A 72089-nucleotide genomic window follows, 5' to 3' on the forward strand; every position below is an offset into this window, starting at 1 on the left:
GGAAGATAGGCTAAAGAAAAAGGATACCAGTGGGAAACTGGATCTATACAAAAGAATAAAAGTACCTGAAATATGCCCCTGAGAAAGTAGAAAAGTTTTGTTTTTCTTTTAGAGTTTTATGGTTTTAGCACTTACATTTAGGACTTTGAGATCCTTTAAGTTAATTTTTGTACATGTTGTGAGCCAAGAGTCCACCTTCATTCTTTTACATGTGGCTATTAAGTTATCCCAGTTGACCATTTGTTGACATCTACTCTTTCCTCTTTGAATGTTTTTGGTACCCTTGTTGAAAATTAGCTGACCATTGATGTAAGACTTATTTCCCGACTCTCAATTTTCTTCCATTAATCTATACACCTACCCTTGTGCCAGGACTGTGCTGTCTTGATTACCATTGCTTTGTAGTAAATTTTTAAATCAGGGAGTGTGAGAGCTACTTTATTCTTCTTTTTCAGGATTGTTTTGACAGGATTTTTTTTTCCCATTTTATATTAACCTGAACATTTCAAACTGTGTAGGGAAGTAAATGTTATATCTATTTTTATTGAGCTATAATTGACATGTAAAATTATATTAGTTTCAGGTATACAACATGATTTTTTAAAAATATATATTTATTTTAAAGCAAAACAGAGAGAGCATGAGTGGGGTGAGGGCCAGAGGGAGATGGAGAGAGAAAATGCTCAAGTCGACGAGCACAGAGCCCGTTGTGGGCCTTGATCCCAGGACTCTGAGATCATGAACTGAGCTGAAATTAAGAGCCAGCTGCTCAACCAACTGAGCCACCCAGGTGCTCCAACATAATTTTATTCTTGTATATATTATTAAATGATCACAATGAGTCTAGGTAACATCCTTTCACACACAGTTACAATTTTTTTTCTTGTGAGGAGAACTTTAAAAATCTATTCTCTTAACAACTTTTAAATATACAATATAATATTATTAACTTTAGTCACCTTGCTATGCATTACATCCCCATGACTTATTTATTTTATAACTAGAAGTTTGTATATGTTGACCAATAGTTGAAGATAGTTATTTGAATTTTACAATCAACTCATTGATTTCTACAAAGAAGTCATCCAGGATTCTCATAGGCATTTTTTTTAATATTTTATTTATTTGACAGAGAGAAATAACAACTAGGCAGAGAGGCAGGTAGAGAGAGAAGAGGAATCAGGCTCCCTGTGGAGTAGAGAGCCCGACGCGGGGCTCGATCCCAGGACTCTGGGATCATGACCTGAGCCTTAGGCAGAGGCTTTAATCCACTGAGTCACCCAGGTGCCCCCTCATAGGTATTTATTACACTAAGTTTGTAGTTTAGTTTGGGGGAAATTGCCATCAAAGTTAAGTCTTTTAATTCAGGAGTATGAGATATCTTTCCATTTTTTAGCTTTAATTGTTTTCAGCAATGTAGTACAGTATTGGTTTCTCACTTTTGTCTTTCATTTTTGTTTTTCATTATTGTGAATGGTCTTGTTCTCTGAATTTTGTTTTTAGATTGTTCATTGCAAATGTGTCAGAATATAATTGATTTTTTGTATTGATTTTATATCCCACAACCTTGCTAAACTCATTAATCCTAATAGTTTTTAGAGGATTCTTTAAAATGTCCTACATGAAAGATTATGTCACCTATGGATAGAAATAGATTTACTTCTTCCTTTTCCAATACAGATGCCCTTTATTTCTTTTTCTTGCCTAATTAGCCTGGCCGGAACCTCCAGTAAATGTTTAATAGAAGTGGCAAAGCAGACATGCTTGTTGTCTTTTTCCTGATCTTAAAGATATAGCATCATATCTTTCACCATTAAGTATGATGCCAGCTAGGGTTTTTCTGTAGATGCCCTTTATATCAAGTTGAGGATATTTCCTTCTAGTCCCATCTGTTGAATTTTTTCACAAAGCTTTTGGTTATGGCTTAAACAATTCTTGTACTTTAGTCTCTTTATTTATTTAATCTTGTCTTTGCTCTCTCCCTTCTTTCCTTGTGTTAGCAGAGAATAAAATATATACTAAAAAGTTGGTATTTCCTTGGTTAACATTTTTTCTACATTTCAGAGTTTCTAAAGGCAGGCTGGAACTGGAGACTGGATCTTGCTGAGACTCAATGCTTAAATAAGGACATCCAAGAAAAGATGAGTATAAGTTTCTAGGATAAGTGCAAACAATCTGTAAGAAAGAGCTTATGACTCAAACTAGGCAAGCTAATTATGTCAAGACAAGAGGTCAGCATGAGATCAGAGACTGAAGACTAAGCCAAAGGTTTAGGAACCAAACAAGCTTAAAACTGAGCCAGGGAACAAAGAGCAAAACAAGAAGTAGGTAGGAGAGTTCTAGACTTGGTACATAAATCCAGCTTGAGTGATCAAATTTTCCTAACTGAAGGCAAATAAGTAGCTTGCAGTAGCAAATCCGGCTGTATCAAAGCCCCAACACCATGATGCAACGTGGAGATGAAGCAACATGACCACTCAGAAGGAATAAATGAGGTGTGCAATATGAGCTTCTTATTCTCAGACCCAATGGAGAGAGTGTCCTCCAGTGGCCTAAAGAAAGTTAGAAAAAAGTGGAAATAAGTTTACTCTGAAAATTGTTCAGAGTAGCTGTTTTCTCCTTTTAAATTTTGTTTTATTGAGTATTGTTAGATATGCTACAAAATAAAAATAGTAGTAGACTTGCTAAAAAATGAATTTAGTTTGTATGCCTACTAAAATGATCTGTCCTGGTACGATAAGATAAAAACAAAAGAAACGAATTGCAGTAAAAACAGAATCTTGACACAAAAACATGAAAGAACTGTTCTCCAGAATACTTAATTAAAGTATATTCTGCTTTGAAATTAGATAAGCCATGATATAAGATTTGCTGAAACTCCATGTCAGCCTGGTCTTGCAAGAATGGAATATAGGGCATGGCATCCAGAATGTTTGTGTTCCCCCCAAATTCATAAGTTGAACCCTAATCTCAGTGCGATGATATTTGGATGTGCTGCCTTTGGGAGGTGATTAGACCATAAGCGGGGAACGTTATAGGATCAATGCCTTTATAAAAAGAGGTCAGAGAGCTATCTAATTTTTTATCTCTCCCTGCCATGTGAGATCACAGCAGGAAAAAGGCCCTCTGTAACCCAGGAAGAGGGTATTTACCAAGAACTTGACAATGCTGGCATCCTGATCTCAGATTTCCAGGTTCTGGAACAGTGAGAAAATACACGTTTGTTGTTTAAGCCTCCCAGCCTGTGGTAATTTGTTATAGCAGTCAAACTGATCAAGGCACAGGTTATAAGGCTAGAAAGTCAAAGCACCAGGAGAAGGATGAGGGTTTAAAATTATGTAATGCTTTGAGATCAGGATCCAGACATGAAACCATCTTGGACAGGGATACAATCTCAGAGGTCAAAGTCTAGAGGATGGAAGTTGGAGATCAGGCTGCCAGCATGGTCTTGTTCTTGGTGGATGTCTCTTCCTGGCTTACAGAGAGTCATTTTCTTGCTATGTTAGACATGTCTCCAAAGAGAAGGGAAACAAAAGCAAAAATGAACTATTGGGACTTCATCAAGATAAAAAGCTTCTGCACAGCAAAGGAAACAGTCAACAGTTCTAAAAGGCACTGTACAGAATGGAGAATTTGTAAATGACATATTAGATAAAGGGCTAGTAGACAAGATCTATAAAGAACTTATCAAACTCAACATCCCCCAAACAAGAATCCACTCAAGAAGTGGGCAGAAGACATGAGCAAACATCTCTCCAAACAAGACCTACAAATGGCCAACAGACACATGAAAAGAAGTGCTCCACATCACTTGACATCAGGGAAATACAAGTCAAAATCACAATGAGATGCCACCTCACACCCATCAGAATAGCTAAAATTAACAAGACAGGAAACAACAAATGTTGGCAGATGCAGAGAAAGGGGAACCCTCCTACACTGTTAGTGGGAATGCAAGCTGGTACAAACACTCAGAAAACAGTATGGAGGTTCCTCAAGACATTAAAAATAGAGCTACCCTACAATCTAGCAATTGCACTACTAGTTATTTACCCCATAGGTCCAAATGTAGGGGAGCACCTTCCCCCCAGTGTTCATAGCAGCAATTCCCACTATAACCAACTATGGAAAGAGTTGAGAGGCCCATCAACAGATGAATGGATAAAGAAAACGTGGCACATCTATAATGGAATATTACTCATTCAGCAAAAAGAATGAACTCTAAACATTTACATTGATGTGAATGGAACCAAAGGGTATTATGCTGAGTGAAATCATCATATGGCTTCACTCATATGTTGAACATAAGAAACAGGGAAGAGGACCATAGGAGAAGGGAAGGAAAACAAAACATGAAGTCATCAGAGAGGGGAAAAAGTCACAAGAGACTCTTAACTGTAGGAAACAAACTGAGAGTTGCTGGAGGGGATGTGGGTAGGAGGTTAGGATAACTTGGAGATGGGCATTAAAGAGAGCATGTGGTGTGATGAGTACTGGGTGTCATAGAAAACTGATTAATTTTTTAAAAACTTGAGAAAGAGAGCTAGAAATTCAAATTCAGTTCTGTTCTGTGCCAAAGTAAATGTTTTTTCCTCTGTATCAATGACTTTGTAAATTATATTTAAGATATTCAGAGCCTCATTTCTTAATCTAGAGTGTTCTAAGGGCAGATCTGTGTCCCAGATGGAGGAGTTAAATGGTGAAATCCATGGGGAAAAGGCAAAGTCAAGAGTTTTTCTGGGTCTAAAATTCTGAGTGTTATATGCAACTGATGAATTACTGACCTCTATTTCAGAAACTAATGATGTACTTTATGTTGGCTAATTGATTTTAAATAAAATAAAAAACAAATCACTGCCTATTCACCCAAATAATTCAACTTTGTTTGGTTATCCTGGGTTGGGAGAAGAATGGATATATGAGAAAAAGCAGGGTAGCGGGAGGGAATGGAAGTCATTAGAAGTCATCCCACTTAGGAATTTAAGGGAAAAATGACTTGCTTATTCCACAAGAAGACGGTTGTGTTTCAGAGTGGCTTCATGCTTTGTTTTTCTTCTGGGAGTCCATTAGCCTCAGATTTACTGTAGGGAGAAGATGCACTGGCCCCCAGTCAGGAAAGATAAGAGGCTTCCTGGCGAGAAATAAACAAAAAAGACAGGAAGCAACAAAGAGGGCCAGAGAAAGAATAGGAGAAAATGCTGTCCTAGCAGCAGTAAATAAGTCATTTGCTAAAAAGGATATTTGGCTAAATTGCCTCCCACTGTCTATTCCCACTGGGCATTTTTGGTCAGCAAATGCAGAGCATCAAGAAAAGAGTTCAGAAGCTGGGATATGTTGCCCTGAGAACATGGAGTTGCAAGGGAGAAGCCATGCCTCCAAAGTGCATGGGGGCTCCATTCATACCTTCCAACTTCCCAGCTGTATGACTTTGGACTAGAAATAAATTCGGAAGTTGACATGTATTCATCTGTAATACAGAGACGATGGGGGGGGGGCGTGAAATCACGTAGTGGCTGGCTCATGGTACTAGTTTCCTTAAATGCTTCTTCTGATAACATATAAAAGAAAAAAATAATAATAAGTTGCTTTTCAGCATGGTCTACTATATTTTCATGAAAGACTTACTAACAACTAAGGCTAATTAGGAGCTTTAAAAAGGGCAGCTGAAACCCTGAAGCTCAGGACTTGGAACCTGTGTTTCCAAGGCTAGTGGTTGAGTCTTGCCTCCTGAATGTTATTAACCTGTGTCAGCTTGCTCAGATTGCCTGGCTCTCTAAATATCAATTTCCTAATCTATAAACTGAGGAAAGGGATAGCCATTTAAAAAGATTGCTGTGACTTTTACATGGATGGATATAAATTTGTTTTATAAGCCATAAAGCCCTGTAACAAAAAGTAGCGTGTGTGTGTTCTGTGTTGTTTGATGGGATGGTCAGTCAGGCACAGCCACAAGAGGAGGCAGAGGAGAGGCTCAGGAAAACAAAGTTTATGGTACCCAAAGGTCCTAGAAACAGGAGAAATGGCGCATAACACGGGGCCACATAGAGAAGAACCAGTGTATTCAGGAAGCAGAAGGGCAGGAGTGAGGGGCAAGACTAAGCATAGATTTTACTGGAGTTTTCACAGGAAAGGCAAGATAGGACAGGGTAAATATTTTAGGATTAGCTAGTTTGAATGCTTTCAGAGGGTTATAATCTGAGTGGGGATGGGTGTCCATAGTTACCTGGTACCAGTAGAGAAATACTGTTTGCTGAGGTGTACAGACCCAGACAGAGAAGATATGGCTCTGGATTTGTTAATTTGCATATCAAAATCATGCTCCTAGATGAGCCCTTTGCTCTAAGAATTGGCTAGTCCCTGGAGAGGTAGGTTCTTCCCAGGCAGAAGAATTTTTAAGATGTCACAACGTCACAAAATACAGGAAGCAAAAGTGCGTGTGTTCGTACACACGCATGTGTCTGGGGGCACCATATAGTTTACAGAGGACTTTGGCAATGCTTGCAATAACTCTGTGATTCAGTTTTAAATGACGGTGCCCATTTTATAGATGAGGGTCAGATTAAACATGACTACTAATTATGGAGAAAGAATGGAAATTGCAGATGGTCCAAATCGATCTACCTGGTTAATGTCAATCAAAGTCACTAAGCAAATGTTAAGACTGAAAATGTTTGATTTGGTGGGTGTGAAACCAAAGGAAAGGAGAATTTCCCAAGTAAAACCATTCATACTTCCACACATTGTCATTCCATATTCTTGCCTACTCACCCACTCTCCAATCCAAAGACAAAAGATGAAGACTTAAGATGAAGTGTGTCCTTTTTTACCTGAACAACATCCTTGTAGCTCTCAGTTTTATCCTCAAGGCCTGGTCCACAACTGGTCCATATAACACACTCAGTAAATATTGGCTGAATGAATGAAGCATTGGGCTGAACATTGAAATAACTCCCCCACAGTCTGGCTCCACCCATCAAACTGTCAGTTCTGGGATCTTGGACCAGACACTAGAGGAAACAGACAAAATACTTTTTTCGGTTTTCTAAGGGTGCTGAAAATGTTAGCATTCAGGGATTCAGACAAAACACAGATAAATCTTTTTGTCCTGTTCACACTCTGACTCTATGACTCCATTTCCTTTCTTTTTTGACATTCAGATTTTAGAAAAGTTTGTTGCTTACAAAGCAGAGAGCACAGAGAAATTAAATAAAATCTCTAGTTCCTTCAACTTACTATTGCATCTCTCTCTCTTCTTTTCTCTTCTTTCTTACACCTTCCTTCTCTCACATTTGCCTTTCTTTCTCCCTGTCCCCACTTTCACACTGATTCTTACTGAAAGATTGAAATAATTGAGAATTTGTCTCTTGAGGATATGAAGACTTTATGAGGATTAAATTAAATAATATGTGTAATGAGTTTATCACAACAATTACCATGTAGTAAGAGCTCAAGAAATGGTTTGTAATTATCACCATCACATTTAACACTTATTAGCAGGTAAAGAAGTGACTCACCCAAAGTCAATTACTAAAATTGGATCTGGATACAGGTCTTCTGATTATAGAGTCTATAATGGCCCATCTTCCCAGGCTGGAAGAGAAGACAGAAAGATGCATGGGACTGAGATTGCCCCCTGAGACATATAGAAAAGTTACTGGAAGGAACCAACCAAACCACATAAGGTGAAGACTGGTGCCATGAATAAGGCACAATACAACTACTACTTACAATAGAAGTGGACAATGGACCTCAGGGAGCCAAGATGTAGGAAATATCAGGACTAGGGACTAGGTTACACTCAAGTCAGAGGGATTTCCACAGGCTAGAACATTTAGAGATACAAGTCTGCAAGAAAAGAGAGGAAATAGTAAGTCTGGACTGCATTCACCAACAGGAACTGGGGCCAATAACTTGGGGAAAGAGAACAAACCTGAATGAAGCTTTATCATATAGACAGGGTTTCCAAGGGTGAAGATCAGGAGGAAGTGTGAACTATTAATAAAAGATATATTTTATTGATTTTTTTCATATTTTTCAGGTGCCTTATATTGTGGGGTTTTATTGTTTTTTTTTTAAGATTTTATTTTTTTATTTATTTGTCAGAGAGAGAGTGAGTGCACAAGCAGGCAGAGTGGCAGGCAGAGGCAGAGAGAGAAGAAGGTTTCCTGTCGAACAAGAAGCCCAGTGTGGTGATGAACATTTTTTCATGTGTCTGCTAGCCATCAGGGAGATTCAAATTAAAACTACATTGAGATACCACCTGACACCAGTTAGAATGGCCAAAATTAGCAAGACAGGAAACAACGTGTGTTGGAGAGGATGTGGAGAAAGGGGAACCCTCTTACACTGTTGGTGGGAATGCAAGTTAGTGCAGCCACTTTGGAGAACAGTGTGGAGATTCCTCAAGAAATTAAGAATAGAGCTTCCCTATGACCCTGTAACTGCACTGCTGGGTATTTACCCCAAAGATACAGATGTAGTGAAAAGAAGGGCCATCTGTACCCCAATGTTTATTGCAGCAATGGCCACGGTCGCCAAACTGTGGAAAGAACCAAGATGCCCTTCAACGGATGAATGGATAAGGAAGATGTGGTCCATATACACAATGGAGTATTATGCCTCCATCAGAAAGGATGAATACCCAACTTTTGTAGCAACATGGACGGGACTGGAAGAAATTATGCTGAGCGAAATAAGTCAAGCAGAGAGAGTCAAGTATCATATGGTCTCACTTATTTGTGGAGCATAACAAAGAACATGGAGGACATGGGGAGATGGAGAGGAGAGGGAGTTGAGGGAAACTGGAAGGGGAGAGGAACCATGAGAGACTATGGACTCTGAAAAACAACCAGAGGGTTTTGAAGGGGCAGGGGGGTGGGAGGTTGAGGAACCAGGTGGTGGGTAATAGGGAGGGCACGTACTGCATGGAGCACTGGGTGTGATGCCAAAACAATGAACACTGTTATGCTGTAAATAAACAAACAAATAAATATAGATATATAGATATATTATATATATATATATATAAAAGAAGCCCAATGTGGGACTTGGTGCTAGGACCCTGGGATCATGACCTGAGCCAAAAGCAGTGACTTAACCGACTGAGCCATCCAGGCATCCCTTATATTGTGGTTTAATTTTAATTTATTTCTAACATCATCTCCTTATTGTCGGTATAATTATTTTTTTAATTTCTTTTCAGTGTAACAGTATTCATTGTTTTTGCACCACACCCAGTGCTCCATGCAATACGTGCCCTCCCTATCACCCTCTACCTCGTTCCCCCAACCTCCCACCCCCTCCCCTTCAAAACCCTCAGGTTGTTTTTCAGAGTCCATAGTCTTTCATGGTTCATCTCCCCTTTGAAGAAGGGAGTTGAGGGAAATTGGAAGGAGTATAATTATTTTTGATAGCCCAAAATACTTAGACTTAAAGAAGGTAAGTAATTTCTCTTAAATTGTCAATAAGTATATGAAAGAGCTAGAAATTCCAGTTGGCTTCCCAGAGGAATTCTACCAAACATTTAAAGAAGAACTAATATCTATTCTTCTGAAGCTGCTTCAAGAAATAGAAATGGGAAGGAAACTTTCCAACTTGGTCTATGAAGCCAGCATTACCTTGCTCCTAAAACCAGATAAAGAACCCGTCAAAAAGGAGAATTACAGACCAATATCTCTGATGAATGTAGATGCCAAAATTCTCACCAAGATATTAGCCAGTAGGATCCAATGGCACATTAAAAGGATTATTCACCACAACTAAATGGGATTTATTCCCATGCTGCAAGGTGGTTCAACATATGCAAATCCATCAATGTGATACATCACATTAATGTAAGAAAGGACAAGAACCATATGATCCTCTCAACTGATGTAGAAAAAGCACAAAATACAGCTCCTTTCTTAAAACTCTCCGTGGTATATGGATAGAGGGAACATATCTCAATATCATAAAAGCTATCTACAAAAGCCCATAGAATATATCGTTATCAGTGGGGAAAAGCTGAAAGCTTTTTCCCTAAGGTCAGGAACCTGACAGGAACACAATATGCCCACTCTCATCACCATTGTTCAACATAGTAATAGAAGTTCTAGGCTCAACAATCAGACAACAGAAAGAAAGAAAAGGCATTAAATTGGCAAAGAAGAGTCAAACTCTCACTCTTTACAGATGACATAAGACTTTATGTGGAAAACCCAAAAGACTCCACCCCAAAATTTCTAGAACTTATACAGGAATTCAGTAATGTGGCAGGGTATAAAATCAATGCACAGAAAACAGCTGCATTCCTATAAACTAACAATGAGACAGAAGAAAGAGAAACTGAGGACTCAAACACATTGCAATTGGACCAAAAACAACAAGATACCTAGGAATAAACCTAATCAAAGAGATAAATTTTCTGTAGTCCAAAAACCCAGAACATTTATGAAAGAAATTGAGGAAGACATAAAGAAATGGAAAAACATTCCATGTTCATGGATTAGAAGAATAAATACTGGGGTGCCTGGGTGGCTCAGTGGTTTGGGCTGCTGCCTTCGGCTCAGGTCATGATCTCGGGGTCCTGGGATCAAGTCCCACATCGGGCTCTCTGCTTGGCGGGGAGCCTGCTTCCCTCTCACTCTCTCTGCCTGCCTCTCTGCCTACTTATGATCTCTCTCTATCAGATGAATAAATAAAATCTTTAAAAAAAAAAAGAAGAAGAAATACTGTTATAATGTCTATACTACCCAGAGCAATCTACACATCCAATGCAATCCTTATCAAAATACCATCAACATTTTTCACAGATAATAATCCTAAAAATAATCCTAAAAATTGCGTGGAACAAAAAAAGACCTTGAATAGCCAGAGGAATCTTGAAAAAGAAAACCAAAGCTGGTGGCATCACAATGCCAGACTTCAAGCTATATTACAAAGCTGTAATCATTAAGAAAGTATGGTACTAACAAAATAAAACAAACAAAAAACCCAAAAACAGACACATAAATCAATGGAACAGAATAGAGAAATCAGAAATGGACCCTCAAATTTATGGTCAAATAATCTTTGACAAAGCAGGGAAGAATATCCATTGGAAAAAAGATAGTCTCTTTAATAAATGGTGCAGGGAAAATTGGACAGTCACATGTAGAATAATGAAACTTGATCAGTTACTTATATGATACACAAAGAGAAACCCAAAATGGATGAAAGACCTAAATATGAGACAGAAATCCATCAAAATCCTAGAGGAAAGCATAGGCAGCAACCTCTTGTACCTCAACCACAGCAGCTTCTTGCTAGACACATCGCCAAAGGGAAGGGAAACAAAAGCAAAAATGAAGTATTGGGACTTAATCAAGATAAAAAGCTTCTGCATGGCAAAGGAAACAGTCAAAAAAACTAAGAGGTAATCTACATATTTGCAAATGACATATCAGATAAAGGGCTAGTATCCAAGGTCAATAAAGAACTTAACACACAAAAAAACAAATAATCCAGTCAAGAAGTGGGCAGAAGGCATGAACAAGCATTTCTCCAAAGAAGACCAACAAATGGCCAACAGACACCTGAAAAGAAATGTTCAACATCACTTGATATCAGGGAAATACAAATCAAAACCACAACGAGATACCACCTCGCACCAGTAAGAATAGATAAAATTAATACTGGAAACAATAAATATTGGCAAGGATGCAGAGAAAGAGGAACCCTCCTACACTGTTGGTGGGAATGCAAGCTGTTACAACCACTCTGGAAAACAGTATGGAGGTTCCTCAAGAAGTTAAAAATAGAGCTACCCTCTGATCTAGCAATTGCACTACTAGGTATTTATCCCAAAGATACAAATGTAGTGATCAAAGGGGCACCCGCCCCCTAATGTTATAGTGGTAATGCCCACAATTGTCAAACTGTGGAGTGGTGAGATTCATCAACAGAAGAATGGATAAAGAAGATGTGCCATACACACACACACACACACACACACACACACACACACACACCACATACATAAATACACACATGCATATACACATACATACATACATATATATATGCACTGGAATATTACTCAGCCAGCAAAAAGGATGAATTCTTACCATTTAAATTGATGTGGATAGAACTAGAGGGTATTATGCTAATAAAAATAAGTCAATCATAGAAAGACAATTATCATATGACTTCACTCATATGTGCAACATAAGAAACAGGGCAGAGGACCATATGGGAAAGGAAGGAAAACAAAATAGGAAGTTAGCAGAGAGTGGGGAAAAAACCATGAGAGACTCTCAACTATAGGAAACAAACTGAGGGTTGCTGGAGGGGTCATGTGTGGGGGGATGGGGTAACTGGGTGATAGTCATTGAGGAGGGCATGTGATGTGGTGAGCACTGGGTGTTATATGAAACTGAAATATTATTAAACACTAATAGAGAGAGAGAGAGCTAGAAATTCAAAGTCAGTTCTGTTCTATGCCATAGTAAGTGTCTTTTCCACTGTATCAGTGACTTTGTAAATTATATTCAAGGTATTCAGAACTTCATTTCTTAGTCTAGAGTATTCTGGGGACAGATCTGTGTCCCCAGATGGAGGAGATAAATGGTGAAAGCCATGGGGGAGAGCTGAAGTCAAGAGTTTTTCTGGGTCTGAAATCCCTTTCCATTCCGGCCCTGGGTGGGCTTCTTCCCTTGAATAACATTAATTGTATAAATGTCACTACAAATGTATGTTCCTTATTTGCCACCAAAAGCCCAACTTTTGTCCTCCAGCCCATCTCCCTTCCCACCTTGACTTCCTGCCCTTCCCTTCTTTGAAAGTCAAGTCCTGGTCCCACCTGAGTGCTTCTCTGAAGACAAGCCACTGGACTGTGTTTCATCAAATGAAGTCATCCAAGCAGAGTAAAGGAATCATATGCTCTCTGGGAAATGTTCCCCTGGTGATTGTATCAGGGCAATCCATCACCAGGAGGGAGGCTCATGGCAACATAACTTACCTCATATGCATGACCTGCACTACCATCTCCCCAAGTTCTACTAATACTCATTGTTCTTATTGATAAACTCCCCTTTATATACTCCAGTGGATTTTGTCAGACACAACCCATCACATTCAGAAAAATGACTGAATATTTACCCAATGTGTTGACTATGTAGTCTGAGAAATTTGATACAAATAAACTTCTGTATCTAAATAAATCAGAATATTACAAACCAAAGCCTTCACCTGATTTTAGTGAAAGTGAAGGAGATTGAACTGTGAGAAAAAACAGTCTCATTTAAGCCTTACAGTAGCCCCATGAACTCAATATCAGTATCCCCATTTTGTTAGTGGAAACACTGAGGCACAGAGAAGTCTATGAAAATTAGCCAAACTCCCAATAACTTTAAGTGACAGAAAAGCATCTAAAACAGGTGTAACTGACATCTGTCCATTGTTTTCCATTGTTTCATCTCAAGAAACTAATTCATGAAGTTAAAAAATTCATTTAATTATATTTTACAGAGAAATAAATAAATAAAATTTAAAAATATATATATAAAAAAATTATATTTTACAGAGAAGATACTTCCGTAGATATTATCTAGCACAGGTTCACAAACACAGAGCTTCTGCTTTACGGCTGAAGAAGCTGAAATCCAGAGAGGCGCAGTAATCTGCTGTCGGTGCAAGCCCATGCCAACCTGGGAACAGAATTCACAACATGCAGTGCTCATTGTGCTGTGCTGCCCAGAGTCCTCTTCAGGACCAAGGCACTTGTTTCCTGTCTTGGGAGTGTGGGATACTGTGCTTTTTCTAACAACTAAGCAATGAAGAGAAGCATCCGTGGGAGTAGCCAACACCCAATGACTGTTCAATGAGTGGCTACAAAATCCTGACCACCTTGTTTCAAATTCCAGCTCCAGACCCTCTGCATGATCTACTGACCCCCTGGTTCAATAGCATCATAGCCCAACCTCCTCCTCTGTCTGATTGTCACTACCTTACGTTTTGAGAACAGGAGAACGTCTCAATAGACTTCCTTCACACAAATTTCTGTCTCAGGGTCAGTTTCCCACGAGTCTATTCTAAGACAGCTGATATATTGAGCAGGGCCAGAAAGCCAACTCTAAAATGGGGTTTGGGAGCATATGGATCACTAGCTGGTCAGCAACGAGGGCTCCATCTCTCACAGCCAAGAGCTACCTGCATTCTGGAACAGCTGCTGAAACTTCTCAAGTGGGACTGGGGTTCGGTAGCCAAAGAAGGGAGTTCACTGGCTGGTTTCCAGATAAAGTAGTGATTTTAAGGATTATGGTCACTGATAGATATTGTTGAGGGCAACAGCTTACTTATGGATGCATTAAAACAAGCTAATGAAAGCATGAGGATGACTAATCACCAATTTAAGAAGACCACTTTGGCACCGTATAAAGGGACTTTAACTGCTCCAGACAGAAGGCTTAATTACCAGGGCCTCATATTCCGTAAGATTAGCTTAAACCCAAAAACTGGTCAAAAAAGACCTTGATTCTGGGGTGCCTGGGGCTCAGGGGGTTAAAGCCTCTGCCTTCGGGTCAAGTCATGATCTCAGGGTCCTGGGATCGAGCCCCACATCGGGCTCTCTGCTCAGCAGGGAGCCTGCTTCCTCCTCTCTCTCTCTCTCTGCCTGCCTCTCTGTCTATTTGTGATCTCTGTCTGTCAAATAAATAAATAAATAAAAGCTAAAAAAAAAAAAAAAAAAAAAAAAAAACCTTAATTCTGGACAACTCTAAGGACAATGCCATCTCCAGAACACCCTACAAGACTAGGGTTGCCATTGGCCTCCTAAGGAAACCTCTCCTTGGCTCAGTCCTGCTTCCCTCCCCCACCCTACCCCCATGGCAGAAGTTGTTCTCAAGAACATTCTCCAACAGACTTACCACGCACACCTCCTCTCATGCCTGAAACCCAACCTATAAAGGCATATGTTTTAATGGTAAAAGCCAGACTTCAACAATAGACAGGTATGGATTCAAATTCCCTCCAAGCTGTATAACCAGGGACATGACTGAACTTGTCTGAGCGCCCGGCCTCTCAATAAAGATGGATGGGACCAAGTCACTCAAAAAAATGTGCAATCATCTTGCCAGCTGTTGTTCTTCCCAGTCGTCAGCATTGTTGCAGACCACGAAGGCGGAGACTTTAGTGGCGTGTCTACAGACCCTAGGAGACATTCTCATGGCATTAGCAATGGAGCCAAAAGTCTGCCATGAGCTCCAGGGTTCACCATCTCATCTCAGTAGAGGAGTATGGAAGAGTGAAGGCAAGAATCAGAGACATCATGCTTTGAGCTTCTTTGCTGTGTTTTTGGATAAAGTGGAATTTGTATCTTCCTCCTGCTGCTGACATACTCCAACCAGTTGAACTTATATCAAATTAGTCCATCATATCTTTGTAAAAGTGATTTCATAATTTCCCGAAAGACTATAAATTGACTGCTAGCAAGTCACGCTTGGACTGCCATCCCACCCTTCAGGAGATGAAGCACGGGAATGAGAGCCACGAACATACCCGCCCCTGAGCACGGGAATGCTCCCCGGACAGCTGCTTCCCAAGCCTTCTAGGCTGCCTATTCTTACCCCTCATCTTTCCCCCCACCTACTGTAGCGTATTTTTGGAGACATTGCAAGTTGTTTCAACATTGCAATAATTAAAGAGCAATCACTGAGAAAAAGCAAACAAATTAAATCCAAATGCATGTGGGATGTGGCACATTAGGAGGCTGGTTCTAGCTGGCAGACAAGAATTTATTTTTAAAGTTACAAGAACGTGTTTTCCAACTTGGTTCTCTCACTACCCAAAGGCCCCGGGAGTCTTGCAACGAGGGCTGCATTTACCTCCTTGTAGGAAATCCCTTGGGACAGATGCTGGCTGCAAACTTCAAGTGAACTCATCAAATTAATCATGCCACATGGTCTTGAGACAAGTACAAATGCAAAAATATTGTTGTGTTCTCAAGAACTCAGACTCAGCTCAAATATACCAGGGAGGTCATGTTACCCAGTGCAGAGGATTCCAGCCGGGAAGTCAGGCGAGCTGGAGGCAGTGCGGTAAAGCACGAAAAATCTAGATTTCAGGGTCAGGAAGGCGTAGAGCTTAAAATCAGACTTTACTCTCTATAAAGTCTTTTATGTTGTTGTTTTTTTGCACTAAGCCATTTTCTATATCTGGCCCTCTTGATATTTGCCTGGAGAAATTCATACAAAACAAGTTCTAAACCAAAGTTTATAAACTTGGGGAGTTGTGTATCATGATAGTAAAAGCAACTAAACTAGTAATTATTAAAAATTTTAAAAAATTCTGTTTATGCTGATTTCAATGCACTAAATATGTATCCAGCTATCCTTAAAATGGGGAAAAGAAAGAATTTTTTAAAAGTGCATTTAATTCAAGAGAAATGGAGATTTTAAGTAACCCTCTAGTGTATGACATCTTAATTTTCCTCTATGACTTGATGGATTTCAGGAGAAAGAAGAACATCAGTGGATATGGTTGAAATTGTAATCTATTATATTTTTTAAAGTTTTCCCCTAATTAAAATGGAAATGGATGTTCCAGTGCTAAAGAAAAAAAATTACTTTCCATTATAAGAACCAGAGACCAATTGTGATGTTAGCATTTGCACCTGTCAAAAGCCACTGAGGGCCAGATGACTAGAAAGTCACAGGGTTGCAAGAAACCAGCGCATGAAGGACAGTCCTTCCTTTACAAGTATGTTTTCTTGAGTAAGAAATAACTTGCTCAATGTCACGTTAATGCTGTCTCTCTCCCTCACCATATGATGGGTGCACAGTATAATTATCATAGTGATAGACATAAATACGGATAAGGAGATTAAGCATAGTTATTTTGACTATGTAAAATGTGAAAAGGAGCCTATTTTATGTTAATAAGTTCCTTTTGAGCCGAGTGTCTATAACATGGAATTGTGTGTAGTAGGTTATATTTCTCTCTGACTGACATACTGTATTTCATTAGAAATTGAGGAATTCAGCAAAGGCAAACTGTATTTGCAAGTGGGTAACACAATCTCTAGAAGGGAATAAAACTTCAATAATAATAATTGAAACCATTAATAAATGCATAATGTAAGTGTTTCATTAAGGTAGTAACTATTGACAAGTAAGGTGAGCATGTCAATAATGAACAGCTTTATGTAAGGCCTTGGGCTGAGTAAGGGACCTTATGTCATTTGAGCCCGCTAACAAATCCAAATGAGGTGGTAAAAAAGAATTATAATCTCGGGGCACCTGGGTGGCTCAGTGGGTTAAAGCCTCTGCCTTCAGCTCGGGTCATGATCCCAGGGTCCTGGGATCGAGCCCCACATCGGGCTCTCTGCTCTGTGGGGAGCCTGTTTCCTCCTCTCTCTCTGCCTGCCTCTCTGCCTACTTGTGATCTCTGTCTGTCAAATAAATAAATAAAATCTTTAAAAAAAAAGAATTATAATCTCTAGTCTATAAATAAAGTGATGGGGAAAAGACTGAATAGGTAATTGACACAGAAGCTCGTAACTCAGAAAAGACGGAGCCGGTGTTCAGGCCTGTGGGGGCTGACAACCCAGCAGCAGCGCTAGTCTGAAGGTGGGTGTGAATGAGAGATGTTGTTTGTCGTTGAGCCTCTGGTTGTACCTAAATTTGCAGCTTCCTGTTCTGCCCTTTCTGTAAGAATCCCTGGGTTCAGCTGGGCCCACAACCACCCAAAGAATGGACGTCATGTCCAACTTCCCTTGCAGCCAGGTATGAGCATGTGATGAGTATCTGGGCACAGAATGTCATGGACATGGTGTGCCACCCTTCCAGCTAGCTTGTGCCTTCGGAAGGATGGTCTGGCCCTAGCCCTCCCTCCCACACTTCTCTTCCCATGGCCCTAGCAGACCCAAAGCTTTTAAATCACTCCCTTCTGTCTCTCCTTGTCCATGGAGCTGCAGACCCCTAGGTGTGACAGCTGCTGGAAGTCTCCACCCAAGCATCCTCTGTGAACATCTTATTTCAACCTGCCCCAAATCAGCTGATGAGACATCAACCAGCCTGCCTTTCCTCCATTATCCTCCTTCATAAAGCAGCCCTTTCTGTGGTCACCTTGGCCTTTACTCCTAGAAAGGAGACAGGGCGCGGAGCAGGGAGGGTTGCATGCAAAGAAAAGACCCGAGGAGTGGAAGGGGTGGTGGGACACCAAACTTGCCAAATGCAGAGTTAGCCCCAGAAGCAGGCTGAACCTGAGAGACGAGCAAACGGCTCTCTGCTCGGGGTCAGTCCCAGTTCTTAAACATTATGCAAGTCACTGGCTTCCCAGTCTGAGAGGCTGATTACCTGTCTGCTCTCCCTTTGGAGGTTTTCTCTCCCCACCTGTCAGTGACCTCAACCAATAGAATCACTCATATCTGCAGTATGATTTAGCGATTTACATAAATAAATAAATAAATAAATAAATCATGCACATTTGTCTCTCTCTCTCTTTTTTAATGCCTTTTTCTTACAAACCTGAATCTATTTCCGGTCCATCCATGAGATCCTTTGGTGGTGTGAATTTTCCAATCATTACGCATGAGTAATGGACTCAGGTCTACTTCCATTTTATTTTCTTTACACTAGGTAAAATATCTCCCAGCGTAGATCAACGTCCTTTTGCCTGAGCTGGTACCTTTAGCTGTGTCCCATCCATCAGAAAAGTGGATGTTGTTAACACAGATATTACCAAAAACAAATAAGCAAAAACACTTGCAGCTATGTTATTTCACCAAAGTACATGATGTTCCTTAGGGAACCCTTCAAAATTATCTTTTTCTTGCCCACAGTCTTCTCTCTTATTTTATTCTCAAGCATCTACTAAAACACTTGCTGCTTTTTTTTTTAACTGATCAGAAAATGATTTTCTTCTGTTGTTATCTCACCTTGAACCTTGCTGCCTTCACACCTAGAGCTCATAAAGGAGATCCCTCTATCACAAGAGAAAGCCATTTTGATCATTTGAGAGATGAGGGAGGTATCCCAAAGCAAGATGGGCCAAGACCATGGGAGGGACAACATCGTGTCGCAAGGCAGAGCATTTTATTCCCGTTTCAGGGGCCATCATTTCTCAGTGCGTGAGAAGGCGTGGCCAGGAGAGGAATGGCCTGGTACAGCCATGCCCCTGGAAGGTTCCAACTCTAAACTTCCCCCTGATATCATCCAGAGCATTCCTTCCCCCCTAAGCTTCAGGGCCTGAGTTACTGAGATAGGTTATCACCAAGGTCCCCCGGTACCTTCACATGTGTGAGCCCCCACTCTGCCTAGACCTTAAGCATTCTAGTTCCTCACTTATCTGCCTAAGTGATTCATATTTATCTCCCTAAAGATCCACTTTCTCATCTTCACAAAAATTAGGTAGTCATTAAAATCCTAGGTATAGGGAATTTGCAAGGAGCTCTGAGTGCTCTAGAGGCCTCCGTGGGAGAGTTGGCCTATAACACACGGTTTTCAACACACTGCTTCACAGTTGAGCTGTGTGACCTTAAAGCACTTAATGTATCTGAGCATCATGGTTCTTATCTGTAAAGTGGAAATAAATTTTTTTAAAAAATAGTAACTTGGGCATCTTAAGGACCAAGCAAGCTAATCTTTGAAAAATACTCAACACAGAGACCCCTGACTCTCTCAGTTGTTTGAGCTTGTGACTCTTGATCTTGGGGTCTTGAGTTCAAATCCCACATGGGGCCTACAGCTTACTTAAAAACAAAAGACAAAAATTTAAAACAGGGCTTGGCATACAGTCAGTGCAAATTAATGGAAGCTATGACCAGTGAATGATCAGTATAACGCTAACATTATTTATGCTTTCCTAATTAGAGATTATTCCAGAGAGAATACTGGCTAAGATAGTTCAGAACAACAACAGAAACAATACACGCACACATCATTTATAGACACACATATGTTACATATATAAATACATACCCATTCACATCTACTCTAATTATATCATTCCAGTTGCCCTCCTAGTGGTATTACTGTTGTCCTCTTTGACCCCCACAGTAACTTTAGGGTAGAGGCAAACATGTCTTTCCTGACTGACAGATCAGCAAACTGAGGGCGGGGAAAACTGTATTTCTAGCTATTTCCATGACTGGTTGGCAGCAAGATCCTGGCAAACTTCCAGATCTCTCAGTTTTTCTTCACCACCAGACAGTAGTACCAAGACAAATTTCCAAGAGCAGCAATTCATTCATTGGAGTGTAAAGGAAGAGAAAGCCGCAGTGGCAGCCTGTCTTATTCCGAGGCAGGAGAATTGGACGCACACACCCTCCATGACTAGCCTGGGCTGGAGGTTAGTGAAGTAACTGCCCTTCATAATTCACACGCAGAAGTGATGAAAAATAATCCCCGATTATCTAGAGCAAAGAAAGAGAGTAATTTATAGCCAACCATGAATACTTAATCATAAGGCCCAGTGACGTTGCTCATATTAACACAGCCAAAACAAATCAGCTGTAAATCACAGCCGACTTCAACATGGCATCGGGAAGATAAATCAGGGGGGCCTGGCACGGAGAGTCTGTCTGTGAAGCAGCGCTATTAATAAGTGGCAGCCCTCCACCCTGCCCTTCCCGCCACACCCAGGCCACAACCGCGGCCGCCCAGTAATGACGGTAGCGGGACTGCACATTTTATAACCGGCAATTAGAGCTCCACAACAATCCCAAACACATTAATTACTCCGAAAGGGCCCCAGGTTGTCTTCCTGTTCATTTTCCAGTGGATAAATTCTCTATGAGGCAACAAGTCAAGTAAAACTTTGGTAATTGGCACTGCCCAGGGGCCAGAGTCTGAGTTAGTGAGAAGTGCACATTTCACATCTACGACCAAGGAAATGTGTTGCTTGTGCTGCTGAGAACACAGGGTAATTGGAAGGAGATTAGCAAAGGCTTCGAGTCACTGTGTATATTGGAAAGCAAAAGGAAAAAAATATCTATTTTTACCTAAATATTATTTGACCATAGGTTTTTAGATCTGTTTTAATAAGAAGGTAAGATTCTTATTTATAAGAGGCATAGCAATAATTTGCAAATAGTACTACAAATGATTTGGAAATTTTTTTTATAAAAACTTTTTCGATGTTTTTCTCCCACATTTACCTCTAAAAGTCCTTCAACATTATATAATCTGCTTAAATTAACCAGCTTCCGTGTCTCGGGTAACCGTCAGACCAGGCTTTTTCAAAATTAGTTCTTCCTCCATAAGAACATTCAAATTAATGTGATCAGACGGTGTATATTTCTCCTCTCTGCCTTTCTTTGCCCTGGTCTACGTTTACTCTCTCATCATTTGATTAAGTCCTGTGGGTCCTGACATACTCGCTTCCTTTTAAGATCTGTTAGGACATATTTATTGTCTGTCCATCCAAAAAGATCCCCTGCTTCTTCTCACCTACTTGTGCTGCATATGAACCCAACTCTCTCTAAGTGAGTATAGTGGCGATTGCTTGCTGCCTTTTCTTCCAACATCCTTCATCCAAACATATCACACATTGTAAGGCAGCAGGCAGAAGTCCTCACTCTCCAGACTTCCCATTTATCCTCTACTGTTGCACACATGGGTGGCAGCATCTGTACCCAGAAGACAAAGAGAGCACCAGGTCCCCTTCCTCCAAGACTTGGTCCCCTTCCCCAAGATTGCGCAATCCTCAACAGACGGTCAGATGCATCTCAACAAACTAGCAGGTATGGAGCACGGGCATCAAGGAGGGAGCAAGGATATCAGAACATTTATACCTCAAAACAATCCTCCAAACCAGGTAGTTCCAGCATTTGGCAGATGAATAGTTGAGAATTGCAATAATGACCCACTTACTCAAGACGTCATGGTTAGTACCCAACTTGGGATTTAGACCCAAGTCCACCTGAATTTAAACCCCATAAGGAGAGAGATATTTAATCTGCTGAGTGCCCATCAGAAATCCAATTCTATTTCAATCATCATGGGAAATCTTTCTGAAGTATGTCAGGTAACCTTTGCTCACAAGGAAGTAAAGAAGGGAGAACACAGGTGGCCCTCTTTTCAGGCTGAGGACCCAACTAGTGTCAAGGAGTCACTCATTACCAGAGGCTGTAGAAGGAGAAGCTATAGGAGATGTAGGCTGGCTCCCAACAACATGAAAATGACTACTTTAAAATAAATTCCTAAAATCAGTTTCCTATGTTTTAACTTTTTTCCTTAGGGTACAACTTCAGAAAGAATGAATGGAGACTTTGCAGAGTATCCCATATAAAGACCCATTCCTTTAAATAAGAAAGAATAAAAAAATAAAGTTATATATGATAAAGAGCACAGACTTTGAAATAAAGTAGTTTTGTTTTCAAAATCTGTATCAAATTAAAATTTATCAAAATTTTATCAAAGTAAACTGGACAAGATCGCTTGGGCTCAGCCACTTCTCACTAAAACTTTGAGATAATAGTACCCGTTCTATGTATGTTGTTGGGTAGATAAAAAGAGATAATGTATAGGAAATGCCCCCCTCCTAGCTGGCATAGAGCTTATGCCTAGTGAATAAATGCCTTATGCTTTATGAACAAATTATTTCCTCCTTCCTCCTTTTTATTTCCCTGCAACTAAAAAATCATAGAAACGTCAATAGACCCAGATTCAAATCTTAGGTTGGGAAGGAATAGACACGTTATTGTGGAAAGATCTGGATTTTTAACTAGCTCTGTCCCTTAGGACATCTATTCTCAGAGAAAAAATAAGGGCAATAACTCCTAACACAAAGGATTATGTATATAAAACGTCTGGTGTAGTGCCTGGCAGACCATTTCCTACCTTTCTGACTGAACAAATGATGTTAATAATTTACATTCAATTTTCTTACATTTATTTACTATACAGATTATTAAGCAGCTTCTCTGTGGTGATTCTGAGGATATAACCACATGCAGATGGGTAAGGTTCATGGCCTCATGAAATTACGTTCTAGTGGGATAAGCCATAAGAAACAAGTAGTCAAAATGATGTAAGGCAGTGGTTCAAGTTGGCAATAAAATAATCAGAATGAGGTAAAAGGAGTCAGTTGAGAGCAATGTTGCTTGAGGATCCCTCTGATTCTGATCCTGGAACTGTCTCTGGATCTTCCACTGGAACTTGAACCCCAGGATCCTTGGACCATGGGGCTGTTCTTAGCCCACACCGCCTGCCCATTGGCCCTGGAATCTGACCTGGATAGTGAAGGATGGCAAGCTGGAATGAAAGGAGCTCAAGCTTTGGTGGCAGAAGTTCAAGGTCTCATTTTGTTTCATCCTCTCCATGCAGCAGGAAATGAAGCACACAACCCCCACGCCGGGCTTCCCTTCTCTTGTCTGTGTGGCAAATATTTTTGAAACCCCAAGTTTTCAAAATTCAAAAAACCCCAGGTTTTAATGGATTTTTTTGTTGTTGTATTCCCATGATTTATCTTCTCATAATCAGGTGGCTACAGAAATCCTTTTTAAATTATGAATTTAAGATTAGGTTTAACAAGGAATCTTGTTAAAATGCTGATTTTGATTCAGTAGGTGTGGGATGGGGTCTGAGGTCCAATTTCTAACAAGACTTGGATGATGCTAATCTGCTATTCCAAAGACCAAGCCCTGATAACACGGAGCCAGACTGTTCTCCATGTGTATTACTTAAGGAAGGGGATGATGGCCCAGAGAGCAAAAGGTGGGGAGATGGCAGGAGGAATGGTGATGACCATGGTGCTTATTGTGGTGGTCATAGTGACAGCAATGCCTGCGGTGGTGATGATGGGGATGGTAATGGTGCTGGTTGTTGGGAGGGAGGTGGTAATGATAGTGGTGGTGGTATGGTGGTGACAATAATGCCCATGGTGGTGATGGTGGTGATGCGGACAGTGATCGTGGCGGTGGTGGGGATAGGGACATTGATGGTGGTGGCACTGGGGACAGAGACGGTGGAGGTATATATATATATAATACTATAAATATATAGTATTAATTCCTGGTAATGGTTTGGCATACAAAGTCTCTGGACCATCCTTGGACAGTCTTGACAAGAACCAGCTTAAGATCCCCATGTGGCCAAAACGCAATAAATCATACATCAATTGCATCCATAAAATGGGCACAATGAGCCCTTATACTCATAGTTATATTTTTGCACATTATGGGAGCTAATGCCTATCGCAGAACTTGAAGAAATAAAAGTCTGTATAGAGGGGCACCTGGGTGGCTGAGTCGGTGAAACTTTGGCTCAGGTCATGATACCAGAGTCCTGGTGGAGCCCCCAGGCTCTCTTTCCAATAAATGAAAAAATAAAATCTTTTTAAAAGGCTGTATACATGATATTATAATAAATCTATAAGCCAAAATCATAGAGAATCTTTGCTTATTTCACTGATATTTGCCTAGAACACAATAATTTCTGCCTTTAACTCTTCAAACTAGAACTTTCTGAGTGCAGATTCTCTGACACTTGATTTTTTTTCTAAAGGAAGTATTTTTGGGCCTAGGGCTCTGTTCAGAACACCCTGAGGTCACACAGCCCTAGTCACTCCCTATTCCTCCCACTTTCTTGACCAAGCCTACTTAAATTGCAGGGCCAATTATTCCTCCCACTGGACAATAAAAAACTCTCCTCAAAGTTTCATCGATAAATGTTCAGTGAACAAAAGGTGTGAGGAATTAATTATAAACACTTAACAGCTTGTCTCTCCAGAATGAGAGGAGGAAAAAATGAAAAGATTTTTTTAAATGCTTATTTCAAATAGAGTTTGTTTGTTTGTTTGTTTGTTTGTTTTCAACTAAAATCTCTCCTGACCCAGACCCAAAGGATCTAAATGCTTCAGACTGAAGCCATGAAGAAAGGCATTCTCTAGAGGCAGTTGTTCCTGGAATTAGGGATGGCTGTCAGCTCCTAAGGATTAGGAAGCTGTGTGCCAGCTTTGGAGCCAGTGGTTGACAACCAGACATGGTAGGGCCTTGCTGCTGTCCAGGATAATAACCACTGCAGCCTCAGGGTTACTGACATCATAATCAAGACAGAAAACACAAGACCTGGGGTGCCTGGGTCGCTCAGTTGGTTTAGCACCTGCCTTTGGCTCAGGTCGTGATCTCAGGGTTCTGGGATTGAGACCTGTATCCGGGTCCCTGCTCAGTGGAGAACCTGCTTCTCCCTCTCCCTCTGCTCCTTCTCCTGCTCATTCTCTCTCTCTTTCTCTGTCAAATAAATAAATAGAATCTTTAAAAAAAAAAAAAGAAAAGAAAAAACACAAGACTTATGGTGGGTGATTTTTATTTTGGTGAGGAAAGAGTTTTGACCTCCTTCTATCCCCCATCATACCAGTTCTATTCTCAGACACAATTTAATCATTCCTTCTTTCATTCATCCATCCAGCAATCATTCTATTTCTTATTCAATGTACATCACTATGTTCTATTGAATTTTCCTGTTCTAGAGTGTATAAAAATATTAAAATGGTACAAATATGCCTCTGCATTGACATTAAGAGAGATTATAAGATACTAAAAATTTCACATTGTCTCTCATCTTAAATTGTTGCCAAAAGACACCAGAATACCTTGGGTCTCCATTCCAGAAGGAGGAGGCGAGAGTTTCCTCACTCTGCTGAAACACTAAATCACATTTTTTTAGTTAGGATAGAACAGGTAGGTTATACTGAAACCATAATATCCTGCCAACTCTCAGTGTGTCAACACAATAAAAACTTGTTTCTCCCTCACATCACAGTCCTGCAAGGGCTGAGTAGCTCTTAGTGACAGTCTTTGCAGTGGTGATTTTAGGCACAGGCTACTTCCATCTGGTCGCTACATCACCTGACTCACATGGCTTCCAAGGAGACTATAGAGACTACATTTAACCAGCCAGAATCTACTTGTAATGCCCCAATATAACCAGAAGAATGGCTGGGAATAAAGAAGGGCCAAGTATTCAGGGAGCACCAAGATTCTTACCACACCCATGGTCCAAGAGTCTGATCCAAAGCTCTCCCTCACACTCTGAACTTTATAACCTGAGTCCCGCTTTGGCTCTGTCTGTTCTCTATGTGACCTTTACTTGCACACAAGATTTCCATGAGAATGCATTGCAACACACCACACAATTCACCCACTCTTCACATGCACCCACAGTTTTTTTTTTCTTTTTCCTTTTTTTCTTCCTAGTTTTTATTCAAATTCAAATTAATTAACATATAGTGCAGTATTAGTTTTAGGAGTAAAATTTAGTGATTCATCACTTACGGATAACACCTAGTACTCATCAAAACAAATGCCCTTCTTGACACCCATCACCCATTTAGCCCATCTCTCCACCCACATCCCTTCCAACAATCCTCAGTCTGTTCTCTATAGTTAAGAGTCTCTTGGGGCATCAGGGTGGCTCAGTACATCAAGCGCCCAGTTCTTGCATTTGGCTCAGGTCATGATCTCAGGGGTCATGAGTTCGAGCCTCACATCTGGCTCTATGCTCAGCAGGGAGTCTACTTCAAGTTTCCCTCCCTCGGCCTTTCCTTCCACTCTCTATCTCTCTAAATTAAATAAATAAATCTTTTTTTTAAGTCTCTTATGGTTTGCCTCCCTCTCTGTTTTTATCTTATTTTTCCTTCCCTTCCTCTATGTTCAACTGTTTTGTTCCTTAAATTCCATATATGAGTGAGATCATATGGTATTTGTCTTTCTCTGACTGACCTACTTTGCTTGACATAATGCACTCTAGTACCATCCATGTAATTTCAAATGTCAAGATTTCATTCTTTTTGATGGCTGAGTAATATTCCATTGCATATATACATATACCACTTCTTCTTTATCTTCTTTATCCATGCATCTGTTGTTGGATGGACATCAGAGTTCTTGTGGACATTGCTGCTATTTACATTGGGATGCACGTGTCCCTTCGAATCACTATATTTGTATCCTTTGGATAAATACATAGCAGTGCTATTTCTGAGTTGGAGAATAGCTCTATTTTGTAACTTTTTGAAGAACCTCCATATTGTTTAACAGGGTGGCTGCACCAGTTTGCATTCCCATCAACAGTGTAAGAGGGTTCCCCTTTCTCTGCATCCTAACCAATATCTATTGTTTCTTGAATTGTTACTTTTAGCTATTCTGACCTGTGTGAGGTGGTATCTCAATATGATTTTGATTTGTAGTTCTCTGATAATAAGTGACATTGAGCATCTTTTTATGTATTTGTTTTCATGTATTTGTATGTCTTCTTTGGAGAAGTTTCTGTTCATGCCTTCTATCCATTTCTCTTTTTTTAAGATTTATTTATTTATTTATCAGAAAGAGAGCACAAGCAGAGGGAGCAGCAGGCAGAGGGAGAGGCAGGCTCCCTACTAAGGAAAGGAGCCCAATGTGGGACTTTATCCCAAGACCCTGGGATTATGACCTGAGCTGAAGGTAGTTGCTTAACCAACTGAGCCACCCAGGTGCCCCTTTTCTGCCCACTTCTTAACTAGATTAATTGTTTTTTTTTGGCTTATGAGTTTGATAAAGCCTTTATAGATTTTGGATACTAGCCCTTTATCCAATATGTCATTCACAAATATCTTTCCCCATTCCATAGGTTGCCTTTTAATTTTGTTGATTGTTTCATTCACTGTGCAGAAGACTTTCTCTAATGAAGCCCCAATAGTTCATTTTTGCTTTTGTTTTCTTACCTCTGGAGATGTATCCACACTTTTGAAAAGGGGCAGAACAAAGTGGTTCCTAGCTAACCCAGGATGACCTCCCATCTCCCTGCCACTTGTTAATTACGTAAACTTGAGCAAGCCTCCTGACTTCCTTGAGCACAATTTTGTCTTCTATAAAATGGCAATGACCATACCTCTTTATAAAGTGGTTGTTAAGAATAGAATAATAGTAAGAATAAGAATAGAATAATAATAATAATAATATAAACAATAGTAGTAAAAAGCTCAACAAGGACTTTTATACAGAATGCTAATAATATTGCTTAGTCCCTGTGACAGGTCTCCACTCTTTTACATATGAGGAGTAGACATCCAAGGCAAGGATATATTTTGCCATTGCTGCTCTTACTGACAAAAGGATATTTTTTTTTTTCTTGAGCAGCACAATAATGAGCCTTATTCCCAAGCCCACAGGTTAGTGGGATGGTTGGGAATGCTCTGCTGTACGTGTGTTCATTCTGGGGTCCAGACTAAAGGAGTAAGAGCTATGTCCAAGAGCATGTTCTCATGGGTGAGGTTGGAAATGCAAGAAGAGCAGGGGCGCCTGGGTGGCTCAGTGGTTTAAGCCGCTGCCTTCGGCTCAGGTCATGATCTCAGGGTCCTGGGATCGAGTCCCGCATCGGGCTCTCTGCTCAGCAGGGAGCCTGCTTCCCTCTCACTCTCTCTGCCTGCCTCTCTGCCTACTTGTGACCTCTCTCTGTCAAATAAATAAATAAAATTAAAAAAAAAAAAAGAAGAGCAAACTGCAATGCTTTGTATGGTCTTGGCTTGGAACTGATACTCTGTCCACCCACCCACATATCAAAGATTCAGGCCACACCCAACATTGATGGAGTTGGGAGAGCAAAATCCTCCAACCCTAGCAAACAGAAGTATAGAGTCTTAGGGAAAAGACACAAGAAAGGGATAATATCAGAAATGCTAATGCAATCTACCACATTCCATCACCCAATTCTCCCCAAATTCCTTTTAAAAAATACAATTTGGGGGGATAATGTAAAAGCTAGAAATAGTTGTACCTCGATGTGCCATTCCTTAGATAAGGAACTGAAGGAATTGAGAAGGCATCAACCTGCTCAATGCTGCAGGGCCTGTGCCTGATCTAATGAACATGCCAGCTTTCATTTTTAAAAGGACTGGCCTCAGAAGGGATCAGATGGTTGATAATCATTTCCTGAGCCCTGAGTCCATCACGGTCAGAGGTTTTGTGATCTAACTAGGTAAATCCTACTTTCCCCACTTTTCAAACAAGGCAGGGATGTGAAATGAATGAATAAATTATTTGACATCTCCTCATTTTTTAAAAAGAGAAATTTTCAAATCACATTTACTATTTGCATCAGTGGGATTATGCTATTTCTTAGATGAATAGAAGAATATATTTAGACAACACTTCAACATGAAATGATACATAAAAAATATCCAATAGGGATTTCTGTGGGGTAAGGCAAGATGGGGAAGTCAATGACCAGAAGAAAGAAAAGATACTTTTTTCACTACCATAACAATTTACTAGCATTTAGTTATGGCTTGATTGTGCTGATTGCAACTAGAAAACTTTATCAGTTGGGGGAGTATATCATGTCAGAATTCCAATCTAGGTTAAATAGACACTGCCATTAATAAGAAGACTGATGGAAAAAAGAAAAAAAGAATTGAATACTCCCCACACTTACAAAGGTAAGGGGCAGAAGAGTGGGGCACTACTGTATAATTTCCTTGAGTAGAAATCTTAACCCTCTCAGTCAACATTCTACAATTAACAAACCTTCCCCACCAGACAGACAAGAAAACTGAGACCCAAAGAATCTGAATAACCAAAATCCAGGTCACCCTACTTAATGTTCATTCCTTCATTAAACATATATATTGAGATTTTTTTTGTATGAGCCAAGCAGTTCATTTGTCTCCAGGTCAAAGAGATAAATAAACTGGAAGTCTTTGGAACCAAATGATGGTTTAAAGGAATAAACAGATAGAATAGAAGACAGATGGACAGAATATAGATAGATAGATACGCAGGATACTATACCTAGTATTATTGTTATATATTAATACTCCTCTCACTTATGCATGTCATAAGGCAGTGAAGTCATGTACACTCCAGCTACACATGTGCACACTCTGAGCAACAGGGATATGGTGCCTAAATAGATGCACCTACATCTCATATGCTCAACAAGAGACATATTCATAACAGCATTATTCACAACAGCTCCAAAGGAAAAATTGCTCAAATATTCATGAGCCCCCAAAATGTAAATAAATTGTTGCACATTCACCCAATGGAACATAATATAGCAATGAGGGTCAAACATTACAGCACATGTAACAACATATGAATCTCAAAAACTATGCTGAACCAAAGAAGCAGAGCAAGAGTGCATGCATGCCATTCATACAGAGTAATAAGCAGATAAAATCCACATATATTCTGAGAAGTCAGAACAGGAATCACCCACAGAGTGCAGAAAGCAGGCGATGGTGAACAGAGAGCACTGAAGGGCTCTGGGCAGGTGATCATGCATGGTTTCTGGATCTGGTGGTGCTCGTGACAAGAGTGATTTTAGCTTATGGAAATTCATTAATCTGTGCACTTATTTTGTTTTCCTTTGTGAATACTGTACAAGACTTAGAAGTTTTCTGTTTGTTTGTTTTGTTTTGTTTTGTTTTTAATGCAGTGAAGATAAAAAAGAAGAAAACGGAGGCTGCATGGAAAAAACAAATTGAAACCCAAGGAATCAAACTGAGAAAGATTAGTGACTCGATGGAAAGTGAGGCAAATGGACCTCAAAAAAAAAAAAAAAGCTGGGATAGCAATTTTCATATCAGACAGTTCCAATATCAGAATTATTGGGGTCTCTGAGGGGGTGGAGAGAGAGGTCTAGTAGATATATTTGAGTAAATTATAGCTGAAAACTTCCCTAATCTGGGAAAAGGAACACATATTCATGTCCAAGAGTCAGAGAGAACCCTTCTCAAGATCAATGAGAACAGACCAACACCATGACAAATAATAGTACAATTTGCAAATCTTAGATCCAAGGAAACAATCTGGAAAGTGGAAAAGGGAAAGAGATTTCTTATGTACAGAGGGAGGAACATCAGAATAATGTCAGACCTACACACAGAGTCCTGCCAAGCCAGAAAGGGCTAGCAAGACATATTTACGGTACTAAATGAGAGATCCAAGCAGCCAAGAACACTTTATCCAGCAAGGCTGTCATTCAGAATGGATGGAGAGACAAGGAGCTTCCAAATCCTGCAGAAACTAAAAGAATATGTGGTCACCAAGCCAGTCCTGAAAGAAATATTATGGGGGTTCTCTAAAAGGAGAAAGACCCCAAGAATGATACAGAATTTGAAGAGACAATTTATAGAAACAAGGACTTCACAGTCAACATGACGATAATAAAATCATATATTTCAATGATCACTCTCAATGTGAATGGCCTCAATGGTCTTATGGAATGGCAGAGTCACAGATTGGATAAAAAGACATGACACATCCATATGCTGTCTACAAAAGATTCATTTTGAACCTAAAGATACATCCAGATGGAAAGTGAAGAGATGGAGAACCATTTTTCAGGCAAACGGACCTCAAAAAAAAAAAAAAAAAGCTGGGGTAGCAATTTTCATATCAGACAAATTAGATTTTAAGCTAAAGACTATAGTTAGAGGTACAGAAGGACATTATGTCAATTTTTTGACATATATGTTTTATTTACTTCAGGGGTACAGGCCTGTGAATCATCAGTCTTACACAATTCACAGCACTCATCATAGCACATACCCTCCCCAATATCCATAACCCAGCCACCCTATCCCTCTCCCCACTGTCCCCCAGCAGGACACTATGTCATTCTTTTTATTTTTTCTTTAAGATTTTATTTATTTATTTGACAGACAGAGATCACAAGTAGGCAGAGAGACAGAGAGAGAGAGAGAGAGGAGGAAGCAGGCTCCCCGCTGAGCAGAGAGCATGATGCGGGTCTTGATCCCAGGACCCTGAGATCATGACCTGAGCTGAAGGCAGAGGCTTAACCCTCTGAGCCACCCAGGCACCCTGATGACACTATGTCATTCTTAAAGGGTCTATGCAACAAGAGGATCTAGCAATTGTAAATATCTATGCCCCCAACATGGGAGCAGCCAACTACATAAGCCAACTGTTAACCAAAGCAAAGAGACATATTGATAATAACACATTAATATTAAGAGACCTCAACACTCTACTCTCAACATCAGGAAAATCATCTAAGCAGAAAATCAACAACGAATCAAGAGCCTTGAATGACACACTGAACCAAATGGACCTCATAGATATATACAGAACATTCCACCATAAAACAATAGAATAGTCATTCTTCTCGAACACACATAGAACTTTCTCAAGAAAGACCACATACTGGGTCACGAATTTGGTATTAGTCTCAACCAATACCAAAGATTGAGATTATTCCCAGTGTAAACTCAGACCATAATGCTTTGAAACTGGAACTCAATCACAAGAGAAAATTTGAAAGAAATTCAAACACTTGGAAGCTAAAGATCATCCTGCTTAAGAATGTTTGGGTCGGGGACACCTGGGTGGCTCAGAGGGTTAAAGCCTCTGCCTTCGGTTCAGGTCATGATCCCGGGGTGCTGGGATCGAGCCCCGCATCGGGCTCTCTCCTTGGTGGGGAGCCTGCTTCCTCCTCTCTCTCTCTCTGCCTGCTTCTCTGCCTACTTGTGATCTCTCTCTGTCGAATAAATAGATAAAATCTTTAAAAAAAAAAAAAAAAAAAAAAAAAAAAGAATGTTTGGGTCAACAAGGAAATCAAAGACGAACTTAAACATGGAAAACAGTGAGAATGAAAACACATTGGTCCAAAACCTATAGGATACTGCAAAGGCAGTCCTAAGGGGGAAATACATAGCCATCCAAGCCTCACTCAAAAAGACAGAAAAAATTCTGAATACACAAATTAACCTTCAAGAACTGAAGAAATCACAACAAATAAAGCCTAATCCACACACAAGAAAAGAAATAAGATTAGAGCAGAGATCAATGAAGTAGAAACCATAAAAACAGTAGAGCAGGTCAACAAAACTAGAAGCTTATTGTTTAAAAGAATAAATAAGATCAATAAACCACTGGTCAGACTTATCCAAAAGAAAAGAGAAAGGACTCAAATTAAAAATTCTGAATGAAAGGGGAGAGATCATGACTAACAACAAAGAAATAGAAACAATATTTAGAGATTATTATCAACAACTATATGCCAATAAATTAAGCAAACTGGAAGTAATGTATGCCTTCCTGGAAACCTATAAACTACCAAGAGTCAAGCAAGAAGAAACAGACCAATAGACCACCTAAATAGACCGATAACCAGTAACAAGATTGAAGCAGTGGTTTTAAAAAAACAAACAAACAAATAAAACAAAAAACAAAAAACAAAAAAAACCTCCCCCAAAATTAAGAGTCCATGATCTGATGGATTCCCTGGGGAATTCTACCAAACATACAAAGAAGACATAATACTTATTCTCCTGACACTGTTTCAAAAAATAGAAGCAGAGGGAAAACTTCCAAACTCATTCTATGAGGCCAGCATTATCTTGATCCCAAAACCAGGCAAAGACCCCATCAAAAAGGAGAATTACAAACCAATATCCCTGATGAATATGGATGCCAAAATTCTCAATAAGATCCTAGCTTATAGGATCTAACAATACAGTCAAAGTATTATCCATCACTAGTAGATGGGATTTATCCCTGGGATGCAAGGGATCCAACATTAACAAATCAATTAGTGTGTTAGAACACATTACTAAGAGAAGAAAAAAGAACCACATGTTCCTCTCAATTGATACAGAAAAAGCATTTGGCAAGTTAGGACATCTTTTCCTTATTAAGAGTGTAGGGATAGAAAGAACATTGCTCAACTTCATAAAAACCATCTATGAAAAGCCCACAGTGAATATCATTCTCAAAGTTGAGAGCCTTCCCTTTAAGATCAGGAACATGACATGGATGCCCACTCTTGCCACTATTGTTCAACATAGTACTAGAAGTCCTAACAACAGCAATCAGAAAACAAAAAGAAATAAAAGGCATTCAAATTGGCAAAGAAGCCAAACTCTTTTTTTTTCCCCCAGATACGATACTTTATGTGGAAAACCCAAAAGACTCCACTCCCAAATTACTAGAAATCATACAACAATTCAGTAATGTGGCAGGATACAAAATCAATGTACAGAAATCAGTTGCTTTCTTATACACTAACAATGTAATTATACAAAGAGAAATTAGGGAATCTATTCCTTTTACAATAACACCAAAAACCATAAGATACCTTGAAATAAATCTAACCGAAGAGGTAAAGGATCTATACTCTAGAAACTACAGAACACTTGAAAAAATTGAAGAAGACACAAAAAGATGGAAAAAATATTCCATACTCATGGATTGGAAGAATAAACATTGTTAAATGTCTATGCTGCCCAGAGCAGTCTATACTTTCAATGTCATCCAGGTTAAAATACTAATAGCATTTTTCAAAGTGCTGGAACAAACAATCCTAAAATTTGTATGAAGCCAGAAAAGACCCTGAATCACCAAGGAAATGTTGAAAAAGAAAAACAAAGCTGGGGGCATCACACCTTCTGATTTCAAGCTGTATTACGAACCTGTGATGAACAAGACAGCATGGTACTGGCATAAAAATAGACATATAGACCAATCTAACAGAATAGAGAGCCCAGATAGAGACCCTCAACTCTATGGTCAAAAATATCCAAGAAAAAACATCCAGTGGAGAAAAGACAGTCTCTTCAATAAATGATGCTGGGAAAATTGGACAGCTATATCCAGAAGAATGAAAAGTGACCAGTCCCTTACACCATACACAAAGATAAACTCAAAATGGATGAAAGAATTCAATGTAAGACAGGAAACCATCACAATCCTAGAGGAGAACATAGGCACAAACCTCTTCAACATCAGCCTCAGCAACTTCTTTCAAGACAAAGGAAAGGAAACAAAAGTGAAAATGACCTTTTGGGGCTTCATCAAGTTAAAAAAGTTTCTGTACAACAAAGGAAACTGTCAACAAAACAAAGAGGCAACCTGCAGAATGGGAGAAGATATTTGCAAATGGCACTACAGATAAAGGGCTGGTATCCAAGATCTATAAAGAACTTCTCAAACTCAACAGCCAAAAAACAAATAATCAAGTCAAAAAATGGGCAGAAGACATGAGCAGACACTTCTCCAAAGGTGACATACAAATAGCTAACAGACAAGTGAAAAAATGCTCAACATCATTAGCCATCAAGGAAATTCAGATCAGAACCACATTGAGATACCAACTTACACCAGTTAGAATGGCAAAAATTGACAAGGCAAGAAACAGCAAATGTTGGAGAGGTTGTAGAGAAAGGGGAACCCTCTTACACTGTTGGTGGGAATGCAAGTTAGTGCAGCCACTTTGGAAAACAGTTTGGTGGTTCCTCAAAAAATTAAAAATAGAGCTTCCCTATGACCCTACAATTGCACTACTGGGTATTTACTCCAAAGACACAGATGTAGCAAAAATAAGGGCCAGATGCACTCCCGTGCTCATAGCAGCAATGTCTACAATAACCAAACTGTGTAAAGAGCCAAGATGCCCTTCAGCAAATGAATGGATAAGGAAGATGTTGTCCATATATACAGTGGAATATTACTCAGCCATCAGAAAGGATGAATTCCCAACATTTGCATCGACATCAATGGAACTAGAGGGAATTATGCTGAGTGAAATAAGTCAAGCAGAGAAAGACAATTATCATATGGTTTTATTTATTTGTGGAACATAAGGAATAGCATGGAGAACATTAAGAAAAGGAAGGGGAAAATGAAATGGGGGGAGATCAGATAGGGAGATGAACCATGGGAGACTATGGACTCAGGGAAACAAACTGAGGGTTTTGGAGAGGAGGGGATGGGGGAAAGAGTGAGCCTGGTGACAGGTATTAAGGAGGGTACGTATTGCATGGAGCATTGGGTATTATATGCAAACAATGAATCATGGAACATGACATCAAAAAACTATGGATGTACTATATGATGACTAATATAACATAATAAAAAAATTTTAAATAAATAAAAAAGAAAAAAGAAACAACATAACTTTAATAAATAAAATGTTGCAAATTAATAAAATAAAAATGCAGTGAAGTAAATGATGGCATCCTCCACTTCATCTCTTGAATTTTCTCTGATTTGTTTGCTTTGTCCTGGCCTAGCCAGAGCTCAGATTGCTATAATATACCACAGTATCCTGGGTTAATAGAGCAAGGAGACATTTTTATTCCCATAACAAATCAGCAGGCTGATAAACAAGTATATTATTGAATGTGTATGTGTCTGTTCTTCTGGCTCTTTTATTTTTCACTCCTTTAGCATAAAGACCAACACACCCTGGGTCTTAAGATTCTGTTCCAACGAAAGCCCATCATGTTCTGATTACTGCAATCCAGAATGAATCTTTTCAGTGAATGAAAACGAGGGAGCTTTTATGGGACTATTACCCGAGGGCATCCAGTGGTATTTTTACTCTCCATATTTGACCTTAAAAATGTTTTGTAGTTTGTCAAGGATATAATTTTCACCCAGTCAGGCTGCAGGAGCAGCTAATTAAGTGGTGTTTAATGACATTTGTTCCTTAAAGGAGGCCTGATTAAATGTACCATGTAATTTTTTACCAAATCAAGCAATTCACCCAATTTTCAAATGTGCTTAATAAGCCAGGCCCAAGTCATTACGGCCTGCCAGCTGTGTGACTGATGTGGCTCGGGCTGCAAGGGCTCGCGCTCTTGCTCATAATTTCCTGCCTTCGTATCTTTGTCTGGGCTGTTCCCCTTCATCTGGAACATTCTTCCACACTCCCTCTTCCCTAGGCTGATCTGACTCACTCCAGAAAATCTTACTTTCTTCTTGGAATTTTCTCCAGCTTAGGCCAGATATCAGTCTCCTTTCTCCAAACTCCTGTGACCCCTGGTATACATTCCTTATCTTAAAATGTCTGCCCACACCTCCAAGTGTTTGCTCCCCTCTCATCCAGGTCAATTCCAGTATAACCAGTGTGAGCGCCAAAAACCACTTCTATACGTCTCCTCGCCGCAGAGCATGACACAGTCCTAGCATGCGGAACAGCTCAAATTTGGGAAGAGAGGGCAAGTGCTCGAGGAGGAAATGCAGATGTCATAATCCCACCACTATTGGTTGTGTGGCCCTGGGCAGTTAATTACTAAGTATAATAAGCCCAAGCTCCCTCAGCTGTGAATGAAAAAAAAAGTGTATATATATATATCTGTTCTTTAATAACACACGCACACACGGTTGTGTGTCTCTATTGAGAATTAAATAAGAAAACGCAGTGACTTTCAAATTCTGCTTTGCCTAAGAATTACTGCAGTAGTTGCTAAAAATGAACATCCTGTCCTAGCTCCTGCAGAAATTCTGACTAGGTCTAGAAAATGCTCAGGAATGCACACGTTCACGAGCAGCTCTCGCCCTGTCACGTGATGCTAGTGCAGGTGTCTAGAGGTCCTGGCCTTTGAGAAACACCGAGGACGCAAAATAATCATAACCAGAGCAATAATGATATTTACGGCCGCTATCATTATACTGAAGGCAAAGGATGTCAAAATTTAAAGTGGCCTCACAAGTAGTTCCTCCACTCTATGCCCAATTCAAGAAGAATTTAAGAGATAAAGAAGCAATGCAATAGAACAGAGGTCACCCTGTCCCCTTCATTTTTTAACAAAAGCTAGGAATGGACAGTGCACTTGTATCTGCGTGCAAGCAGGTGGAATTCTGAACACTGAAGTCTGGGATTAGAAAGTGCCTGGTTTAGAAAGCCTGGGGGCTTTCGGTTGCCACAGAAAGAGCCCTTGATGAAGACCAGGTCTCCATGCGTCTCTGCAGTACCTGCTCTGTCCCAGGCACACAGGCAGGACCCGTCTTCTCAGGCCTGTCCTGGCAGGATTTGCTCTTGACCAAAGTCACCCATATTAATATACGTGTGCTGTGCACACGCCGTGCGAAGCCTGGAAATACAAGAGGGAACAAGGAAGACCCAGGTGCAGGTCCTGCCTTGTCGTTGGCAGAGTCCAGGAGTTCAGAGAAAGGAAGCAGCTCCTTGGAGTAGGATGTGGTAAGCGTTGTGGTGGTGGGAGCCAAAAGCCCGCTCCTCCCTATTCCGCCCTGCTCCCCGCATTCACCCCTCCTCTCCCTCGTGGGTCCGTACCAGAAATCAAAAACACTTTTAAGATCGCGCTGCCTGCCTGGATGCAGAATAAAGGTCAGCTGAGCGAGAAGCCATATACACTTCAGTGGTTCGAATCCCTACTCTAGCTTTGCTTTTTAGCTTTCAGGAAAAAAAATCAACCAAGTAAAACGTTTTTTTTTTCTCATTTCACTCTTTTTATTTCCAGGTTGCTGTTCCATGCCTCGCTCACTCCAAATCTCTGTCCCTCAACATCGCTTTTAAAAACCACTATTTCCCCATTGAAGCTTCATCTGGCTTTCTGACTGTTGCCCAAAGATGAAGATTCGGAGAGGTAACTAGGGCCGTGAGTCCCTGGGGAACATCTCTGTCCCTGGGGAGGGATTTCCTGGGAAATGATGTCTGAGGGGAAGGCTGGCACATGACTAGGAATTATCCAGAGCTGAGAAGACCCAAGGGGACACTCACCAACCTGCTGTGTTGGTGGCAGACTTCCTGGAAAGGAGCCCCAAAAATGTTGCGAGAAGGAGCAATCAGGGGCGCCTGGGTGGCTCAGTCAGTTAAACAGCTGCCTGTGGCTTGGGCCATGATCTCAGGGTCCTGGGATCCAGCCCTGCACGGACTCCCTGCTCAGCAAGGAGTCCGCTTCTCCCTCTCTCTCTGTTCCTCCCTCCCTGCTCGTGCGCACGCTCTCTCTCTCTCTCTCTCTCTGTCTCTCTTCCCCCCGCCTCTCTCTCTCTCTCAAATAAATAAATAAAATCCTAAAAAATAAAAAAGGAACAATCACTGAACAGATGTTTATTGAGCACCGACTATGTGTCAAGTCCTGGATTCACAAGTAGAGTTGACCGTGGGAGCTGACAACCATTGGAAAAGAGTAAGTCTGGGGGCCTAAGACAGATTTGGGAGTGACAGGTTTGGGACTCACAAACCCATCACGAGGCTAGAGCACGAGACACAGTGGATGCACGGGGAGAAAATCACAGAGCACCTGGACAGCAAGCTTGCATCCCAGGGGAGCTCAGTCCATGTAAATAAAGAAAGCCAAAGGTCACACTACTTTGGATGGCAGACCTGGAATTGGAAACCAGGTGGCCCAACTCCCAGTCTGGGGCTCACCCCTCAGCTCCAGATGCCTTCCTTGGCCATGTCTTTCTACCCTGGAAAATAATAACAGCAATAATTGATGTTTTTTGAGTGCTCACTGCATGCCAAGTGCTATTCTAAGCACTTCCTATGCTTTTTTTCTTGCAACAACCCAATGAAATAGACACTATAATTATTCTCCGTTTGGCAGATGGGTCTTTTGAGGCACAAAAAGGTTAAGTGACTCAATCAAACCTAACACAGATATAAGTAAGAAGTTGTGCTAGATTCAAACCCCGGCATTCTGGCTCCAAAATCCTCGAGCTGACCACCTACACTCTGCTGACATGCTAAGTCGATGGTCCTGGGGCTGCACTACCTTGGCAGCTGTGGGCCATCCTGGCTCCAGACTGACCTTTGAATTTCTTGTCTACCCTTTCCTTCGCGCTCAAGCCAGCAGGTCCATTGCCTCGGTACCTGGAACTCTGGCCACCTCCAAGGTGCCCCCCTGCTCACCCTCCACCGCATGCCTGGGCAAACTCATTGACGATGACGTTCTACTCTGTTATGGGCTCTCACCCTCTGAGCCCAGAATGGTGAGGCCATGACTTTTTCTCCTACTGCAATCCCCAACTGAAACCTCCTAGGCCAGGAGAAAGCCGTGTCAATGATGGTCTGAGAACAAAGGGAGAAAGGACAGTCAGATGATCAGGTCTCATTAAAAAGCTGCAGGGACCCAGAGAGCAGTTCCAACTGTCAGTCTGGGGTCCCTCTACCTAGCAGAAGGAGACGATGTCAATGTCCTAAGTGTGTTGAGCATTTGCTTACTGGCCTACTTGGTGGAAAGAGTTGAGCTACATTTTTTTTCAAAGATTTTGTTTATTTATTTGACAGAGAGAGAGAGAGAGAGAGATCACAAGTAGGCAGAGAGGCAGGCAGAGAGAGAGGGGGAAGCAAGCTCCCTGCTGAGCAGAGAGCCCAATGCGGGCCTCAATCCCAGGACCCTGAGACCATGACCTGAGCTGGAAAGCAGAGGCTTAACCCACTGAGCCACCCAGGCACCTGAACAACATTTAAATACCTTCTTTCAAGATACCATTTGTAAAATGTCTACCACAGAGCAGACTCGATTCTGAACCCTGAGAATGGAGAGTAGAAATGTTCCCTTGCTGAGCACAGACTGCTTGCCAGGCCCCTCTCAAAGGGCCTTATATATGTTACCTTTTGAACCATCTGTCATGGGTACAGCCAGGGGCCCTATTTTGCAAACAAGGAAACTGAGGCACGGGGTGGCCAGGCACTAGTGCAGCGGACTCTGAGCCGCAGGGCAGAGACCACCTGTGTGCGAGCACCCAGCACCCATGGGACGATAGTGTGGCAAATGCCAGGGCTTGGGAATGGAGAAGCCAGAGACCCAGTTTCTGACTCAGTGAAATCAAGCTTATGGGGCTGAGACATGGAAGTGGACACAGCTCATTGCAACACTCAACCCTCGGCTTCCTGTCCCTTGTTCCCCTTTCCATATTCCCATTAAATCACAACTAAACACTGACACCGACGAATCTGGAAAGCCGACAGCTACGCAACTCTCCCAGGCTCCTCCTCCCTCACGTGCAACATGGTCCATGGTCCACACAGCTTCAGCATCTCTGTGGGGTGACCTGGCCTCTCACTGAGGTGAGCCCCCTTACTGCCCACCCACACTAATGAGCTCTCCCACTCCACGCTGACACAGCTTCCCCAGTATTGGTGGGACCCCTCCATCACCCTCTGCAAAGTTCTTGGTTGGTTCCCATCACCTGCCACATGGCGTCAACTATGAAGGCAGATCTGAGGTCCCCGCCTCACCTCTCAGACTCCCTCCAGGTGTCCGCTCCGGACCATCACAGACTGAAACACTGACAACACAGGGGGACATGGGAAGAGCGGCTACCAGCCCCACTTTGAGAGCTGCACAGGAATTACCTTGTTTGATCCTGACAACTGTCCAACAAGGTGGGCTATACTTGTAGACCTGTGTTAGAGACCAAAGAAGGGAGGATTCAAGAAATCCAATTACATGCCTAAGCCCACAGGGTTAGTAAATGGTGAAGACAGGCGTGACCCCACACTGCCTGCCTGCAGGATCCCACTTTGGAACACGGCACACTTGCCCATTTCCACACCCGCCCCCCTCCTCCGTAGGTCTCAGCTCCCACACCTCCTCTGTCCTGAGGCATCTCTGTGCCCACGAGGACATGCATATTCTCCCTCGTGGTCCTCTGTTCCCATCATGGAGCCCAAATACCTCATGGGACTTCATTCCCTACACAGCTTCTCCCTCCACTAGCCCCTAAGCCCCTCAGGGACTACTCTTCTCTCATGGTGCCTAGCCCAGTATCAGTCATGACCCAGGGACCAAAGGAATTCACGTTTGATGAAGGAATCTATGAGCCTGGAAACCCTCTGGGCTGGTGGGCTTTGCAGGACTCGTATACTTGCTCTCTATTCCTTGTTTCTTTCTGATTTCAATTGGACTTTTTCTGTGACAGAGGTAGTGGGGAGACTAGTGGAGCCCAAAGCAAAGGAAACAGAGCTCGCTGCTGAGCCTAGGAAAGGCTTTGGGCTTAAAAGAGAAAAATGCACATGTTTCCTTCATCAAGCAAGGACACCTCAAAGGGCAAGTAGATAGTGGTGTGGGACCCGGACCCAGACCCAGACCGCCTGCTTTGAATCCAGCCTGGCCACACTAACCAGCTGTGTGGTCTTGAGTACTTACCTCACCTCACCTGTATCCTTATCTTAGTTCATGAAAGAGGACAAGAGTGTTTCCCCTTTAAGGTTGTAGTGAGGACACGGGGACTTAGTATAGGAAACAGTCTTAGAAATATCTCTAGCTTATTACTATTTTGAAATTGAAAGTGTGTCTCAACTCTCAAGAGCTGTAGAAAATTTAATAGAGTTTTCCCCATTTTTCTTCATTTTAAATAATTCAGAAAGGTTTACAATAAAGCAGTCACATATCCAGATGGCTGTAACTCATTTAACAGGACAGCAAAGTCAGAATCCAGAAAGCTGGATCTTCATCCCAGTTCTGTCTCTGACCAGCCTTTGTCTTTGGGATGAGTTTCTTCACTTCCCCTGGCTGCACTGTCTCAACTATAAAATTGAGATAGCTAGAATGACCTTGATGCTTCTGGTAAGGATATTGATTGAAGATAGCTTGATCAACTTGTCAGTGCTTAAGCCAACTGAAAAATGTTACACTTCCCTCGGCGAGGGCAGCAGGAACATTCAGTAGGGAAAGATTAGGCTTTCCAACAAATGGTGAGGGCGCAACTGGATACTGGCATGCAAAGAATGATGATGGACCCTTACCTCACAACATATACACAATTAACTCAAATGGATCAAGGAATTAAATGTAAGAACTGAATCCATTAAAGCCTTAGAAGAAACATAAGTGTCCATCCTTATAACTTTAAATTAGGCTACAGTTTCTTAGATATGATATCAAAAGTGCAAAAAGCCAAATTAAAAAAAAAAATTATGTCATCAGAATTTGGCTTTGGCATGTTTTAAAGATTCAACTAAGTAGTCATGTATTTTTTGGTGTTTCTCTTTGCTGAGTAGTGTTCCACTATATAAACAAACTATCACTAGTTTGTCTATATGTAATAATATATAATAATGTCTTCTATCATTCACCCGTTGATAGAAATTTGGGTTTCCAGGCTTGGCTCTTACAAATAAAACTGCTATTAGCATTTGTGTAAAAGAAAATAAGGAGGCATCTTGCTGGCTCTGTCAGTAGGACATAAGACTCTATCTCAGTGTCATGAGTTTCAAGCCCCACATTGGGCGTAGAGTTTACTTTAAAAAAAAAAAATGGCATATTATAAAGTTTATTTTAAAAATGTGGTTCAATTAAGACTTTTTAAATTTATGTTTACCTTGTTCAGTAATAGTCGTGTGATGGGTGGAAAGAGGGTAGGGAAGGTAGGGGAGAGACGGGGAGAATAATACAAACTGATAATTCAGTAACTATTCGCTAATACCTTCTTTAGCCCACAGAGCTCAGAAAGTGACTGTTATTATTTCTGAGTTATAGGTGATAAAATGTTCAGTGAAGATAGTTATGTCAATGGTAAGAAAACACTTATATAAGCTGCAGGACAGTCCTAATACATGTCTATCTGATTATTTACGTCTTTGGAATTATTTCTTATTCATTTATTCATGCATAAGTGATAGATAAAAATAGTATTGTAGTTATGAAATTCAAACCATACTACTAAGCCCTTCCTCCCCATACTACTTCTCTCTTCAATGACACCCCCAGGGGTCAGGGTCAACCAGCCAACCCTTTCTCCAGGCTTGTGTATGTATAGAATACTTAAGTTCACTGTCATTTGTATCTAATCACAGCTTATCAGTATAATTATCATTCAATTTCTTCTTTTCATGCAACAGTACTGTCTTGCACCTGGGTCTCTGTACACATGGTTCTATCCCTTTAAATACTCACTGCGAACCGCAGTAGGGCTCTAGGACAATCATTTCCAGCCTCTACTCAGCATTAACTTCTGGATCTGCTCACAGGGTGGATGTCACGATTACAAGAGACAACGGATACCTACATGCTTTATTTTAATTGAGATAAAGTTCACATAACATAAAATTCATCTTATTAAAGTGTACAATTCAGTGGCTTTTAGTGCATTAACAATGTTGCACAGTTATCGTCACTATCTAATTCCAGAACAATCTCATCACTGCAAAACGGAGACTTGTACCTTTTAACACTTTCCATTCTTTCGTCCTCCTTCCCTAAAGGCCCAGGCAACCACTGTTCTGCTTTCTGTTTCTGTCTGTCTATTGTGAACATTTCATTTAAATGTAATCATACACCATGTGGCCTTTTGTGTTTGGATTCTTTGATACAAGGACAATGTGTTCTAGATTCTTCTAGAATAATGTGTTCAAGATGCATCTACATTGTAGCATATACCAAGACTTTATTCCTTTTTATATCAGAATAACATTCTATTGTATGGATATGTCACAAGTGTTTATCCATTCCTCAATCGATGGACAGGTTGGACTATTTCCACTTTGGGGCTATTAGAAATAATGCTGCTATGAACATTTGTGTGCAAGTTTTTGTTTGAGAGCTTATTTTTAAGATGAAATATTTTCATTCATTTCAGTTAATAATTTAACTGAATTAATAATTTAACTGAATTAATAAAAATATTAACTGAGTTAATAAAATAACTCAGCACCTTTCATATCCTAGAGATTGCACTAGGTTCTGGTGTTAGAGCCATCCACAGGATGGGAATGGTGCCTTACCTTTGGGAGTATACATTCTATTGGGGGAAAGAGACAATAAATGAAGAAGCAAATATATAAACATTTAAATTGGAAATGGTGTCAATTCTTATGAAATGGAAACAGGGCAATGATAGAGAAGAGGAACTGGTGGGGGAAAAAGAAGCAAGACTTTAGGCAGAATGAACAGGATACTAATCGGGGTTTTCCAGAGAAAGAACAAGTTTGTGTGTGTGTGTGTGTGTGTGTGTGTGTGTGTGTGTGTGTGTGTGTAAAGAGAGAGATTTATTTTAAGGAATTGTCTCATGCAATTATGGAGTTGGCAAGTCTAAAATCTGAAAGATGGGCCAGTAGGAAGATCTCTTGTTACAATTTAAGTCCCAAGTTTGTTGAATGACAACATCCCTTCTTGCTCTGGAGAGGGGAGTCTTTGTTCTATTAAAAATCTTCTACTGATTAGACACCAACATGACAGAGCTCAAGCTCCTCAAAGTCTACCAATTTAACTGTTAATCTAATCCACAACACACATCAGAAAACACCCAGGATGACGTTTGACCGCATATCTGGAAAATGTGGCCCAACCCAGCTGACATAAAATGAGCTGTCACAATCAAGGGAAGTGTCCTTGAAGAGATGGCAATTCTGGCCACGATATGAGAAGGGACAGGAGTCCTCTGTGCACAAGTTCAAGAGAAAAGCACTAGGAACAGCAAGAGCCAAAGCCTAGGCAAGCAGAGGGTACAAGTTAGCTTGGAGTCGAGGGGAGAGAAGGTGTGGTGTCAGAGAGACGAGCAGGGCAGAAACGTAAGGGGAATCTTCCCAGGGAGGGAGAAAAGCCTTTTCCTGCCTGCAGCCCTCCTCCACCCCCCACTTCACCATTACCAGCCCACAAAGCCGCATTCCGCTGGGGCAGGTAGGCTGGAAATACTTCTCCAGACAGCCACACAAAAAGAAATCATCAGGACTTTTGAAGGAAAACACAGGGAAAGTAACATCTAACATAAATGTCATTTCCCTTGGTTCTTTCCCGTGCTTCCAGAAACAGACAAATTTACTTCTAAATTGTCCTGCTGCGTCTGCCTTTATTACCCGCCTTAGGAAGGCTGCATCTGGGCCAGCTGGGAGGCAGGCTGCCTCCAGTCATGCTCAGGCTCCTGGCTCAGACACCATGAGGCCAGCGGAAGCTTGATTTCCCCACAGATCCCAGCAGCGGCCCCAACGCCTTGATTGCTTCTGATCAAGGCAAACTGAGAAAGCAAAGCGGGGACATCTGTTCTCTTTCTGTCACTTGAAGCCAGCAAAAACCTGCAGTCAGTGTGGTCACTGAAACCCTCACAGAAGTAAATCCCAGCTACAGGAAGCTCCAGTGGCAAAGCCCGAATTAAAACTTTGTTCCATCCTCTGTTAAGCAGGAAAACCGCGGGCTGACTACAGCCAGAATCAGAGGTCAACGTGTCTCGGTTGCTGACGTCCATCAGGAGTCTTAACTGGTCCTGCATCCTGACCTTGTGGGAGTGGAAGGACGGTGGAGGGAGGCCTGAATGCGACATCTGTCTTCGGCCCTGTCCTCTGCTGACTTTTGCCAAATTCAGACTGACACAGTTTCAGCTGGAAAGCAACCGCACCATGGCCTCTCACTGAGTTACTGAAAAAGGCCTAGTGTTCCCCCTGGGGGTTCAGACTCTCTCTGCCACCCCAAACTGCCCTCAGGGCCCTAAATGTTCTCCTGCTTCCTCTTCCTGAATATCCCACTTCCAACTTAGATCAGGCCCCAGGAGCCACTGTCACGTTCCCCAGGGAGTCACGTTCCCTCTCTTCTCTGCACCATCATACGGTTGGTTTCTCCACCCAGAATATCTGCAACCCTCAGCCCCTGCCCCACGGGCATCCAGGATCCTATCCCTCCACCAGGTCTCAGCTTTGGGGATCCTTCCCTGTCCATCCTGTCTGAATTATGTGGCCCTCCCCCAAGGCCCCACGAAACCCATTCTAAACACCAGTCCCAGAGGGTCAAAACCTTCACATTGTATCCCCACCACACTGTGAGCTCTATGAGGGTAAGATCCATAACCCCCGTTCATTTGGGGTCCCCAGCACCTAGGGTGCACCTAGCAAAGAGCAGGTGTCATATTAGCCCTTTTGAATGAATGAAGGGCATAGTGACAGTCTCTGGGGATACAAGGGAAAAGGACAAGAAAACCTGTTTTTTCCAGAAGCTTACAGACAGCTGAGAGGCAGCCACAAATAGGCAGTGTCATCAGAGTGGGAAGTGGTGGAACGGGGAAGGTTATCTACTTCCTACCAGGGGCTCATGATGCTTCCAGGAGGAGCCAATGGCCGACCTGAGTGTTGAAGGATGAGTAGAAATGAGCCAGCTTGCGGGGGAAGGCAGCCTAGGCTTGGACACGAATCAGAGTCAGAGGGAGCACCAGCATCCTGGTGTTTGTGGGAAGCCAGTCCTGCACAGCTTCATGTTCATTAGGTGATGAGGCTGGAGTGTTTGGTCCACAGAGGTTAGGGCTGCAAACGCAGATCTGATGGCCAGCCACCCACACTGGAGGCTAAATCCAGGTGAGAAGGGGAGAAGGTGAGCACACTCACCCGCACACGTGGCAGGAAGGACAGACTCAGAGAAACCTCCACATTTAGTTACAGGGCAGAATGGGGAAAAAAGAGGAGGAACCTGTGAAGGAAAGAGGGAAGGACCAATCAGAGGCAAGAAGCACAACAAGGGGAGGGCCCTGACTCTGAAGACAAGGGTGAAGGAATTTGCAGGAAGAAGTTTGTGTGGTTAAATCACCAGTGTCCCGCAGAGAGGCCATGACCTACCTGGGTGTCCGTAAATTGCAGGGGCGGGGCGGGGGTGTGGCCAAAAATCAGCCTTTCAGACCTTAGGCATAGGGGAGGAGATGGGAGATGAGCAAATGGAACCAGAGAGAAGTCAGCGCTGGTCGAAGCAGTTGGTGAGTCAGGGGGAGAAGGAAGGCACAGGGCAGGCTGGGGCCACACCCACAGGCAAGGGACAAGGTGATCCAGGCCCAGAGACAACAGGCATGCAGGGAGGTGGACATCCCCGTTTCTAGAAGGGTGATAGAAATTGAGACAGTTTCCACCTCAAGTCAGGGGTACTAACCTCCATGACCTACAATCTTCTTGTTTGCCAAATGCAGAGGACACCTTTCCAGCTCATGGGGGGCTCAGGGAAGTGAGAGCGCTCCATGATCCTTGAAGCAAGCTCCCCCCGCCCCACGCCTTGCCGCGACCAAGTGAAATGCTAGTCTGTGAAGCTCAACATTCCTGGAGAAATTCTGACATTTTAAATCCACTCAAGGAGATGGGGAGGATTTCATGAAGACAAACCATCTTAATTTTTTTTTTTAAGTCATTAGAGGAGTCTAAGTGAGTGTTCATAGGACACTTTTGCCTCTAAATTCAAGTTCTGGTAGCACCAGGCAGCTTCTCATAGGTCAAACCTGGTGAAATTGGCATTTTTGCAAATCAAGACAGGTCAAATGGTAGCGATTTCATAGGGTTCTCCCTACGGGCCCCCTTTGCAGCCCAGGTCTTTTTCTTGCCCCAAACCCTGCCTGTGCTATGCCCCTGATTTCAATGCCTGCCTCTCAGCAGCACTCCTCCTTACGCACCCCTTCTAACTTCTGCTCATTCTTCAGGGCACAGCTCAGGCTGCACTTCCCCCAGGAAGCTTTCATCAAGCACCATGCTAGTTAGCCACGGCTACGTAGCAGTATCACCACAAACAGTGGCGTAAGCCACCCACACGTGTTATCTTCTGGTTTCTGTGGGTCGGGAGACTAGGCATGGCATAGCCATGGTTTCCACCAAGCCACCATAGAAGTATCAGCTGGGCCTGAGTCCATCCCGGAACTAACCAGGGAGAATCTTGTCTCTAGGCTCAAGTGGTTGTTGGCAGAATCTATGTCCTTGCAGACTGTTGAGCCCAAGGCCTCAGTTTCTTTCTGGCGCTTAGCTCCAGGCAGCCCTCAACTGCTTACTACGTGGGCCTCTCTATAGGGCAGTTCGCAGGGCCACTTGCTTCATCAAACCCAGCAAGGGGAAGTCGGACGGCAAGACGGACAAGACACTCAAGTACTGCGATCAAGCGGCTAATCCGATTGGACTGCAGGAGGGCACAGATCCTCCTGGTGGAGCCAATTACACAAGGACATGCGTGCCAGGGGTGGGTGTAACTGGGCCCCGCGCTAGACTTTATCTACCACAGCCTGCAAGAATGAATTCTGGGTCCTCCTCTGCACACCCATTGCTCCAGGCATGACTCCTCCCCCACTTTTGTTACATAAACACAGTGGTTTCCTATTTCTGTGTCTTTCTCCCCCAGACTTTTGTGAGCTGTTGGGTGGAAGGCATTTTGTCTTACTTACTGCAGCACCCTGACCAGCCCAGCGCCTAGCACGAGCAGACACCCAGCTCGCATGTGACACACTCACTAATTACCGGCGTTGCTGCTGAATTGACAAGCCACTGGACAACCCAGAGCAAAAGTCTATTAGAGGCTGCATCAACTTTCAAGAAGGCCTGGATATGCTAAACCCAATTATTACATTCCACAGCTACATTACAAAATTAAAATTGGATGGATGAAATAATTAAAGGGATTTTCAGCGCACTAATGAGCAGAGATACTAAATGAGATTTCATGATGCCACATCAAAAACCGAATTCTGGTATGCACTTGAGGTGTGCATTCCCATTTCAGAATTAAATGACCCAGCAATGAGCCACTCTCCAGGTGCAAGTTTGGAAGCTGGTACTTCCAGATCTTGATCCCTAAGACAGGGAGCGTGCAAACACATGAATAAGAGGATATAGAAAGGGAGAGAGATGGTGAGAGAAGACAAGAACAAAGGAGAGAGATATAAAAATATTAAAATTAAGATATTTCGTGTGGGGGCGCCTGGGTGGCTCAGTGGGTTAAAGCCTCTGCCTTCGGCTCAAGTCATGATCCCAGGGTCCTGGGATTGAGCCCCGCATCGGGCTCTTTGCTCAGCAGGGAGGCTGCTTCCCCCTCTCTCTCTGCCTGCCTCTCTGCCTACTTGTGATCTCTGTCAAAAAATAAATAAATAAAATCTTAAAAAAAAAAAAAAAAGAAAGTGTGCAGAAGCCAAAGATACTCCATTGAAATGGGGATGGAGCTTATAGAGGAAAGGAGGTAGCAGAGGGTCAAACCCAGCTGGTAGAACAAAATGACTAAGCCGGGGGGAATTTACATTCCATCTCTGCCTGGAATTCAGGCAGCCCAGTCCTATGATAGTTAAATCTTCTTGTTTGTGAAACACCTATAATAAGGCAGACACAGTGCTGGGCTCTGTGGATATGGTGTCACCAAGACATAGCTGTCCCCTGCGCTCAGAGAGGTACAGGGCACCGCTGGGGAATGCTGAGCAAGCACCAAAAAATAATTGACCACAAGCATTTCAGTCTGGCATGTTCTACCCAAGAAATGGGTGTGATGATAATGATAAATGTTGTTCTCTCTAATCACTAGTTTTACCATCTCAACGAGTTATTTAACCTTGTGACCAATAAGACTTTCAACTGTAAAGTACGGCTACCGATCCCTACCTGCCAAATTAGCGTAAAGATTAAATCAGATTAAATGAAAAGATAACAAGTAGCCCAACACATGGCATCCGGGAGACTTTCAATGCCTTTGCTATCACTGTCCAATTTAATTGTGCAAATACATTCCCGGTTTAATTGTCCAGCGCTGCCCTGGCTATGAGTAGTTGCTATAGTAGGACTACGAGTTTCCACGCCTCAGCCTCTGAAGTGAGGCATTTTGAGGGGAAAGGCAGCATTGCTATTTAGATGTGGACATGGGTTCTCTTGAAGAAAACCATCCTCTTTCTCTCATTTTACAAGCCCAGGGGGTTATTAAATTAAATAGTTCCCTTGTTAATAGTCAACAATAGTATCCCTACTTCCCAGCCATCCATGTTAAAATTAGTAAAACTTTTATTGATTTAGATTCCCAAGTGGATACACGGATAAACCAACAAAAACAATATGTCTTCACGACATTGTGGTTCAAGAAGGAAATAGAGAGAGAGAGATGCCTACCAGCAGGCCTGGCCTCTAGGAATTAGGTGCCATTATAATCTTGGGAAAATCACTTTTCCTTATTGGGTCAAGGTTTATTCCCTTTAAATTGAGTCAATTAGAATCTATGCTCGGATAGGTTCCTTACTGGGAGAGATGGCTTCTAGGACAGTCTGCCTTCTGGAAAAGGAAGAGTTGGTTTGGGAATCATTGGTGCTGTCTACCATACGTGTCTGACTCTTTGCTTGCAGACTTGTGGAGGGATTGCTCTCCCCCGCCTGATGAAATTAGTATATCCACGTGACCTGCTTTGGCCACGAGATGTGAGCAGACGTGAGGTAAGTAAGTCCCTTCCAGTCACGAGAAGCAAGGGCTGACACACAATTCGTCCCAATCTCTTTTTCCCACTGACCTGACAATTGCAGTATTTGAGGTGGTGACTCAGCAGGCCCCTGAGTGACTGCACCGAGCAGAGCCCTCCCTGGTGACATGCTTTAGGGAGTTGCTGTCACTGCAGCACGACGCAGCCTGATCTGACTGATCAGGCGAGCAATAATGAGGGAGGAAAGGACAACCCGATTCCAAACAGAGGGCTCTGTCAGAGGAGGAGCTCACAAAATCAAGATCGGGAAGGGGCTTTGAGCTGAATGCACGGCCCGGCTCTTGCAGCAGCTCACCGATTATTACGGGGCTCTGTGGCTGTCTCTAGAATGCACATAGACACTTATTTTTCAACTTCTAGGCCTGGAATTTTCGGTGGTGTGGCCAGTGTTGTGGTAGATCTGGGAAGGTTTGGTTAATCATCAGAGACAGGGGCTGACAGTGTCTTCCCCATGGGGCTCCCTAATACTGGCCAACCTGTGTGTGCTGCTGGCCACACCAGGCAAAAGCATGAAGCTGACCTACAGCACCTTTAAATGCTGAGGGCCTTAGGGGGACACCAATGCAGTTCTGAATGGGGGCCTGGTATACTTCGCTAGTTCGGGCAGTCTATGACCCCTCGAGGTTCAGCTGCACTTGGGAGAGACAACCCCACAGAAGAGGCAATTCTAGAGATCTCTCTAAATAACAATCCCAGGCAGAGGGTGACTTTGCAGGAGAGGAGAGGAGGACTGTGAGCGAGGTATTCATCTTTCCTTGCAGAAGGCCGGGTGCCATGAGCCTGGGGGGAGAAGACTTAATAAATGGCAGCAGGTGGAATGCAGGTTAGCTCCAGAAGGAGAGCGTGTCAGATCAGGTTACAAAACACAGAAGAAGTGACGGATGAGGTTGTGTCGTTGGCTTCCCTTGAAGACCCTGGGAAGGAGATGGGAAGTCTTTCTTAAGGTCAGGAACAAGTCTTAAGTTGAGGAACAAGTCCAGACTTAGTTGCATGCGGGTTTGGTTGTATGTCTCATGGGCCGGGGCAGGAGCCAATAAACTGCTCTCCTCTTTCCTTTCTGGGTTCTAAGCCAACTGAGAAATCAGATGAATGGTGAGGCAGGTGCAGCCAAAATATCTGCTGAGGGTAAGGAAAAAATGCCCCTGTTAAATGAACTGTAGAGGGAGGCTGGCTTGTCTCCTGGTCCCAGTCACTGGTGGCCCAGAGTAGCCTTCCCACCACACATGGGGCCAGAGCCCCGGAAGAGCCCTCAGCCTCGTGTCTCTCCATACACACTGTGCTCTACAGAGAAGGAGGAAGAGGAGCTGAGCTGACCAGGCCCTGTGTAATCTTGCTGATGCTGAAGCCAGAGAGGCCTCTGCTGTGGGGCAGGCTGGGGAGAGAAGCAGAAGGATCACCTCCAGGGGTCCCCAGCACGGAAGGGGACCTCTATGGTTTATAGACAAAGACCTGCCTTCCTCTGGCAGAACACAGGCCCCTGTGGACTGGGCACGCCCTCGAATGCACGAGAATGTGATCCGAGCCACCACTCACGGGCTGTCCCCTGTGAGACTCCAGGCAGGTCACCTGGGCGCTCTACATTTTGGTTTCCTTATGCCAAAGCAAGAAACCATCCTATCAGAGCCACCCTGCGGATGAGTTTTTGAAGGTCACCCGTGAGTCCTACAAGTAACTACAAGGTGGAAAAGAAGTATGTGAAGCTTGGGCTGCTTCTGCAGGTCGAAGAAGGGGTGTTATTAATCCTGCATGTGACCATAGCGTCCTCTGTGCTCTGGGCCAGGGCTGATGTGGTTCTGCCTTCATTCCTTGCGGTCATGTCCCTGTTTCGGGCTTGAAAAATTCTTTTCAGTCCGTGTTATTTATGTCCCTTTCTACTTTGTGCCAAGATGGCTCAAACTTTAAGCTCAGACCCAGGGCTCTGGAGAACACCTCATCCATGTGCCTGTGGGAAAGGCCCCAGGGCTGAGGGACTGGAGAGAAGGGATGGGCCGCCTGCCTATGACTGACCTACACACAGAGGTCCGGGAAGTTTTGAAAACACATTTAAATACTTTTCACAAGGGGCAAGTTTCCATTTTAAGTTAGTAAATCCCCTCAAGGAAGGAAATGTAGCAGAGCACACAAACAATGCCTAGCTGAAACTTTTTGTTCCAGAATTCTTTCTCCCAAACTTAGTGCTAATGCAGCAGAAAGGGGAAAAAAATGTTTTCAAGGGATACATTAGGGCTTCGGAGAGGGGAGGATTCTAGATACTTAGCACTTTCTGGGACCATCCCTTGATGTTCAAAATCCAGACCAGTGGATGTCCACCTGCTGCATGTACAACCCCGGAGAAAGGGAGATGGGAGACACAGAGATGGATAAAGAAAACAGGTCAACAGTATCTGTGGGCCTAACAGTCTTGGCAGAATAAATCAGCTCATTGTAATACTTATGCAGACCCACGCAAGAGGCAATGCCCTCACCCTGGAGCTCACCCACGACACAGAACAAGCCCGACTCTCACCAAGCTCACATTCTTGTGGAATGAGATGGACCATCACCAGGGGGACACATCATTTCAGTGACTCCTCGGGGCTACGGGGAAAATAAAACCAGAGATTCTGACGGACAGCGTCTGGGGCAGAGGGGATCCTGGAGACAGGGTCAAGAAGGGGAGTTCAGCTGAGTTCTGAATAGCTGAAAAGAGCCCAACACCAATTCGCACAGGGAAGAAACTTCCAACCATAAGGGAGAGAAGCTGCCAGGGTCCTGAGGTGGGAATGGGTTTGGTGTGTTGGATGAACCAAAGCAAGGCCTTTGGACTGGAACAGAGGGAGGAGGGAGAGCGTCACGGGAAGAGAAGTCAGAAGTTTCTCTGACAAGTCAGTAAACCAAGGCCCAGAGACATCACTGTCCAGCTACCCTTACACAGGGCTTTGTCATCTGCATGTTCACATACATTTCCTGATTGACTATCCAGCTCCCCCTTCCTCCAGTGTGCCAGGGCTCTTCTCACTACCCATACTACATAAGTAGGGAAAGCTGAGAAGCCAAAATGCTAATGAACTTATGGAATGTCTTAGTGAGAAAGGGAGTCAGGACCCTACCCAGACATCCCAATAGAAATGCTGTTTTTCCCATTCCCCAAGGGGACCATGACCCCAAAGGAAAGCTCATCTGTCTCAAAAGTCACACTGTTTCTTCTTCTCTAGGCTAGGTCTCTCCCTTCACAGCACAAACCGGGTTCTTTGGTTTCCATAAATCAGGTTAATCTTTCATTGCAGGACCTGGTCCTGAGGAGATTTTGAGGGAATATTTGGAATTGAAAAAAACAAGCAGGAACACCTAGCTGGCTCAGTCAGTAGAACATGTGACTCTTAACCTCAGGGTCATGAGTTCAAGCCCCATGTTGGGTGCAGAGTAAAGGAAGGAAGGAAGGAAGGAAGCAGGAGGAAAACAGAAAAAGAAAAAGAAATAAGCAAAACCAGAAAGTCAGACTCATAGCAACAGAGTAGAAAAGTGACTGTCAGGGGCTGGAGGGTACAAGAAACAGGGAGAGGTTGGTGAAAACGCACAAACTTGCAGAATAAGATGAATGAGGTATGAGGATCTGACTCATATGCATGACTGAAATTTGTTAAGAAAGTGGAACTTAAATGTTCTCACCAGGGATACCTGTGTGGCTCAGTCAGTTAAGCATCTGCCTTCTTCTCAGGTCACGATCTCAGGAACCTGGGATCCTTGATCGCAGGATCAAGTCCCGCATCAGACTCCTTGCTCAGCGGGGAGCCTGCTTCTCCCTCTACCTGCCACTCCCTCTGCTTGTGTCCCCCACCCCCCCCACAAATAAATAAATAAAATGTTTTAAAAAAGGGGCATGGATTGCATGGAGCACTGGGTGTTATAGGCAAACAATGAATCATGGAACCCTACATCAAAAAGTAATGATGTATGGTATGGTGACTAACATAGCGTAGTAAGAAATAATAATAATAAAATAAAATAAACATTATGACAATAAACAAATAAATATTCTCACCGAAATGGATCAATGAATCAAATCTTAAAAAGTGAGGTCATGGGTGTGGCCGTTAACCAGCCCGGGATCCCTTCACTGTGCACGCTCGGATCAAATCATCACGCTGGCCCCTTGCAGTTTCTTGGCATCTTATTTGTTAGTTACACCTCAGTAAAGCTGGAAACTGGAGGCCAAACGAGACTCGGAGAATTAGCCTCAGGGAAAGACAAGGCGACCACTTCCTGTCAGTGGCGCTTTGCCTTCACGCCTGCGCCCCGCCAGTGCCCGAGATGTCTGCAGGGCAGAGCTTGTTAACCAGGGCTGGGGATGCACGTGCCTGGCATGAAGCATTATTTATTTCTCTTTGGTTCCGTGTCTCCTGCAGATTGAGGCTTTCTTTACATATTATATTTTGCATCTTAAAAAATACACAAGACGATGATGTGTTTTGTGAACTTTTTTTTTTTTTCCACCGGACTAATGTTGAGAAAACCAATCTGACTCCCTGCCCCTCTCCCCCACAGCTGTGAAATCACAAATCAGGCATAATAATAGTGTTCTCCTTAAGGATTCACCCAAGCATTCCAGCCAGCCTGCTGTACCAATAATGAAATTTGCATTGTGCTTACAGGGCTGTTCTGTTGATATAAGTGGACTTTTTGTACCCAAGTGAGTGAGCAGTGGGTTCCTCTGTCTCGGTGCATGTGGGGCCTCTTGTTCGATCCTGGGCGCTGATGGTGGATGTTATGGAGACAGCAGACATGGTCAAATATTCAGATATCTTAGGAAACAGGAAGCTCACAGTGAGGCTGCCTCTCTGTACTGTAGGGCCTAAAATCGCATGTGCTCCTGCCTTAACATCTTTGAATTTCCCAGGGTCCCAAAGTTCTCTCTGTGAGTTCCCCCACTTTCCCCAGATGTGCTTCCAGCCATCAGAAGAGGCTCCCCACCTGGCTCGTTCCCCTTATCGACCAGTCAGCTATGCCCCACCTGAGCACCAATCTAACAGGTTTCATGTCCCTGCCATCAGAGGGGGAATTACTCCAACAAGTCAACCACATCCTTCCATAGGAAGTCCCACCCACTTGTCACCAGCTCACATGCTTCCTTCCCAAGGACAACCTCTGCGAGACCCTGCGTGGGAGAGAGGTGCCCTGCCCTGGGCTCTGTGTATGTAACTAATAAAATGCTGTCACTCTCATCTGTCCAGTGTCCCTGCATTTGGCCATCGTGTACTATTAGGGCAGGGAAGCTCTCGCTCCCCAGTGAAGTTAACAGAAGGCAATCAAAACTTCCTTTACAAAAAATCCCCACAATTCCAATTTAGTTGCACTAATGGGTGGAGAACAAGAGGTGTGGCCATTCTGCTCTGTACTCGTCTGGTCAAAGCTCCTAGAGCCCAGTCCAGGCCCAAAGACCGATGCTTGTGGAAAGCAATCAGCAAACGGGAGCATGCTCAGAGCACTGCCGCCAGCTTACCTTGATAAGACAAGGCGGGGGTGTCAGACTCCGACTGGGCTCTGTTGCTCAGTTGTGAGTTGGGAGGAAAGGGGCTGGAGTGCAACATGAAACGAAGAGGGAGCTATAGTCAAGGCTGCCTGTGCTCTGCCCAGCCCTCAGGTCCCATCCCTTGGCTTCTGCATGCATCCCTCCAACAGGCTGTCTCTGAAACTTGATTCACAGGACTGTCCTCATGCTACTAGAGCTGCTGTATGTGAGCAAATCGTAACGCAGAAGTTTACGAGCTCAGAACCTTCCAGGAGCAATGGCCTGGTGTGAGGATGCAAAAGTCCCCTGAGTAAGGCAGGACAAGATTCGTGTGGTGTAATTTACACTCTAGGACCCAGCTCAGGTCAAGGTTTCACTGAAGCTTTACTGCTGTTTGGCCTCTCCCCACCTCTGTCCTGCTTACACCGCTTCTGGGCAGGTTCCCCTGAAAGCACATCCTTCTTAAATTAGTCTCCCCCATCTCCAATCATCTCAGAGAGTCTAGAGGACCTGGACAAATTAGCATCCAAGGGCCACGCCTCAATCAGGTAAATAAATAAAGCATCAGAAGATGAAAATGGGTGGAAAGAGGCAGAAGTCAGTCACCACATGCAAACAAGAAAACGGGACACCACACCAGGCACACGAGTTTGTAATCAAGGCTTTGTAGCCTGGAGAGTTGAGGCACCATAGCAGAGAATCTGACCAGGGCCACCAGGACCCTGTGGTAGGAAGAAGTAGGCTGTGATGAACAAGAGCCACCAAGACTGAGAATGTGATCGTCTTGATTTACTCAATTGTATTCCCTGGAAATCCAAACTGATTACCTTAGAAAAGAAAAGAACCGAGATAACGGACTTCTAATACCTGAATAACATCCAACAGGGAGAAATTAAAAATGTTCTCTGGGATCCATCAATATACACAATGAGGTGAGGACCATTCGGGCTTGGTTTAAGGAAGATGATTCTAAGAGTCTTAACAGTTCAAACATGGCATGGCCCTCTCAGGAGTTAGTGAGCATTCAGTCACTGGAAGTGGACCAGAGTTTGTAGAGACATTATTCAGGGCATGCAAGCATCTCTTTAGAGAAGACGTGCATTCCAGCCAATAAATCATAGTTTCTTCCTCTCCTCCCAGCTCCACAAAGTGCTTGAGCAAATAGACCAAAGCTTCCAGTTCCAACTCCATTTATTTCCCTTGAGGTTTCTTCAACACTTACAAAAAAATTCGACAGGAAAAGAAAAAAGTCTCCAAAATAAAGAGTACCTTAAAACAGTGCATACAACTTTTGTATATTTCAGATTTTTTTAAATAATTGAATAATCGAGGTAGGGCAATGAATTTATTGTTTTGTTAACACAGATCATTTTTTTTTAATTACATCAAGTTAAAAGAAGTGTGTGTAGGTTGGTACTGTCACACTGACAGATTTGCTATGAAAAAGTGAAGATTTAATGACATACTCATCTTGATCCACAGATCAGTATCTGGGAACACACGCTCCAAAATATATGTCCACTAAAGCCTCGCCATCCTGCTGGTTCTGGCTTTCGTGATTTAGATAATATATTATGTAATTCGAGGAGGTCTTTTTCCTACCTTCATAACTGAATTCAACATCTCAGCAATAATAGAGTCAAGACTGTTAGGGCTGTATTTTGTTTCCTGCTATACCTCACAAACTTTTTGTGTGTCAAGTTTACAAGGCACCTTCACATCCGTTATTTCAATGGGTGCTCTCAGTCATCCCATGTTGGTTGGTGGAATGGTGTCATTCTTGCACACTGACGTGTGCCTGGGGCTCTGGTTAGGTGTGGGCCGAGCACAAGGCATGTCCCTGTGAGGAGAGGAGCAATCCTCCCCTTTTCTAGCTATATCTGCAGAGCATGTGGGGTGCCCTCACTCCTAAGAAATGACCTCATAATGTGAACGTGGAACCTGCCTGAGTGGAGAGTGAGGCGGGGAGGGACAGTACGCCAGGGAGGGAGTGGACCCGGTGTTCTAGGCAAAGGAAGCCGGGGTAGTCAGGCAAGGCTTCCCAGAGGAGGGTCAGGTCAGGGAAGGCAAGAGCAAGTATTCAGGCAGAAGGGACATCTGGTGGGAAGGCCTAAAACCAGAAAGCCCAAGTCAGGTTGCGCCTGAACCAGACCCTTTTCCTTCCTTTCTTTGCTTAGCTCATCTGCCTGCTATTAACTGCCCGTTTTATCAGGGGAAGAGTTCTCTGTACCTAAACTACATTAACAATTTAGTAATTCTGCTCCCCATCAGTCTCTTGTAACACCAGTTCCTCCTTATCTTTTGCTTCGCTCTACTGGAATAAAGCCTTTATCTGGGTCTCCTCCCCAGCTCAGGTGTACCCTTGTTGTTCTTCATCTGTGTATGCCCAAGGTCAAGCACTGTAGGGACTAATGATCAAGAAAGACACGTATTCCAAAGAGTTTGAGCACTTCCTAATTATAAGGAGGACCTGGTACACCATTTGAAGCAAGATCTGGTCAGCTTTGCAGTTCAGAGCAGCAGGATGGAGGAGGGTAGACTGGAAAGGCATGGGAGGGGGCAGGCTGCTTCAGTGAACCAGATGGACATTACTGAGACCTCAAACTAAACTCTGGCAATGTGGAGAGTGGTCGGTGGGGAAGACAGAAATGCTACAGAGGGAATAGACTTGGCAGGACTCATTAGTTTGCTGGATGCCACAGGTCCAGTGGGAGTGAAGGAATCAGGATGCGATTGCTGCTTGAACACCAGGTGGTCAGTGATGCCATCTAGGAAGATGGGACCCAGGAAGATGAGGAGATATACAGATGTATTAGTTTTCTGGGGCTGCTGTAACAAATTATCACAAACTAAGTGGCCTGAAACAAGTAAGTCATTCCCTCATAATTCTGGGAGTCAGAGGTGTGAAAATAAGTTGTCAGCAGGGTCAGTTCCTCGTAAAGGCTCTGAGGGAGTGTACGAGTGAGGATTCTCCAGAGAAAGAAGAAGCAGAAATTGGCCCACATGCTTATGGAGGCTGATATGTCCCATAATCTGGCACCCACAAGCTGGAGACCCAGGAAACCAGGGCTGCAGTTCAACTGGAGTCCAAAAAGAAAAAAAGTCTCAGTCTAAGCACAGAAGAAAACCAATGCCCCAGGTCAGCATTCACGCTGAAGGTGTGAAATCTCCATCCCTCTTTCTTTTCTTCTACCCCGACCCCCAACTGGATGATACCAACACACACAAGGGAGGGCAATCTGCTCTGCTGAGCTCATTGGTTCAGATGTTAATCTCTTCCAGAAACAGTCTCTCAAGCACACCCAGAAATGATGTTTAATTAGATAAGTGGGAAGCCCACAGTCCAATAAAGTTGACATATAAAATTGATCATCACAGGGAGATTCTGTGTCATGTCTCCCTTCTGGTTTCTGGTGACTCCTACAATCCTTGGAGTGCTTGATTTGTAGAAACTCCAATCTCTGTCTCTGTCTTCCTATTGCCTTCTCTCTTCTGTGCCCTTGTGTACCAAGTCTCTTTCTGCCATTCTTTTATAAGGACACAAGTCTTTGGGCTTCGGACCCACCCTCAATCCAAGATGATCTCATCTTGTGATCTCTAACTTAACTATGCCTTTAACTAACTGTTTCTAAACAAGGTCACAGCCACAGTTCCTGGGGGCTTAGGATTTGGACCTACCTTCCGGGAGGCTACTGTTCAACTCATTACACAGGAGAATGGAAATGTTGACTCTCCTAGACATGTTTTATAAGAGCCAATTGTCTGGACATCATTCAAGATAGGTTGAAACAAGGAGGATGTTGGGAACTAGAACAGCCATCCAAAGGGCTACAGACAAAATTCCATGGGCAGCTGCAGACTAGACCAGCTGCAGAATCATGCTGAAGAGATTGGTTAAGATACTTAATCTCCAATGTTTCTTGCTCAGTAATAAATTTAGTCACATCGCCAATACTTTTGAATTCTCATTGATATCCAAAATAAATCTGGCATGGAATGATATGCCAACCAAGCTACTGGAACAGTGTTCTGTCTTGAAATTTTGAAGCTAGAAAGGAAAATATTGGCTCCATAATGAGGTGTATTCATCTTTTTCAGCCATTTACGTATGAAAGAATGATTTGCTGAGCAGCTGAGCATGTGAGGCACTTGGTAAGACTGGAAAATGCAAGCATCACTCGAACAAGCACTGTCAAGTGGTCTTCTCAACCTCAGAAATGCTGACAATTGGGGCCAGACCATTCTTCATTGTGGGAGGTGCCCTATGATTTGCAGAATGTTTAGAAGTATTCTTGGAAGCCAGTAGCACTCCTCTCCTCTCAGTTGTGAGAACCGAAAGTAATGCAAGCATTGCCAAATGTCCCCTAGGAACAAAGTAGCCCCCAGTTGAGAAGTATTACTGAGGTGCTATGGGGAGGGGGTGGCTGGACAGATTCCATAAGCAGGACAGCGCTGGGGCTGACCATGCAAAAGAGCATTTGAACAAGGTCATGGAGGCCCCAGGTTGTGTAGAACAGGGAAAGGGGCAGAGGGGAGATTGTGGACGTCTTGAGGGTCCTGGGAAGAATGTGGAAGGGACTTGGGAAGAGGGTAAGGGGGCAGGATATATATCAACTCATCCAGAAATCTTTGCTATTTTAGTAAAGAGCAAGGCCATACCAGTGTCTTAATACGAAAAATCCAGAGTTGGGCCTCAAATCTGGCCTCTTTGCTTATAAATCCAGCACCTTTTCCTACAAGAATGACCACCAAGCAGCACCTATAGATACGGGGTTAGGCTGACACAGTGAACATCCTTAGCCACAAATGGATTTAACCAAATTAGAGCCTTGCCCTGCTTAAGATACAAAGATCTGCACTGAGCCTCTCCTTTTCCTTCTCATATCCCTAAACCACTTGATTTAAACACCAGCTTTTGCATTAACTCACCAGAATAATTGACATCTCAATGTCTTCTTCTCTTTGTCACCCGTTACTAAATATAATTCTCTTCAGCAAAGTTTTCAGATTGACTGCTCCTGACAGACAACACAGATTTCAACATTTACACAGAAGTTGTCTGTCAAAAAAAAAAAAAAAGGAAGAAGAAAAGAAACAGAAAAAATATGCCCTATTTTAGGATGTCTCTTTGCTTAAAACGCAGGAGAGAGAGGAGGGAGAAACCTCTCTCCATGCATAACAGCAATCTATGCCAGGAAACACAGTCTTGCTGGAGAGGTTGCTAAGCAACGGCCTGGCAGCATGTCAAGGGTCAGAGGGAGATGGGAGGTAAAAAGGTACCAAGGAATGGGCACTGCAGGACATGCAGAGACCCAACCCACTCGGGACACCAACCCTCCCCCCCGGCAGCTAGAACAACTCAGGTGGCGGGGTGAGTTTGCCTCTCAGTAGCCTCAAAGCCCAGAAGGGAGATTCGACACCCAAAGCACAGCTTGGAGCACAGCCACTGTGGTTGGCATTTTGTCTGCCGTCACTTGTGCAGTATATGAGCTCAAGGTTGGGAGTCAAGCAAAGCTTGGTTTCTCCATCTGTAAAGTGGTGATTATAACTGTAGCTACATCAAAGGATGGTGGTGAGGATTTTACTATATATTCCAGCTGCCTGTACTTACCTCCCTGACAGCAGTCAGTGTGCTACACTGACATCTTCTGTTCTATGTCTGCCTGTTCCCCCTGGGACCGTGTGCTCCAGGCACAGGGACCACATCTTCCTCGTCCATCGTTGTCCTGTGGCTAGCACATTGCCAGGAACACAACAAGGCCTCATTAAATAACCTGATTTTACATGATCTGAATCCTAGAGGGTCTTGTAAGACCACCGATGATCTGGTTTCACTTAGATTCCTCATCACCAACTGTCCTTGTACCTTCAACCCATCTTGACCATCTCATACCTACCACCACTTGACCATCTTCATTTATCAGCATATATCTCCCTACCTCCTGAATGAACCACGATCCCTGAACTAGGGTTCCCTCCTCCCCCACTAACTTCTGACTAACTCTTCCTTATCCTCCAAAACCCAACTCAAGGATGGCCTCCTCCATGAAGGCCCTGTGTGAATTTATTTCAGCATCTAGTTTGCAAGTAGATAGGGTGACAATAGGGAGTGGAGGGGACCATGGCACACCCAAAGCCCATTCTGGGTGCCAGAGAGAGAGAGCAGTGTCTTCTTATGACCTCTGCTAGTCCAAGTCTCGGAGTAGTTCATATTTGGCTTGGTAAAGGTCACACAGAGAATAAATGGTAGGCAGATCTTAAATAAAACCCAATTCTAACTGATCCCAAATTTCCTGCACCTCTCACTAAATCATAAACTTTCTATCACATGTAGCACAAATCATTCATTCATTAATTCTAATAATCAACAATAACGTGTTAAGCACATACTTTGGACTAGCTGATGAAGGGTGCCCGAATATTATGTATTCAGTAATTCATCCAGTTTAGTCATGTGTGCTTATGTTCAATGAAAGGCATCATGCCAGTCACTGGACGTTCAAAGATGAATATACCCCTCAGCCACGATTTGCTCACAATTAGACTCTACAATACAATGTTGGTCCTGAGTCTTATCTCCAGACCCGGGAAATCAGCACCTTCATGGGTGTTCCAGGTCTCAGAGAGCTGCTGGCTTGGGGCACGGACCACAAGAGATGGTTTATATCTTGGTAGAGCTTGAGCTCCTTGTATATTTATTTCTATTTTTGTTGTTGGTGGTTGGTTTTTGTTTGTTTTATTTTTATTGAACTTGAGTTGACATATAACTTTGGGTAAATTTAAAAAGTACAACATACTGATTTGATACAGGTGCGTATTGTAATGTGATTGTCAGCACAGCAACAACGCCTCTATCGTATCACATTATTGTCCTTTCTTCTTTGTGGTTGGAATGATTAAGATCAAGCCTCTTAGAAGGTAGATGACTATAATACAAATTGTGGTCTATATTCACTATACCATGTACTAGATGTCTAGGGTTTACTAACCACTAGTCACTGGCTTGTACCCTTAAACAACACTTCTATTCCCCCACCCCTGCCCTCTAGTAACTATCATTTTACTCTCTGTTTTGGTAAGTTGGTTTTGTTTCATTTTGTGAGATTCCAGATATCAGTGACAATATGCAGGATTTGTCTTTCTCTGTCTGACTAATCTCACTCGGCATAATGTCCTCAAGGTCCATCCATGTTGTCACAAATGGCAGGACATCCTTCTTTCTTAAAGGCAAGAGCAAATCCTTGCATGTTTCCTAATCTAATTTGCTGTGGCTCAATTTCCCAAAGGCAGAGCAGAAAATAGCCACTATGGCATACCCACCATATTCCCTATCCTGTGAGTCTTTTTGCATTTGCTCACTTAATCTTTGCAACAGCTCTTTGAGGCAGGGACCTTTATCCGTGTCTTCACACATGAGAAAACTGAGCTCATAGGAAATAAACAACTTGCCCATAGCTAGTCAGTAGCAAAGCCAATACTGAAGACAGCTTTTCTCTAATATCCATATTCCGGGGCGCCTGGGTGGCTCAGTGGATTAAGCCGCTGCCTTCGCCTCAGGTCATGATCCCAGGGTCCTGGCATCGAGTCCCGCATCGGGCTCTCTGCTCCGCGGGGAGCCTGCTTCCTCCTCTCTCTCTGCCTGCCTCTCTGCCTACTTGTGATCTCTCTCTCTCTGTCCAATAAATAAATAAAATCTTTAAAAAAAATAAATAAATAAAGTCCATATTCCTCCCACACCAGCATGCTGCCTTACGCAGACCTCGAAAGATGGTTCAGAATTCCAGAGGCACAGAAGAGCAGGAAGGGGGTGTCAGTGGAAGAAACAAGTAACAAGGCATCAAGGTGCACTGCAGTGGGGAAGCATTGAGTGTCTGGCATGGCCAAGGCAGAGTGTGAATGTAGACTTACACGGAAAACATAGCTGAAAAGATTTGGGACAGAGTGAGAAGTGCCTTGAGAATCCTTTGCAGGAAGTTTACTCTCCTGGTTCCATTTGCCCTGCAAGTAACCCAATAAAGGAATTCAGGGTTTTTTTCTGTTAAAACCAGACCCAAGCTTCCAGAAGTGGACCTAGGAATTGCACTCATGTTCATGAATATTTCCCTTGCATGCCCCACAATAGAAACTCCTTAGCTCCACTATAATTACTCCACTGCTCCCCAGTGGTTTATGAATTCCTCTCCCTCTGCTTGACCCCATGACAGGTGCTAACCCAGTGCCCTTTCAGTAAGTGAGACCCTAATTCTGTGAGTAAGTAAAAAATACCATAATACTCACCATGCCAAGCTCGTTTTGCATGGAACACTGGGTGTGGTACATAAACAATAAATTTTGGTACACTGAAAAGAAATTTAAAAAAAAAGAAATATATATATTTATATATATATATATATATAAAAAGAAATATATATATATATATATATATATACCATTCGTCATTTCTATCTAAATAACAGCTTAGAATCCTTTGAGGAAACTACCTTATTTGAATAAGTAATTTGTACTCAGTGCTTAGGACTTGGTACTCTAGTGTTTATTTAAACCCTCTTTGGAAATATGTGACAGGGGACACAGCAGATAAACTTTCATGAAGCCAAAGTGGTTTGAAGTACTTGTCTGAATTTGACTTCTCTGTGACATCCCACCAGAGGCAAAAAGTAGGTACTCTTGCCGGGTTTGGGGGGGTCAAAGAAATCTGAGCTTAGGCTGCTAATTGGGCTGTTCTTAATTATAGTCATTCTTTATACTAGGGAGTGGGAAGGGGAGGCAGGGTTTTATTTTTAACAACTGCACTTTCTGTGAGAAGTGTGGCCCCCATTTACAGCAACAAATGGAATTTGTGCCAAGGAGATGCGGCTGAATTATTAAGTGCAAATAATTAGGCCCTTAGTTCCTGGAGTTGGGAAAAGGAGCTCTCTGTGCAGCACAGGGGTGGAGAAAGTACCATTCATTTTGAGTTTTTCATCATTTAAAATGATAATTAGTGAGAGATAATATGCCTCAGTAGCCAATTTCGCCTCTGATTATTTGCTTGAACATGGTAATTGTGTGGTTTTGTTTTGCTCTCTCTTCGACGTGCTTCCTAAAGTCCTTGTGATGTTTTAGGGGGCTAGGGGACTCGTTATTATCTCTGAAAGTAACCATGGAAGTATATAATTAGACATGATTCAGGGCGGAGTGACCTAGGTTGCAGGGAGCCTCCGCGGTAGCGTGCATCTGGCTGCACGGACTCTCCTGGCGTCCGCAGAGTATTCTCTGCCCCCACACCCTGTAGTCCGTCCTGTGGGAGTGTGAAGCAGCCCAAGTTCAGGCAGTAGCAGACCTGTTTCTCAGGCCTCGCTCTGCCTTGTCTGCAACTGGTGTTTCTTCTCTGCCAGTTTAGGGGAAGGGGCAGTAGGTGATGTCAAGCTTTCCACAAAGTGTATGCATTTTTTGGTTGTTGTTTTGTACTTCATTTCTTCATTGCATGTGGGAGACTGCTATTAAATTTCTTCTCTATGTTAGAAAGGTTGGGTACACCAGAAATAGGTATAGAGATAGTTCCATTTGTGTTGAAATATAAATATTTGTTCTGTATTTCATGGGTATATGAGAAGACTAATAAGCGGTATAGCCCCATGCTATGACAAACATCAAATATCGGTAAACCAGAATGGCTCTTTGCTTCTAGAAAGGATTGGGTAGCAAATACAAGGATTGGGGTGTGTCCGCTGTTTGGAAATCCAGAAAGAAGTACCAACCCAGAAAGATAACAATTAGGAAGCCACCAAAAGGTGGTGGGAGTGGGTGGGAGGCAGAAGAGACAGTTTCAAGTGAGCACTCCAGTCCCCAGCGAGAGTGTAGACGGGGACTAGAAGCCTTTAGCCAGGTATCGTGTGATTCCAAGAATGCCATCTATGTAAGACAGTGCGTCAAGGTCAGAGATCAGCTCCTTCAAGGTAAATCCCAGACTCCTGAGCATGGCACAGCGTGCCCTCTCTGACCCACACTCCACACCCCAACCTCCCTGCTTCAGCCCCTCACGTGCCAGCCCAACTGTTCGCCTGCCTGTTGCCTGTTGTACTCACACTGAACTTCTCAGAGTTTTTAGAATGACCTACACTTGTCATCATCTCTGAGAATTTGTCAGCGTTCTTTCTTCTGTCCAGAATGTCTTTCTTTGTCTTCCCTCTTGGCCTACATGACTATGAATCACTCTTTAAAACGAAGTTCAAATATCCATTCCTCTGGAAAATTTCCGTAATTATGTCAAATGTACTTCCTCACTACATCAAAAACTAATGATGTACTGTTTGGTGACTAACGTAACATAATAAAAAATAATAATAATAAAATGTGCTTTCTAAGTACCTCCACAATATCCTGCATTTATTCCAATGTTGTACTTATCTAGCACATCATAGGTGTTCAGTAATGTTTAAATTATTTATTTACATAGTTCTCTTTTGTGACTTACATAGGATCTCCTCTGTGTATTGCATCATTTGAGCTGGTTGAAGAAAGTTGGAAAGAGTGAGTTGGGTTGATGTGGTTAAACTGAGAGGTGTTAAGTTAGGACTGGATGAACTCAGGGCAAAGAGAAGCAGGAAAGCCCCCAGCCAGTAAACCAGGGCATAAAATGCACAGAGGCCTGGCTTTCCACCACACATGACATCTCCTTTTCAACAGTGCAGTGGCTGGAAGATAGAATAGCTCCAGTACTCTCATGCATGGAGCCTGGCTCCTACACCATAGAGTCACAGAGAGTAAGGCCTGTCAACCTTGCTCTTGATAACAGAGCAAAAGAACACAAACTCCAAACACTACTGAAGGAGAAAGGAAGATTCACACCCAATCCCCCACTAACACTGTCTTTGTTCTAGGATGCAGTCAGAGCTCACAGAAGACTATGAGGTACCCATGAAAAGGAACAGAGATGAGACTAGGATGGGAGTTTAGGGTAAAGTTTCCAAAAGGATGGCCCTTCCTAGAAGGGATCATCCAAGTGAGATGTTAGGCAGGAGAAGTAATTGTGTGCCTAGAAATGTCTAATGTTATTGTCCCAAAGTCTGTGCTCTTAACTGGTCCTCTCTACTTCAGAGAGGTCAGACTGACCTAAGTTCACATTCCACTGACTAGATGTCATCAAGAGGTCAGTAGCTTTTCCAATAGTTATATTTCGTAGAACGGGAAGAAACCCTTACTCCATTCTCTAAGAGGGAAAATCACTACAGAAAAAAATTTCACTTTCTCTCTGCCAAACACTCATCTTTCTAGAGAAGGGACATGATTTATCTGATGGGTAAGATTGGAAGAAAGACCAGTGGTACATAGAGATTAGCCTCAGGCTACTTCACACCTCTGTTATATGGGCTTAGTTCTATGTGCTCTCCTCCCAAGAGCACTGGCCATGAGAGAGTTGGTAGATTCAACTCCAGAGTGAAATCTTAAGATATCCACAGCAGTCACACATCTGAACTATAGTTTCCAATCAGCTTCATGTGGAATATAGCTGACATTTTGAACATTACTCTTCTGTCTCCCATGTCTTATCTCTCAGGGTTCTGAGTGCTGAAAGCAAGAAGGAAATCATACATCAGTCCCATTCTTCCCAACGGATATATTACATCAGCCTTCCATTCAACCACTCCAGGTCTCTGTTCCCCATCTCAATAATGGGAATAGCCCTGCCAGTCATCAAGGTGTTGTGGGAAATAAATGGCACCAAACAGAATGCTAACACCTTCCCCACCCCACCTTAGAAAAAAATTGATAAAAAATATCGATAATCAAATCCTATGATCTTCTTGCTCTATTCTCCTTCTTGCCCCATCTCATTTTCCCTATTCTTATATTACCCATTTTAGGGAAATGAATCCCTTTCCACCCAGTAGCCACAGATGGAAACCCATGCTGCTGACATTAAGTCACATTTCTTAGCCCACATTTCTCTCTTTCTCTCTCTCTCTCTCTCTCCCCCCCCCCCGCCAGGTGCACCCTAAATGGTTACCCCAAACACATAACAGAACTCATCATCTTTCAACCAAACCCCCAAATTGTGCCTACTTTCAGCCATCCAAGAAGAAATCACAATTGCTCAGGCCACATGGGCCAGGAGAAAATCCTACTGGAACGAAGTCCTCATTGCCCATTTTTACTACTCGTCCCCTGAGTTTCGTCTTCAGCAGTTCCATCCATCACCCACTGTAGAAGGTTCTACTGCAAGAGCTACCGGCTTTCTCCTAAGTATGTCCCATTACTTATCTATCATCTTCCCCACTGGGCTGTAAATTTCCACAGGCAGGGCCAATGATGTCTGGGACTCTGTATCCACTTTGTTTTCTACACAGATCTTGGCAGAGAGAAGTACCTCAACGATGTTAGTTAAATGGAAAATAGATGGATGTAACCTCTGTTCCCTGTTCTCCCCCATCCAGAAATAACCTGATTTTATGGGTGGCAGTGAAGAGTTGTCAGAAAAGTGACATGAGACATTATTAATATTATGAAGTGAAAAATAACGACGACCTGTTCAGTTATACCCCGTTTCTGTTTTTCCTCACCCACTGGTCTAAGAGGTCTCAGGCAGCCAGCCTGTAAGTTTCTTAGATGAAGACTCAAGTGTATCTGTCCAGGTTAAGGTCAGTATGAGGATAACCACAACTTCCACACTCTATTTTCAGCCAGCCCCGAGGCAACAAGTCACCTCTGCTCCCAAAACAAGACAAGACAAAACAAAAAACAAAAACAAAACAAAACAAAAAAAAACACAAAAAAAAACCTCCAGCATTTGGAAAACTTGACTCTATCTATAGTTCAACTATGGCTGTGGCTGTGGTACTTTTAGTTTATTCAACACTTTCTGTTTTTGTTTTTTTTTTTTAATGTGCATTACCCTATCTTATTAAATTGTAAAATGTCTCTCCTGTCCAACACTTGCCCCAAGTGCCCTTTCTCACAGATTTTCCCACCTCTAGCCTACAGAGGTTTTGCTGAACGGAAAGAGAAAGTCAAGAAATGTTGGTGTGCCTCTTACAGTGTTGGTGGGAATGCAAGTTAGTGCAGCCACTTTGGAGAACAGTGTGGAGATTCCTCAAGAGATTAAGAATAGAGCTTCCCTATGACCCTGCAATTGCACTGCTGGGTATTTACCCCAAAGATACAGATGTAGTGAAAAGAAGGGCCATCTGTACCCCAATGTTTATTGCAGCAATGGCTATGGTCGCCAAACTGTGGAAAGAACCAAGATGCCCTGCAACGGATAAGGAAGATGTGGTCCATATACACGATGGAGTATTATGCCTCCATCAGAAAGGATAAGTACCCAACTTTTGTATCAACATGGAGGGGGTTGGAAGAGATTATGCCGACTGAAATAAGTCAAGCCGAGAGAATCAAGTATCATATGGTCTCACTTATTTGTGGAGCATAACAAAGAACATGGAGGACATGGGGAGATGGAGAGGAGAGGGAGTTGAGGGAAACTGGAAGGGGAGAGGAACCATGAGAGACTATGGACTCTGAAAAACAACCAGAGGGTTTTGAAGGGGCGGGGGGTGGGAGGTTGAGAAACCAGGTGGTGGGTAATAGGGAGGGCACGTACTGCATGGAGCACTGGGTGTGATGCCAAAACAATGAACACGGTTATGCTGCAAATAAACAAATAAAAAAAAAAAAGAAATGTTGGTGTGACATAAAAAATAAATAAATAGGGGCGCCTGGGTGGCTCAGTGGGTTAAGCCGCTGCCTTCGGCTCAGGTCATGATCTCGGGGTCCTGGGATCGAGCCCCACATCGGGCTCTCTGCTCAACAGGGAGCCTGCTTCCCTCTCTCTCTCTCTCTCTGCCTGCCTCTCTGTCTACTTGTGATCTCTCTCTGTCAAATAAAATAAAAAAAAAAAGTTTAAATAAATAAATAAATAAATGTTGGTGTGATTAAAAAGAAAAAGGCGAAATAAGAAAAAATAGCACTGACAGCTTCTTGATACTTATTACCATGAGAAAATGATGTGGCATCACCTGGGAAATAGAAAGGAGCCGACATATTGGCAAGCTATCGGGGCATTGAGTATATTAAATGTGGAGGTTTGCCTTGTTTGCTTGTCATGGCCTCATTAGGTGAGTGCCTCCCTCTTACCGAAAAGGATTCCTCTCCAACATGCACAGCCAATTTGCCATTCATTTCTACATCTTCTTTTTGTTTCCCCAGGACCGCTGGCAGTCCAGGCTCCCATGGGTGGGACTCCACGGCAGACACTATTGCTGACCCCTCATATCTGCTCAGAGCCCACCTCTACCCAGGCAGGCTCTTCCTCGGCTCTGCCTACACATGGGCAAACTGGAAGACCCTAAAAGTGGTGCCCATCAAAGAAAGAAGCAGAGGGGGTAGCTAATACCCTGGGACCTTGCATCCAAGGTGTTCTACCCTGCCTGCCAGTTTCCTCGGAAGCACTGAGCTTTGTTTGCCATACTGGTAACTTTCTTGATGGCATACGGTCTGCTGGCTTCCTTCCCTCTTCTGTCTTACGGCACCCCTCCTCGCTAGTATCTCCTGGAATCATCTTTTAAGTAAATACTGGTCCTCCATCCGGTCTCAGGGTCAGTTTCTGGAGGAGCAAAAAAAAAGGTAAGCCTCTGCCCTGATTCTGATGACAGTTTCCCTTCCAAACTCCTCTCCAGAGATCTCCTTTCCTGATGAGCAAGACGCCGGTCGTCCGACATCTTGGTCTGCAGCAATATTCCTCAAACTTAGTCCAGGCATAGGATGGCGTCTCTTTTCTTTAGGCACAGAGTGTGGAACCGAAGGGAACAGTCTGCAGAAGAGTGACATACGTCAATGCCACATCAAATTGAGGTGCACCTAGTAACGACGGCATCAACATCCACTGGGGATGAAGAGAGGATGGGTCATTGACACCTCAAACTCACATGCACTACAGGTATCTCATTCTGCAAACATTTAATGCACATCTTCCAGAAGCCAAGGATGGCGCTAGCTACATTGTCATGTATGACATTCCTTCTACAGCAGGGCTCCGATTCTCCTCGTTTTTAATGCAATACCATAAATATTTTTATAATAGTAAAAAGAAGGGAAAAAAACACTTTACACTCCTCCCATGAAATGCAGGTAATAAACTAAGAGAAATCTCTTCTATGGCTAAGGTGTAAAGAGCAGAGCATGGACCTAGGGCTCCCAAAGGAGCATATGGCACTTGTCCTGTGAACCCAGTGCTGTTGGCACTGAAACAGTGCCATCACTGAAACATATGAAACAACATATCTCTAAAGTCCTAAAATGCCTTCAGGTCAGTAACATGAGGATATTATCCAGCAGTCCATAGACGTGATTCAAAGTCAACACATAATCCTTCTGGTGCTGGAACAATAAAATGCCCAGAGGACTCTAGAACCAAGCAAAGTGTGGGTGGGGATGGTTCAACCTGCTTCATTAGTTCCTCAGCTGTGACATGCTGCTGCACCATTGGGGAACTCTATATATGCTATTCCTGCTGCCTGGGCCTCTCTTGCTGCTCTCCAGGCTAATCTACTAATCTCCTATTCATTCTTCAGATCTCAAATCTTTTGTCATTCTTTCAAGTTTGTTTAAAGACTTGCAAGACCAAATTCTACCCCCTTTTTATAAGGGGTTCCCTAGTTCTCTATGCTTTTATTTTATACTATGTGTCATAATTGATAACTGTGCATCTATTTGACATGTTGACTTTTTCTATGAGCTCCTTGAATTGGAACCGTACGTGTTTCTGCTCACTGTTGAATCCCAGCCTCTAGTTCAGGGTCTGACCAAT

This window comes from Meles meles, chromosome 1 (genome assembly GCF_922984935.1).
Source record: "Meles meles chromosome 1, mMelMel3.1 paternal haplotype, whole genome shotgun sequence".
NCBI classification, from domain to species: Eukaryota; Metazoa; Chordata; class Mammalia; order Carnivora; family Mustelidae; genus Meles; species Meles meles.